Source organism: Ciconia boyciana, chromosome 2 (genome assembly GCF_034638445.1).
Source record: "Ciconia boyciana chromosome 2, ASM3463844v1, whole genome shotgun sequence".
Lineage (NCBI taxonomy): Eukaryota > Metazoa > Chordata > Aves > Ciconiiformes > Ciconiidae > Ciconia > Ciconia boyciana.
The window spans coordinates 58,684,488-58,740,850 of NC_132935.1; the positions used below are offsets into that span (position 1 = coordinate 58,684,488).

The 56,363-nt window shown below is 39.5% G+C and overlaps 1 protein-coding gene and 1 long non-coding RNA gene across 3 annotated transcripts; one reads left to right on the forward strand and one right to left on the reverse strand.

Moving 5' to 3' along the window:
• Window positions 1-2,414: 2,414 nt before the first annotated feature.
• Window positions 2,415-36,741, reverse strand: PTPN2 (protein tyrosine phosphatase non-receptor type 2). Of its 2 annotated transcripts, XM_072852785.1 has the most exons (10): window positions 36,529-36,740; window positions 33,080-33,170; window positions 25,333-25,433; window positions 24,610-24,708; window positions 23,286-23,423; window positions 15,767-15,976; window positions 14,105-14,263; window positions 10,188-10,378; window positions 8,469-8,570; window positions 2,415-3,780 (listed from the first exon to the last, which is right to left on the reverse strand). In XM_072852785.1, exons 1-10 carry the CDS (start codon window positions 36,595-36,597, stop codon window positions 3,759-3,761), a joined length of 1,182 nt encoding a protein of 393 aa, XP_072708886.1. In that variant the 5' UTR covers window positions 36,598-36,740; the 3' UTR covers window positions 2,415-3,758. The 2 variants fall into 2 exon arrangements, with proteins under 2 accessions (XP_072708886.1, XP_072708885.1); XM_072852784.1 differs by lacking the exon at window positions 2,415-3,780 and having other exon boundaries at window positions 7,450-8,570; window positions 36,529-36,741.
• LOC140647780 (uncharacterized) lies at window positions 36,709-42,350 on the forward strand. Its single transcript, XR_012040956.1, has 3 exons — window positions 36,709-37,027; window positions 38,712-38,746; window positions 39,031-42,350. It is a non-coding gene; the product is annotated as an uncharacterized lncRNA (long non-coding RNA).
• Window positions 42,351-56,363: the final 14,013 nt, after the last annotated feature.

The following is a 56,363-nucleotide window of genomic DNA, read 5'->3' on the forward strand; positions in this document are numbered from 1 at the left end:
AAAAGCCTCACCCTGGAGGCTAGACAGCTGCTTTCAGGCACCATCTTTGCTGCAATCGGAGACATTTTCAAAACAACACAATTGCAAGGAGTTTCTTGGAGTTTAAAAACTGATTAATAGAGCAAGTTGTGAGAGAGAAACATGTTTTACAGACATAAAATTATACTGAAACTATTCTTCAAGTGTCGTAAGCAAGAGAAGAAAAGCAACAGAGCTGATTTTTAATCAGAAACTTAACATGGAGCAGAATGGCAAGTACAAGAGAGCCTTGGGAAGCAGTAATGAGCTTTGAAAACTGCTGGCAATTGCTCTTGGGTTCCTCTTCACTACCCACGCAGCTTGTGTTGCTAACGGGAAAGGGCAGGAAAAGGATTCTGTATGAGATATACTCGGGTGAGTCAGGGGGGAGGGAAGCCTGTAGTGCTCCCAACTCAGGACACTGGAAGGTCTTTGAACAGCAGTGAGTTCAAACAATGTCACCGAAAAGAGGACAACAGTGGAGAAACTACTAGAAGGTGACGGCAGGTCATGGATGCGAGATGGTGCAGTTCTAGAGTTGGAAAGTGAGAATTAACCAAAATACATTCTTAGGAGTTCGCATAGGTATCCAGACTAATAAGCTGGTGAGTCAAAATGCAGATGTGGTCAGGGAATGTAGAGAAAAGGCTACGTGTAGCACAAGGCAAGCCTGAAACTAGTTGGAAAAACTAACCACATTAAAAGCAGCCAGGGGCATAAATTGCTGTGAGGCAGATGGGAAAAATGAGCATGCTTGCTTTCCTCTTTATTCCCAACACTTGTGCAGTGAGGCACAGGCCAACTGCTGTCTGACAGCTTCTTTGCAGAAACTAATTGGTCTGTAATTGTCTGTCATGCAGAAGCCTGAGGTCTCAGCGATCCTTTTGCCGAGGCAGGTATCCTGCGCTGTAGGAACTCTGTCCAAGTGCCAGAGTTAACCACTGGTGTGAGCAGGGCAGAAGCTGGGCTCCATGCTGGACAGGTGAAGACTCTCTCTTGAGCTTTACTTTTTTCCTCCCTCTTCGTGCCCTCTCCCCCTCAAGGGAACCCTCTCCCCCTAATTACCCTCAAGGCTTTCCTGTTCCCTGTGAAAAACCTACTGGTTTTGGCTCTTTTGGACCTTTCAGTCTTTATTGGGACAAGGAGGTAGCTTCTCCTGGGCCAGGCCAGCAGTTCCCCAGTGGCCCCCTGGGGCCACCAGAGCACTGGAGGCAGCTGCCCTTTACCTCCCCTTGCTCCCGAGAGCAGGCATTGGTGCAAGCCGCTCTGTGTTCCTCCTGCTTCCTCCAGCCCACCGCTTCCACTGTCTCCCCTTGGGACACACCAGCCTAACTGCTGCACCCACCTTGTCTGCCTACCCTTTTGCACACCAAAACCTTGCTGCAGAACAAGGTGGCGGTTCTGTCCTTGGGGCAAGGTGGCTAGCAAAAATAAAAACATGTACCTCTGCAACATTGCTTTTGAAGATGGAAAAAAAAGGGCAGCTGGTAAATCACAGCTTTTTCATTTGCAACTCTGCAAGTCTGTCATTCTTCTTTTAAGGCTGCAATTAATTAGACACTCACTTGTCCTTTCTCTCAGAAGGCGGCCTCTCCCCTTCCTTTGCCTTTTTAAATACATTTCCCAGTGTTATTTCACGTAGAAATAACAAAAGCTGTGCACACGTCCGAAGTTCCTGGGACGGTGAGCCACGACTTTGGCTGTCACAAGGCAGCCCTCAGTAAAACCTGACAAAGCTCTGGGTTTGGAACTACTCTGTCTTTATCGCCTTTGCCTATTCATCAAGGTAGCCCAACATCCAATTTAGTTCAGCAGCTTAGTAGAGGGAAGTCATTTAAAAAACTTCAAGGGCAAGGAAATCAGCATTTTGATCAGAGGAGTCCACTGTGCAGTGAGAGCCAAAGTACATTCAGCCCTCTACACCCCCCCAAGATAAAACAAATTAGTTGCATGTTTGACAGTCATCTGTGATAGCAGCAGGTAAAATAACACAGCACGTGCACGTTTCCAGTAGTCGTACACCTTCTGCTTACTTGCAATTCAAAGAGGACAAAAATAATGAAAACATAAATCATAGCTGAAGGTCAGAGGCATGAGTGGCTGAAAGCCGTAGCCAAAGGCGTATCAAGTGGTATCACCAGGCTCCTTTCCCACGTTCAACAACAACGGGGTTTAGCGCAGTGGTTTTGGCCGGACCTTGATCTCATTATAAACACTCCTGGGCTCTCAGCTGCACCAACTTGAAAATGAAAGCTGAACCAAGTTCTGATGTTGTTTGCTCCTCCAACACAGGCTAGGAACAATACTAATCACCTACAGAAATTCAAATATTTAGACAAACCAGACTCCGATGAGTTAGGCTATTTCAAGGTGGTGTCAAGCATATATTTAGCTCAAGTAATGGCATTAAGTACTCCCCTGATTCAGCTTCACGTTCAAGTTAAACACAACTCTGAACATATTTGCTTTCATGAATAAGCCTCCAACCCAAGTTCTGTGAAGATTTCAGGCTGCTGCTTCTTTTAGCAAAAATAGCCTGAGTTGGCCTAGATTCCCCCCTCTTCCACGCTTTACTTTCAGCAACTGTGTGATTTGTACAAAAACCCGTTACAAAAATATGCAAAGTACAAATTACATATAAAACCCCACCACATACTAGTTCAGGCAGTCATAGTGAACATAGTTTTTTGGTGAATTAAGGTTTATCTGAAACTGTCAGGGAACGTCAGCAAGCACAGAATTTTCTCTGTGCTACACAGAATCAACTCTGTTACAGAAGGTACAGGGCTGGAAACCCTGTTGAGGCCAGTAGAACTCCTCCTTTAAGCAGCATTCCAGTTTACCCCTTTCCAATTCAGCTGCTCCGACCGTGTCAGGAAGAACGCTGATGGGACATGTGAAGTAAAATATTATTCATACAACGCGCTGTGATGACACAATGCAAAACCCATTTAATTACAGACACCGTTCACAGCGTGCACTTTGCACCTCGCCCTCAGCACCCATTAATTACATGTGACCCTGGGTAGCGAGACATCACATTTCCCATTTTTCCTCCCTTGAAAGCATCAACAACAAAACACTTTCCCTTCACAAAGTGACTCTGAACATTTTGTGCATATTTTATAGCAAACATCAGAAGGATTACCAAACCAACTGGTCAGATTAATAAAATAATATTCTTAGTGGTGTATTACAAAAGAAATGTGCAAGAGTTCCTCCGAGCTCAAAGTACAATACTTAGCGTTAATGAGAATACTTGCATAAAGCACATCCTAATCATTTTGCCATTTTCCAGTTAAGGGAGGATATCAGGAAATCTTAAGGCGAAACATTCCTTTTTCCGCAAAACAGGCTCTTAGCAGTTTCTCCCTAACATAATGTGCACGCAACAGCATATTGTCGATTTAAAAAAATATTTAATGCTGCCAAAAAGTATAAAAATACAGTAAGAATGGCAGTACAAAACAAAATATTTCCTGATTTATTTCTTTTACATCTTTCTACATTAATACAGGCATTATAAAAACACAAGACGGCAAATTATTTTTGCTTTGCAAAGTAGCACGCTGCTGGTGGTCTTCATCCCCTCGATGCACTTTATGCTGTAAACAGATAACTGAGGTCTTCTTGGTACTTAACAGACCTCACTTTTTGTTCCCGAAGAGGGGGTCATGTCTCGCTTTGCATGTCAATAATTTGCAGTTTATAGCTGCAGAATATTCACAAGTCTTGAAGGCTTAGGTGTCGGTCAGTCTCGGCCTGCGACATACAATGCAGAAGAAAGTCACCGATTCAGTACACAGTACGGAAAAGAAAAAAAAAAAACAAACAAAAAAAGAGAGAAATCAGAACAGGCAGCATGTTTGCAACTCACTATAAACACCAAACCGCTTCTCATGCATTCCCTGCAGCAACTACCCACTATCGTTTGCCTGCAGCAAGCACTCGTGGAAAGCCGTTGCTTTTTCAGAAGGTATTTCCATGTTACAGTACAAGGCACACGCTTGCTGGAGAGCATCACGTACAGGTCTCAGTCCAGCAAACCACTTACTCGTGCATTTACCCACAAGCACTGCGGAAGTCTTCTCGGGCCTTAGCGGGACTACAGAAGGCTGCATCTCAAAACACTAACGTCCTCTCTCATGGCTCTGTAGGCCAATCCTGGCACAGCGGCATGGGAATAAGCATTTCTAGCAAAGATTTCTTGTAGTGAGGAAGACATCCCAACACTGGACATTTTGTTCTTGGGGAAGGTAAGGCTCTACGCCGAGGAACACAGAAAAAGACCTTGGCGTTTACAGCACCAAATATCCAAGCTGCTACAAGTGAAACGCTTCTAAGTTCTGCGAGCACTACACTGATGCATGAAGCAGCTTGCTTTGATCAGTTAAGACACATTAAAAAAATTCTTCCAAGTATTTATCCTTCCAATTTAAATAAAGACTCAGACAGAGACGCAATTTTGAACACATTTATTTTTTTTACATAAAAATGAAAGACTGACCTACAACTTTGGGGGAAAACAAAAAAGCCCAGAAGACTACTGTGTGTTACGTCAACTTTGCAAATGTCATCCTCTGACTTAAGCCTCTTGGCCATGCAGAAGACTTCCTCTTTTGTCATCATTAATTTAGTTTCTTGTGCAGTCCTCAAGGGTCTCAGGTTTAACTATAATGCCAAACAGCAAACTAAAGAATTTGGTTAACATTCATTACACTTAAAGCTAGCCAGGCCTTTTAATCGCCTGCACAATCCAATCACACATGCATACACATTTACACCTCTTCCCTTCTCAGTGGGATATAAACTGATGTCAGTAAACCATTTTACTCGAGGTTTAACGGAACAAGCTAAGTTTCACTTGCAACATCTGACCTCCATAAAATAAATCTGTAAGTTTTTTCAAATCGCTATTTCACGCTGAATTCAATTATTTTACTTAATACATTTCAAGAAAAATACAGAAGTACCGTCACTCTAAGTGGACTGTCCCTGCACCAAGAACATAAACAGAAAACCTAAAGGACTAATTCTGAATTTGCAAACCCCTTGCAATGGAGGTCCATGTGTTTGTTAGGTTTTTTTTGTTTTGTTTTGGTTTTTTTTTTTGTTTTTTTTTTTTTGTTTTGGGTTGGTTGGTTGTTTTTTTTTTTAATAAAACATGCATTCTTTGTACAGAAGTGTTCATCTGAGAGTCAAACATTGTTTAATCAAATTCAAAGCAGCCCACTATGCATCAAATACTTATACTGACATACTTGCAGAACAGAGGGAAAAACCCAACACGGTAACACTTTGAATCAAGTGCAACAGCAATTTAGAGGCAGCACAGGACCAGCCAGCAGCTTGCCAGAAATTGGAGTGGGGGGGAAGCAGGAGAGGGGTCAGAAGGCACAGCCTTCACTTCTCTTACTCTTTTTTTAAGCATTTCCTACGACAGAGGTCACTGGGATCAACAGTTCTTCATTTTAGCCCATATTTGTTCCTACTTAACATCCAAGTTGTGCAAAACTGCTGCAAGTTAAAGTGTCACAAGGGCTCAGTTTGCAGTAAAGAAAACAAGCCTCCCCCAGATTTTGGTTTTTAAGGATTACGGACAGACCAGGAAAAAAAAAAATAAATAAGGATGTGTTTTATCCACATGATCTCCTGGAATGTACTAAGGGATCTAATGTTTCATTTCCCTTCTACGCCCATACTGTCATGGGCAATTCACTGTACAAAGTAGTTTTGTCCAAGACTTGTGTTGGTTCGTGGTCCTTAAATTACTAACAGTTAAGACTCTCGACATAGTTACAATCATGTAACCAAACAAAATTTTTTTACAGATCAACTCTTGAATGTGCAAGTCCTGCTTTATTGCATCAAGAAGGGAACAGAGTGTGAGATGATGCAAGATGGCACCCTCCTGCCCTGCCCCACCCAGAAAAGAGGAATGCCCGCTCAGGGTCCAGAGAACAAAAAACCCAGGATTTATAAGATGGATTCAGGGAAAAATTCAGCTGATAACTTGACAAGACACAGTCAGAGCTCAGTGTCTGTAGGATACTGGTGGCCCAGAAAAATCCTTCTCGTGCAAACAGAAAGGTGATAAATGACAGTATGATTTCAGTGAAGGTTTTGTCAGCACTTTTTCCTTAGCTGCTTTGAAGTATTTAGAATAAAATTTGGACTATTTCTGTTATAAAAGCATTTAATTACATTCCATGTGTTTTTCCATAGCCAAAATATCTTTTCTAAGGCACATACGTTTAAACCTACTATCAGTTATAGCTGATACTGGAAAACCTGTCTTCCCAATTTAAAGAAAAAAAAGAATCTTTTGCCAAGCCTCTTGCTGGCTAAAAGAATTACTGCGGTTGTAACAACTAGGAAATGTCTTAATACACGTAAGCTGCCTGCCTATACTGTGTCACAGCAATCAGCAAATCATTTTGCTATTAGAGCTGCATAGCTGGTCAGTAATGCCACAGGACAAATGATCTTGTTTTGCTGACAGACAATTTCCCAAATTCAGAACTCTATGTTCTAAGAAACTACACTTGTTTTCCTTATCTGGACCCTTAAACATTTCTTTATTATATAAACAGCATAGTCCAAAATAGTATTAGCTGTTGTGAAATGAGAATTTCAAAGAGTAAACTCAACTTAGCTTTGCGTAGTAAATGTCAGACTCTTTGGGCCCCATGCCCGGTATGTTACTACTAAGCTTGAATGTACTGGAAACCTTTCAAGTTAACTCCTTTGGATAAGGAGCAAAGTAATTATCTAGCTCTTTTAGTATTTTTCAGCAGTAAATCCAAGAAGTGCTTTACAAAAGGAGGGGGGGGGGAGAAACCCGCCCAAGAACCCCATACCCAACAGAAAACAACCAAGGTAGGAAAATGGAGGGAGAAAACACGACTTCTCTGAAGTCACCCAACAAGGCAATGCTTGAATAAATAAAATCCAGACTTCAAAGTGCAGTCCAATACTACATATCATTAGGTTTTAACTTGAATGACAGCAAGCTACATACAGCCACATACGATCTCTGTAGTCAAAGAGAATTTAAAGGACCAAAAGTGATTTGTGTTGAACTACTACTTAGAAAGTGTTATCGTCCAACTACTGGAAAGGGAGTGCTTAATTTTAAAGTGACTGTAGCGTAGGCATTCCCAAAATATTAGTCATTAAGTGTTTTAAGTCATGCCTCTTGAATACAGTGCCGGGGAACCTGAAAAGCAATTCTAGATTTTGTTAAGTTACAGAAGTGGCTCCTACAGCTGAACCTACTGGGTACAGGAGAATACTACCAACGTTTGTTTGTACAAATACAACCACCCTTGCAAGTCCAACTACAGGTTCCTTTGATGTGCTTTCTACACCTATTACTGATGAACGAATTTTATTCTTTCTAGCAATTAAAATCTATAGACACACAAAGCATTATGTTTCACATTTAATGGAATGTCAGAACTTTAACAATGTTGGCCTTCAAACAGTAGTTGAAGTCTGAATACATAAATCAATTTAACAGTATGCTTTTCAGTGGGGGCTAAGTTCTCAAAAGCCTTAAAAACCCCTCAAATTTCCAAGCCTTACTTAAATAATGAAAACTACAAAAAAAATAAATAAGGAATGCAAATTAACAGAGTAGGAATTGGAAAGTGCTTCATCAGACCCCTAGCTGCTCATATCATAAATTTGAGAGTCAAAATATGGGGAATGGTTGCACTATTATTTTCATGCACAGATTATAATTACATTTAGTTTCAAAATCAATTTCTTTTTGGTCAGAAATTTGTACAAACTGAGCTTTTAAAAGTACAGTGAACTACAAAAAGATTAAATATGCAATTATAAAATATATTTATCCTAGGTCATAAGAATATAAAATGTTTATGTTCATGTCACTAGTTCATTACACATTACACACATTTAAGGATAACTTCTTTGCATTAATAATGTAAATGATACAACACTGTTTATTGCTTATGTCAGGCATGTAAATTTAAATCCAGACAGCCTTCAGTAGCTAAACCTCTGTGGTTCAGGGTTTGCTTAAGATCCGGTAGAACACCATTTAAAAAATTGTATAAACAGTTGCAGCAAGTTTGTACCTGCTCATATAAACAAAAAAAACCCATCAACTCTGTTGGGGGGCAGCAGTTCATTTGTGTAAGTACCTGTAGTGGAAAGTCCTGAGATGTTGACAGGGGATCAAGTTTACATCACTTCTCTATTGTATGTAACAGTCTGTACCCATTCCAGGTGTAAGGAGTTTACTGCGTTAAGTCACACCCCTAGTCATTAACTTGCAGCAAAATTAGCTGCTGGAGCAGACAGGCTTACTGTTTACTTACAAGGAATGTTCTTGAAAATACATTTTCCAGCAAGAATAAGCGCCAACTAAAATCAGTGTACCAAACCCAATCTTAGTGAGAATAGGTTTCCAATATAACCACCTTTTTCTTTTTCTTTCAGTCTCATTTAGCTTCTGCTTCATCTGCTGCAGCTTCTGTGCTGTATTAGCTTTTCTATCCTCTCGCAGTCGTTTTCGAACGGTACTTAAAGAAAAAAAGGGGGGGTGTGTAAATATTAAATTGTAGAACAGGAAAAAAGGCTGTTAAAATATTAAAACAAACCTCTTCCCAACACACTCCCAATAGTTAATCAACCCACCAGTAGCATATGGCAGCAGTACATAAAATCTAAACCAAGCAATCTGTATTCTGTTTTAACAACCTTGATGTGGACAGTTTCAGGTCAGTGAAGCCCCAAGAAGTAAGTACATGACATACATACAAAGATGTAAGTGGTGCTTGACCTACATGTTCAACAGGGAACAGAATTAGCTTAATTATCGGAGCTTAGTCTTTCACAGCCATCAGTGCCCCATTTGGTGGCTGAGATTTTTTGCTGGAGGCTGCTCTTATATGCAGTGTCAGGTACTACGTGCAAACACTTATAGTATTTAAGCGTGTGCCTCCACTGCAGAATTCACACTAGCCTTGCTGATATATTGATCCTAACCTACTCATGTCTGCATGCAGATTTAATGCTGCTCGTCTTAGGCTCTAAACCAAATCTTCATCAAGGACACAGGCTAAAAATCAGTTATGTGTTGTTACACTATCAGGGCCACCTTGTAATTCTTGTCTCCAAAAGTATCCTCACAATCTCTAAGAAAGCATAACTGACACAAAAAACCACTTTGATTGTCCAAGTCCTAGCACACAAACACCATACTCACACCCATGCCCCCCCTCCTACTTGTAAGGGCTCCTTGAAACATCTACAGAATCACTGTCATTTTCTCTCAAAACACACATAAAGACATGGGAAGATAAAGTCATCAGTGCGTTCAGTAAGCCATCTGTTATTTCACAATTCCAGTCTATCTACGTTGAACTGCTGCATCTCATCTCAGACTGCAGCCCTTTGAGACAGACACTGCCTCCTCTGCACTGCATGGCTCGGCACAACCCACTCCAGTTTCTGGGTCCCTGGCTATGGATCCACATTTGGCTACTCTCGTGTGTGCAGGCCCAAGTGACACAGTGCTACGAAGCACAGCAGCTCAGATGGTAATTCCCACTACAGCAGCTCACAGCTGAGGCATTGCTACTCGTGAGGCAGAGAAACTCAACAGGGAAAGACAAATTAACGTGACACAGATAAACCAGAAATCTATTCACAGTGGTAGATTTAACATGAGCAGAGGGCAACGTATGGCTTCAATGATACCATTTCAATCACCATACAGAAAGTAGTAGGTGATAAAAACTTTCTGTTTCTGAGTTATCATATTTTTCCAAATAGGAGTGAGCATTGTATTTAAAAATCAGTATTGAACGATGTTGGGCACTTTTAGGACCTAATTCACACTGCACAATAGAGATCACAGACAGTCTGTAGGAAAACGCTTTCAAGCATGAGGTTTAGCCGCTTCAATTAGAGACATTTGTTTTTAATCTCTTGACCTTTAAACAATAAAACTTTATCACAAGGAATAATTGAAGTTGTATTTTAAAAATAATTCAATAAGACAGTCAAATACCACCTGTCATTCCCCTCTACTGAGGAAAGATCTTGAAGTTTTCTTATGATAAGAAAAGCATACAATAATTCAGCCTTTTAAGAAAGTGAACCTGCCTTCTAAACGGTTTCTGCATCTTGCCTACCTTTCAATGTTTCCATCTGTGATGTCTTGAACTTTAGTGGACAGGTCAGTATTTATTTTCTCCGTTTGATCTTTGTTCTCCAGGCCTATGCTGTTCCCATTGTATTTCTCTGTGGTTATTTTGGTTGGGTGTGGAGGAGACTGCTCAGAACTCGGCGCTTGGTCCTCCTTAGAAAGCTCCTTCCACCGTTTCTGTAAACAAGGAGAACGTATTTCAAACACTGCCCTAACACTGAAGGCCCTCTTTGCCCAAGATGTCTTCCAACAGAACAGTCACAGAAGCAGATTAAAGGAATTACTAGATCAAGGAAAAAAAAAATTGCTAGATGAAGAAATAAAGTTAGGTGAAGATGCATCTTCTCCAACGACAATCCCTTTTTGTATTTCTCCAGGATGATGCTACCGTGAAGGTATGAGGCCACTAACTCTGGGGTTTGTACTGTCCACAGTAGCTCCACAGTGAGGAAGCAACTTGTCTTGTACAGTCCTGCACTGTCCAGCACTTTCCATCTGCCGCTACTGTCTACATGCCTACGCTGTGCTGTTACCTTTCATGGCTCCAAAACACAGTAGGACCTTGTGTGCAAGAACTGCCTAAAGAGAGAGAACTGGAAAAATTTGTAATGCCCATGAAAAAAAATCCAACATTCTTTATGCCAAAGTTGTGGCCTACTATTTCACCTAGTGGTCCATCAGCCCAGAGATCTACTGCATCATAAAACAGATATTCACCTTGTTTTGAGAAGTAATCTGAAATGACATGGAAGGAAAAAAGAAAAAAAGATCAGAAGTAAAACTGGTTTGGTAGATCTCTGTCCTAATGGCTAACTGTCCTAACGATGAATAGTCTGAAGGATTTCTTGCAACAAAAATTTCATGCAGAAAAAAAACCTCAAAAGATAACAGGAAGGAAAAGAATCACCCCTAAAAACCAACCAGTTCTTTTCTCACACAAATCAGCCAGCCTATAAAGATACAGAATACCTTGGGGGGAAAAAAAAAATCCGTTACTTTTAAATGCCTATAAGAAAGATGAACTGAAAATTGACTCTTTGCAAAACAAGTGTTGGATTCTTGTCTGTCAAATAGATTCAAGACTGCTGGTCTAAACTAAATCTCAAACTCAGACAGTGATGTCATAAAAACCCAGCTACTTATAAATGAACTGCTGGCAGAATGAGCTTTAACAATGACCCGACTCCTCCATTGCACAGGAGCTTCCAGTGTAGATCTGAAATTCACAAAGGGAGTCTTCATGCACAAGAGCTTCACTCTCAGAGGTTTTCTTTGTTTTGTCTTAAACAAACAAACCCCAAAAAAGCAACAGCCACTAACAAATGGAAATCCACTTAGCAGCTCCCTCTTACTGTCACAGAAAAAGGCCTTTTGAAAGACATGTTTGTATCCATAAGAGACTTGCTGGCTAAGATAAATACTGATTCCATCTGGAGTGATAAGCCACACAGGAAGAACTGAAATCAGAGACAATTTTACTACTCTTGTCAAACAGAAGGAATTCCCCACCAAGAATTCTATTTTAAACATGTAATAACAATAGCTCAAGTGGCCGGTAATTTTAAGTTTAAATATCTATGACAAGACCACGTGAACGGCAGGACTGGTAAAATAATGTACAACTTAGAGCAGACAGACAAGGAGGATTGTGTTGCTAAATTACCTTTGCCGTTTTATGATAGTACCTGCAACTTTACAAAAAAGAACAACAAAAATATATCTCAGGAACTGAAGTATTACGCTGCGTCTTGTGAAATTATGTCTGGAAGAAACAAAGAAGTGAGGAAGTGACTAATTTGAGAAATACAATTGTCCTTAAAATTATAACCAAAATGCCCGTGTAGGGGAGCTAAGACTTAGGGCCTGTATTGTCTCTTGGAATGAATGGAGACAACAGAAACTGATATTAAGATGTTCAGTTGACAGAATCAGGTGCGTGTCAGGTACAGTTTTTGGATTCACAAGTTTCAGTACAAAATTATAATAGTCTTGTTCTCTGTCTGCAAAACACATCTATGGATCTAAGGAATTCAAACTTCTTTGTCCTTTGAAAGCCACAAATTTGTTTTCTAGAGACCACTCATTTCAACAGATTTTTTTGAAAGAGTGGTGGTAAGTTATTCTACTATGTTGTTGAAGCAATGTTAACTTATCTTTGTTACGAAAGAATTTTATAGAAACAAAAACTTCAGTCTTGTTCCACCTCACCCATTTTATACAGTGCAGTGCTGTAGTACAATTAGCAAGCAAGTAATTGTTTCAGCTACAGCACCATGCAGCGGCACACCAACCACACGCCTCTGCAGGGCTTCAGGGCAACCTAGGTGAGTGTATGATCCTTCCTTTCAGTCACAGGCAGAAATCCCAGAGGTGCTAAACAAGGGGAAGAGACTCCTCACCCCCCGATACAAGTGTTGCGGTTGCAGCCACTAGCTGTAAGCAAGTAAAGGTTCAAGTGTACGTTGTGTTTGTCTGCACAGTTTATAGTGACTTCCAACATCCATAGAGATGTCAGAGATGAACATTTGGGTAATGTTGTATTAGAGAAGCGTTCAATCACTTAATGCCCTCCCCATCACTAGCAGAGAGAATTAAACACCTCTCACACTCTGGACAGTACAACTGTTCCCTACGGGGGGAAAAAAATGATCTAGCTGACCTTGAAAGGAGAACTACTCCCGCCAATTGATTCTCTGCACATGACCCTGAGGCCTAAAGAGAAAAGCACTACGGACAACTGCCTGCACTGCAGAAAACTCTGGCTTAGGAAAGATCATCTGAACAATCATAACAAGAAAGAAAGAACAAATGAGAAGTGTGCCTTCTTAGGCATTCTCTTAGTATGAAGAAATAACACACTTAATAACTGACAAGCAGTATTCTGAGTTGACAATGCTCCCTTGTATCCAGAAACAAGAAATCCTGTGATCTAGATGGGCAAGTGTGGGAACCAGAGCTGCTCACAGCTTGGAGAATGGCTTTTGAAAAAACAAAGCAGGAAAATTATTAGAGAGAAGAATACTCTAATACCACCAGAAACAGCTTCCAGAAAATAAAGAGGCTAAATTGCTGTTAGTGTTAGGATGAGTCATGCAGTCTTCTAGGCATATGGTGCAGGTGTCAGACTAGCAGCACACTACCTAGGTGTTGATTAGTAGTTGTGCAAAATTATTTATTTATTTATACAGCAAGTCAAGAAACATTTGTCACAGAGAAGAATATGACAACTACCAGAACCACAGAAAAAAGGAAATGTGTTTATCTGCTTCATCCATGATTAAGAGATCAACAAAATAAAAAAGCCCTACCATATGAAAGCAGAATTAAGTCTGTTTCGCAGCCTCTCCTCCCAGTCCTCTCTCCCACCTAGCCCCAGCCGTTTAAAATAGCTGTAGCTACTGGTACATCTGCAAGCCACACTGATAAAATAGTGAGATTTGGTAATCTGTTTCCCCAAAAACTCCTTATATTCGGCTAGATTCTACTAACTATAACACAAATTTTAAAGGATATGAAAATATATAGCAAAGATCAAGAAATCCTGAAAAGATCCTTGCTATCTTTTCAAAGTGATACTGGGCATTACTTTTGGTTTTCAGTATTGAAGACATCGATTTAACCTTTTTTTTTTTTTTTAAAACATTAGTACAGACAAGTTATTTTTATATTTTATCTAAGAGGGGACAAATACCTAGGATTAAAAGTTTAGCTGATAGAAGGCCTGATCAGATAGCCTCTAATACCTTCTAGGCATCTGTTGAAAAAGGCAAATTATTTAAATCCCACAAAGTTACATGTTTTAAAAGACTTCAGAGCTCATTCTTATCTACTGTAAATATCTACTGATGTTTAAACATAAACATCAAACTGTTTATGTTTAAATACACGGAGCTAAACATTTACCTGTATAGTTGAATCACCCATTATAAATTTTGCTCCTTCTATTACAGCCATATATGAAAATCTTAGTTGATCAGGAGTCTGAATAAGTCCCATTCGGTATTTTCTCATATCCAGTAATACCTTCTTAATATCTACAGAAAATTGGTCTTTTTTCTCCATCTGTAAAGAAAGTTACATCGGAAGCATCATTGCTACTGATAAAGAGAAACAACATATAAAAAATAATTACAAGTAAAAATGAATCATAAATTTCAATCTAAAAATTAATTTCTTTATATTATGTTTCCATTAGTTATATATGAAATTAACATCTCAAATTATTTCTAAATTGTTTTTACAGGAAAAAAGTTAACCATCTAATGAAAGCTTATTATGAACAAATCAATGATCATGTATTAACCACATATATCAGTACCCTAATATCAAGTCTTAAAATTAAGAAATTTAGATATGCTTGATTTTATTCAGGCATGTATTTGTACTTTGAAATAGGACTATAAGAATCAGAACCATAAAGCAGTATTTTCTACTGCTCCTGAACAGAACAGCAATTTGGAATGACTGAATGTGGCAGAAGTTTCCTTATTTAAAGCAGAGTCCCTAATCCAAGCAATGCACACACTTGTCCCCATACAACATTCATGGGGTGGTTTAAACCACGTATCTGCATTTCTTGCAATGTTCACTTTAATTCGTCTAATATTAAAGTATACTTGCATCAAAATATACAACTATGCTTTTCAAAATGGAGGAAAAAAAGAAAAAACAAAGTAAAATAAAAAATAAGTTGAGAGGACCTAACCAAACCAGAAGATACGTGTCTTATGATTTAAATGAAATCCTATTTCACCTAACCCTGTGCTGTACTTCTCACTATTACCAAGCACAGCCAAAGACAAAAAAACCCCAAACAACAACAACAAAAAAACAAACAAAAAAAACATCCCCCCCCCCCCGTGTCGGGACTTTAAAATCCAACCAAAATTTAAAGGTATTTTAAATACTATTGAACATTTAAAGTTCACTCAAGTCATGAGCAATTATAGATGATGCAGTTCACCGAGTAAGCAAAAAGCCTACTCATTCATGTGGTACTGCAACTGGCTACCAAGCCCCACCTCCCAGAGGACTGCACAGCTAGGGAAATTCTGCACCATCCTCCATTACACACTGCAGGAGATCCAGGGGCGTGCCCGAGTTCTCATCCTAGTTCAGATACCAATTTTCTGCAAGCTTAAGAAAAGGGGCCTGTCAGACCTGCAAGATATTCCATGTTTAGAGAAAAAGACTTATATATGCACTTGTCTCAATATATATTCACAAGCCTAACTTTAAGCTTATATTAAAAAAAAAAATATCTCAATCTTTTCTAAGCACATCTTATATAAAAGGAAAAGAATGCTTACTATTTACTTTCCAGGAAGCTTTGAAAATGTGTAAAGTACTTCAAGATGGATTTGTGAATGTATTTCAAGACTTGTGTTTTTAAATCGTCAAAATACGTGAAGGAAAAAAAAAGTATGATGTCTTAATTAAAAGTTTTCACTGGTATGTCATTAACTTCAATGCTTTTAAAGCCTTCTGACCAAAAAGCCCATATTGGGAAGACAGGCAGGGTGTCAGGAGAAGGACAGGGGTGACAGAAAATTACCAAACACTTACCAGAACAAGACAAGTGTCTACTAATGAAAATGTGCCAGAACGTCCTATCCCTGCACTGCAGTGAACTACTGCAGGTCCGTGTTCAGGACTTAGTGAACCAGACTCTCTGACCTTAAACAGGAAGTTCAGGAATGAAGCTGGGGATTCAGGAACGCCGAAGTCTGGCCATGTAGTATAATGAAAATGAGAGATCATCCTGGATTCCCCACTCTAGAAGTGAAAACAAATAAACAATACAACTAGAAAGTATTCTACTTTTGTTTAGTTAGCACACATTTCCCCAATCTAAATCAATAGCTATTTTCTATTTTAAACCTCCCATTTAGACAAACAATCCAATAACCTGCTTCAAGTTGTATGACAACCAACAGCGCAACCTGAAGCAGTTTTTCATCCAAGTTGGTAGTCTTCCCCTTTGCAATTATTATCATCACATTTTTTTTCTTCGTCTCAAACTTCCAGTATTATATTTGGTTTGCTTTACTACTTGCCCTCAAATATTCTTTTTCTACCATTAATGCAGCTTAAGGGCTGACAGCAGTTATTAGACTGCTAGCATTAACAGGACTGAAAAAAACACCCATCAGCTTTGTAAGCACTCTCCACTCTTGCTCAGAGCAAGTTTTAATATCAAGAGGGATTAGCATCTCCTTTATACTAACCACACTACTGAGAGAAGCAGGAAGCTTTATGGAAAAGGCCTAGAAGAACCACCTGTATAGCAGGATGTCTAGCAAGACTCCTGCTGGACGTATTCATTCTTTGTAAGTAAGAAAGAAGGATTTCAAAACCATGCAGTAGTTTTAGAACCATGCAGCTCTTCTAACACGACCGACAAACTGCAAGTATTGAAATGAGAGCAATAAGGTATGTATAGATCTGAAAAGCTTTGATTTGGATTGTATATCTTTACGGAACTCACTTCAGACCTGCTGTTAAATGCTACTCCTTGCCTCCCTTCTTTTCTTGCTACAGTGATTTTCAGACAACTTCATCACTGATTTAGCTCAGGAATTTTAGAAAGGTTCAGTTATTTTTATCCTCCCTCCATTTCATCTTATTTTCCACATAGACTGAAACCTACATAAACCTCCACAAAGTTGGAACACGAGAAGATTTAAAATATCAATGTCTTCCAGGAAAGCCATTTTTCTTTATCAGCAACAGTAAAATATAGCTATGAAATTGAAATAAATTCTACTGTTCACCTCATGCTCACTCTGTTTCAACTTCTTATGAGGGACAATTTACAAAACTCCTTTGTGAAACTAAAATAATCCAGTTCATGGTTACCACAGTAAGAAAAATACTCTCCATTTTGTCTTTTGCCTTCAATGCCTGATACTGCAAGACTGCCAATACTTTCACAGAAAACAGTGGATATTAACACCACTCAAGTCGCTCTCAAATGCACAGTTATCTTCCAAGAATATTTTGTCTTTTGGCTAAGAGCTCAACAAGGACAACAGAGTCTGATCCATCATATTGGGAAAATGAGTACACAGTAAGATTTCAAGGGGGGGGGGGGGGGAAGGAGGAATATACCAAGGCCTAAATTGTATAAATACACTGGGATTTCCCTTTCTTATTTGTCTGAAGCAAAGCATTAAAAAAAGTTTGCATTTTCAACTGAGATCTTCTTACTGGTCTTCTGTACCTATTTTTCAACTAGTGAGTTAACTCACTAATCAACTGAAATGTGTTTAAAAATCATGAAGGAGATACATTTTTTAATAAGAAATCTGGAAATTATAGAATTTTAAAGAAGATAACACTTTTAAGCAATTTCCTCTATTTCTAAGAAAAATAACTCATGAATTTACAAACAAAATTAAGAGGAAAATTGGAGAGATGAGCTAAATGCACATACTACATCAAGCAAAGTTTAAAGTTGTTCCTTGTGAATCTAGATGATCCTTTGAAGTAGTAACTGATACTCTCAGCCTCAAGATTCTTAAATAGCATTCCAGATTAAAGCCTCCCTTACACCTCAAAAAGGCAAAAACGCCCTTATCTATAGAAAAGAAAGGTGACCTGTGGGTTGGTTCCCCCCCCCCCCGCCAATCCCATACTGTAACAAGCACTAGCATCCTCCTTCTAAAAAAAAAAAATCAGTAGTGCTTCAAGCACATGGCCAAGTGTCACCCTGCTCATACACTAATCTGAAAATAGGTATTTCTAAAGGAAAGATTAAACAGCTGTTGTACATCTCATCCAGCTCTAACCCACAGAATTACTTTTTTCTCCCTCCCCATACTGTACAAAGGCTTTATCCAACCCACAATTTTCCATCACTTCAGCTCATTTTAAAAATACCTAGTCTCTTAATCTTTCTCCATGAGTCCCATTTCAGAGCACTGGAATTGGCTGGTCGTCTTTGAACTTGCAGTTTCTAATCATACAGCCAAATCCCATTTGAATATTTCAGACCTCCCACACTTTCTCTCTTAAACAGAATGGCTCTTTCAAGTGGTGCTTGGCAGTCAAGCCGTACAGCTGAAATAGTCTTTGTGTGAATATCCATACCACCTTTTCTTAAAGAACTCCCTGTCACTGAGCCACGCACCACAGCTATCGCTTATGTGAAGTGATGCAGAACTATAATGAGAAAAGGTTTGGCTTGCTAAAGATTCACAACTGTTGATGGACAGAAATTCAATTTTAAATAATTTTGTTAAAGTGTTATCAGGAAACTAGATATTCTTTTAAAGAAAAAAAGCTGGACTTCAAGACTTAGGCAGTAATATAAAATTTTATGTATGTTATACACAGGGAACACATTTCTGCATGATAACTGAAAACCAGCTTATTCTATGGTAACCACAACGTATTCTTCCAAGATTTATTCCCTAAGACTAGCTACCGAAAAAAAAAATTAAAATCCTTGAATAATCATGGGACAACTTTTAAACAAACAACTGTTCAAGAAAATGAGTCAAACCATTCCAGCAAAAGTTTCACGAACTACTGGGATAAGCTCTCAGTAAAAAAAATATAGCTAAAACTGATAAACTCAGAAAGTTGCCACCACATTGCACAGTTCTCCACTGACTGCTGGCAACACTAACAGCGTAATCAAAGGGTGATCAAACCACAAGCCATGCTCCAGGTTACAAGCAAACATCCACACAAGGACTTGAGCAGAAAAATAATATAATGCCATTAGACTAACTTTCATCAAAACAAGCCTTGTCATAACCTTTTTACAGTGACTTCCAATCACTCAAAAAAGGGTACAAAAATCTTAGAGTAACTTTAGGTTGTTCAGTCACATGAGACTATGAACATGAATAAAATATTACCAAAATGCTCAAAGGAATTTCACGCCTTCAGTGTCAACTAAAACAGGTGAAGACAGAAAAATGCTGCTCTGTCAAATTTCACACACTCCTTATAAAAGCCTTAGTTTCATAGTTTAAGGGCTACTGAAATGGTCTAACATATGAAGGTGCAAAATACACCTACAACCTCATAGTGGTCCTCTATTTAACAATCTAACTACTAACTAACAATTTAACAACTAATTTGATAATATAAAAGTGAGAAGGCATGCTGTAAGGGTAATATTCTAGCACTGAAATTCGAAATCTTAAAATCAGCTTTTACCACAACCTCTTCTATTTGTTCATTCTAACGCTTGGCAAAATGGTTTTCAAAATGTACACAAAAATGGCAATGAGGATAATGGGGCCAAATAATCCTCACAAACATTCTGGTTTTGGTTTTTTTTTGAAACAACTAATGCATATCCTGTAAGTCAACATGGTAATAGCCATGCCCATTGAATCTGCAAAACACTTGACATTCAAGCAAGTCTGGGTTATCCTTTCCTGTTAGACACCAATACCTCTCCTAACACCTCAGTCTTATTTCTGTGGTCATGAAGACTAAAATTAATCCCTGTTGCAGTTTGCCAAAGCAATATGAGGACGCCCCACAAGTTTAAAAGCAAATGCTTGGCATGTTTCAGAAATCGCTTCAAAACACTATAGGAATTACATACACATCCGTATACAAAGATACCGCAAGATCCCAGAACATCACCTGCCATTAGATTGCTTGCCTCCACAAAGTATCTTCTCAGTACACGTACAGTTTTGGACATTGGAAACTAGCAGCAAAGCAAACCTTACCTTCTTGAACTACACTGGCACTTGCAGGTTCATCCACAGGATCAGACAGTGAGGGCCACTTGCACCACTTTAATCTGACAGCAATGGCCACACGAAGGCTTGGTATTAAGTTGAGAATCCATTTTGCCAATGGGTTTTTCCAACTATTTACGATTTGCAGAGGACTCAAGATTCCACTTGGGGTTTATTAATGGACCTTACTCTAAAGTATCACACCACCAGTGTCACATCAACTCTAGTTCATTTCTTCTAAGCCTTTCTCCTCCAGCAAATATTTTCTTTGCAAACTTCTCCTTTGGCTGTTTTATTCGTATTTCTAGGAACCCAGTCTGAGATATGTTCATCAAGGTTCCTCCAGCAATTTCAATTCCTTTCCATTGCTCCATTTCCTCACCCAGTCAATCCCTGGTTTCCCTCAAGTACTGATGCTCATTTGCCCTCCTGTAGCTTCCCTGAATCCCCCATTACCAACCTAATGGGGTTTTGCTTATAAGCATTCATTATGTGTCACATTGTATCTTTCTCCAAGCTATCTGGGTTGCCACACCAGAAATTACTAAAAACACAAGTCTTCTTTCTCTGAAGACCAGTATTTATACTTGTGACAAGGAAAGCGAAAAGCAGCATAAAGAATAATACAAAAATACATATTCAACACAAGGTGGAGTCTTCCAGAAGTTAGCTGTCAATATCTAACAATTCTCCCATAATATCGTCACAAAACTTAGCAACCCCATCCAATAAGGTTATTTTACAGATTTAACAAAAGGCACTCATAAACACCTAACTATCACTTCTCCAGTATACTGGGAGACTTTGCTTCAAATCACAGACATGCAGTAGCTTCACACATAAACGATTATGAATTTTTAACGTGAGCACAGTATTTTCCTTTTACCCTTATTTTCCAACAGAGGCAAGGGTTTGTGGAAGCCCTCCCAGTCAGTCTTTCCTCAAGGAGAGTTCTGAACCTGAGCAATTACAGCAGAAAGCAGCGGTCAACTTTCAGAAGAGCTGATAATTAACACCAACAAAACGATGGCGGGTACACAATGAAGCATGGTGGAAAGGCAGCTTCAAATTTCTATATTCTAAAATGCAGACTGGGTCAGGCAAAAAATAAGGAAATGCTGCAATAAGCACCAGCAAAGCAAAGCACATTAGAAATATTTTCAAACCTTTTGGAAAGATACCAATAAACACCGTCTCATCTCCAGTGCTTTACTGGGCTACACTAGCCACAAAAGAAAAAAACAAATGTTTGCCTAGAACAGATACAAACAAATGAAACCGCCAAATGCCTTGATCTAATCCTAAAAAAACAAACATTGCCCCGCTCCCCAAACCCTACCTGTACTTCTAACTGCTCTTTAACAAAACAAAACCACCACCACCAAAAACCCACAAATATTCAGAGGTTGTTTCATTGGTAAGAACATTAAACAAGCACTTTACTCTTCATACAAAATACATAAGTATTTTGCTTATGTATTAGAGAGATTTGTTGCAGTAACAGAAATTTACTTGAGGTCAGAATGGTTGCATTACAAAGACAATTCTAGTTCTCTCTGTTTTCAAGGAAATACTAAAATTTCTTAAGTATTCTTGGAATTCAGAGTATATTTTGTTCGTGAGTCATCTTATATTGCAGGCGTCAAGGGGCTAAATGTCTTACTACTCTGCCTCCACCAAAGTCCCCTCCAGAATAACTTGTATAAACATAGTTAAGCTCACATTTCAAGTTACTGTGAATACTCAGTTCCCACAAGTTTTATGGTGTAATTATCAAATTCTTATAGAAGGCTGCAGTTAACATTCACAGTGCTATTCTAGAAACTATGTAGCTTTTCTGTTTGAGTAACCAAGTCTGTTCTACTTCTTGTAACTGTTTTATATAAAAAATACTCTTTGGAGTTAATATTTGTGGAGCCTTATAGGAGTGCTAGGGCATTAAAGTAAAAATTCAATATAGTAAGTCTGCCAAGTATTTGTGAAACTGAGTTACATGAGATACAAGAAACTCTGTACAGCGCTGATGGGCCTGCATTACCAGTCCAAAGCAAACCCAGATATTTAAGTGCTCAATAGCTCCAACTCAGAAGTCTACTATAGTATATGTTGTGCTGTTCCTCAAGCGATTTCTGCATTTTCCAGCTGATGTTATGTCCAAACATACGCATATCATGAAAACTGCATCCTTTGAAAATAGGAAGTTTAAGATTAGGGGCCAACATCAGCCAGACAATTCCACGAAGGAGCCCTTTCGGTAGTTAGGGAAACTTGCCTCAGTTTTCCAAAATGGAAAGTTACTCTTTTCTCAGGCACTAGCTTGCAAGCACTACTCTTTTCTTTGCCTTTGCTGTCAATAAACAAACAACTAAACAGAAATTCTTCAGGTCAGTAGGACAGAAATTCATAAAGCTCTTCTTGCACTGAACAGACCAAAGAACAACATGCCAAGTTTTATCATGTTGATCTCGTGAGGGAAGTTTCAAATTAACAAACATTATCTCAAAGTACCATTAATAGTTAACTATAAATTCAAATAATTTTGACCAAATACATTAATGTTTAGTTGTATAAAACAACATGCAAAGGAACATCTTCAAGCTTTCCTTTCCCAAATCCACTGACAAGACAACCTTGAATAAAACTTGCCATACTAGCACTTTCATTTAATATAAGGCAAGGTTTATAGGGAGAGAGAATATCTTACAAGACATAGCTGGAACAAACAGACAAGCTCTTCAATCCTGTCTTCAGCTCTGAAACAGAAGCAGCAAATTCCAACCCAAGCTCAGGCCAGGAACAATTTTTTTTGAGCTTAACTTGATTAAATTGTCAAAGTGCTTAATTTTTAAGAGAAAAGGATGGTTGGTCCTGTGGAGCAAAAGGGGAGGTAAGCAAGAGGAGATAAAGTTACCTATCTACAGGTGGTAATCACCCCTCCCCCCCAAAACTTAGATAGATGGACTGAATTATATGGAAAACTAAAGTTCCATTAAAAAACAGTAATTACTGAGTCTGATTTCTGATATTCGAGAGAAATCAGAAATTTCAACTCCTAGGTTCCTCCTTTTAAGGTATTTCTTACAGCTCCTCTAGAATCACCACTACCATCAATTAAAATTCAGCATGTTAAGGTACTGCCAAATGGAAAATATAAGTATAAAAATGCTGAAGCTGTTATCTCTTTTAATATATAAATTCAGGTCTAACTCACTTGCTTATATGCCACACCTACATGTTCAACATTATCAGAAGCGAAGTGCATTAAAATTTTCAGTGTAAAAGCTCAATCAAACCTGTAGTGACAATATGCTAAATGGTTTTCATTACATACTTAGGCCCAGGAATATGAGCTATACAGACTGAGAAAAGCTTACGTTGATATTTTCTAATTGCAGTAGATGTACTGTGTAATAGGATTTGACGTCTTCAGATACTAGCCTCACACGGAAACCTGTTTCACTGAATGTCATAACTTCCTCTTCTTTTGTTGGCCAGTATTGTGCACACTTCACCTAATTTATTTAAAAAAAAAAAGGAGGAAAAAAAAAAGAAAAAAAAAGAAAAATCTGGTTAAGTATCCTAGTATCTTGGGCTTGCATGAGCAGATTCTGAGACCCTGTTATTCAATATAATAGACTCAAGTACCTGCTCCCAGTTCGAGGAATTCTCAAAGTCCATAATGTTTACAGCCAAGTTACTACAACTGTTTCAATGGCTATTATGCATTCCAGCTTTATCTCTTTATGCTTTCTTTCATCGCAGGGCTAGCATGTTTTGAGATATACCGTAACCCTTCTCCCCCTCCCCCCTCTAGTTCTCTACAGTGAACAGAGATCTTTACTTAGCTATTTCAACAACATTTCCCCCCTCCATTTCTGATATGCGCACCTGCACATTTACATAACTGATGTAACACATCCAGTTTTCCCAAGGTTTGCTGAATACCGGAAGATTCTAGTGAAAGAAAAGAATGAACTAACAAAGCAATGCAAAACTGTCCCTTGCCCTTTATTCCTCTTGCCCTGCGCTCAAACTTTCTGTAGGAAAATTTTTGCATAAGAAAATAAGTGACTTTTTAAGGCACTAGTCAAATCTTTTTCACTAACAAATCTACCCTGAAGAAAAAACATAAACCTCAAATGACATGCATTTATAACTAAAATCCACAGTGGTTTTAGGCACATTAGCAGAAAAACTACATCGTAACAGAAGATCCGTGTATTCTGCACGTATACCACCAGCTGTAAAGAATCAAAAATAACTAGACCAGTTTGACAGTTGCTGGGCAGCAGCTTGTCTTCATTGTTACAAACAGTTCAGATCACCATTTAAGAAATATACTACTCTGTTAGATTTAGAATAAATAATCTAAAGATATTTTAATTCAAACTTGTTTTCCCACCTTCCATTTTGTTCTAAAACATCTTACACTGCTTCTACTCCATCTTATTTCTATCTGTACATCCTCCTTTCTCAGGATGTTACTTTCACCCTTCTGGATGTATGTTTATCAGATGCTGTTTTCACCTAACTGAATTTTGTGTCTTAACTCCACCACTTTAATGTTATATTAATTACATGTTATGCCATACACCAGTGAGAAAGTCTGTTAGTTGTTTTAACATACCAATCAAACATTGTTCAACTGTACTAAAATTATGTGGCTTACTTTACAACTTTAGGCCTAATATTACTTACCGATTCTTTTTCAACAATTCTGTTCAGCATGACAACTGCTTTCGTTTGTTGTTGCCATACCATTAGCCAAAAATGACAACATGTATTAGGTAGCGGACCCTGTGTAGTAAAGAAAAAAAAAATTGGTGGGAGAACATATAGGCAAAGCAGTGTTTGAACACAGCTAATAGTTCACTGTGTGAAACAGGAAAAAGTCTTCCTCTGAAAAGTTTAAACAAATTATTGATAGAATGATAGAAATGACAGGCAAGAAAGCAACCACACTGCACAGATCATTCCAGTACTACTACTACTGCTAATAATAATAATAATAAAAAAGAACAACACCACCACAACAGTAAGAACTTAGGGAAGGGATGTTTCAGTTCAGGCATCAACACTATTGTGCCTTTAGAAGAGGAGCTACTGCAGGCATGCTCAGAAGGTATGAGATTAAATAAGGGGTAAAAGTATTGTTGCAACCTATTTCCAAAAGAACTGAAGAAAAGAGCAAGAAGTATTTGAAAAGGTTTATATGCAGTAAACTATTCATACTTAAATATTCCCCTTAGCTTTTTCTTAGAATATAAACCAATGTGAACGCAACTAGATCAAACAGGCAGTTAGCATGATATGTTTATAACTCAGAGACAAGGAACCATCCAAATACAAATTACGACTGTACAAATACCCCTCCCCCAGATTCTCAATTCCTATAATAACCTAGTAATTGGTACTACTTACCTGTGTTAAAATATAGTATCTCTGGGCTTCTTCTGTAACCACTAGGCTGGCATTGATATAGTCATTCTCAGTGTTCTGCAGTTTTACACGACTATGATCATCTAAAATTCAAAGAAAATTAAGAATTAATGATGCATCCATCTTGATGAATACTCTCTAACAGGCAAGTTTAGGTCTGACAAGCAATTAGAAATATATTGTGCAGTACTAACCAAATTAGTAGCAAACCAAATGGCAAACTACAAATACATGTGAAACTAATTTCTCATTTAACTTTGATAACTGCCTGTCTCATTCTCCCCTCAGCATTCCATCAGAGTAATTTCAGGCAGCTATTAATAGAAGCTGCTCAGAAAACTGGAATACCCAGTTTTCTTTAAAAAACAATCAAACAAAACAACCCTCCCTCACATGCCAAAAGATGCTCACAGCCATCCCTTGACAGTTGCATTTCCTTAACACAACAGCACCACAACCCACACCAGGCAGCGCTCTCTCCTATCACACCAGGTCACTCCACTGCATGGTTTCCTTTAAGTTCAGAATTCCAAGATTTTTGGTGAACTGAAGTTTCATAAGTTGAGGTAGAATCATAAAGTTAAACTCACACAGCAAAAAAAAAAAAGTCTACTTGCAATAATTCAAACCAAGCTTTGATCAATTTAATTTTCCCTGTAATTTATTGTTTAATACTATACAAATTAAAAGTACTGAAGAAGGGGCACATGCAAAAAATGTACCTATTTAACAAATCTTCCAATTAAACAAAGCCTAATCTAATTACACAGTTTCAGACTCTCATGATTACACAGGCAAGACAGAAGATTCCTCTATTTATGACAGAGGCAAGCAAAGGACTCAGTTTAAAATTCTAAGGTTAATATGAGAAAGATTGTCAGACTGTCATACTAAAACACTGCATAATAGAAAGTCACTGTGGCTGTTCCTAGAACTTTTTAGTATCTGATTTATCACCCTCTAGGAGACATTCAGGTAATCAGACTTGTTCATAGTAAGTACTTGTTCAGCCATTTATTAGAACTGTATGACAAAAACAGCATCTTTAGTTTAAGATTTGTACACAACTGCCTGCCAGGAAATGAGATCGATCTGACTGCAAACCTCCTGAAGCTCAACTGCCTAGACAGACTGTTTATGAAAAAATAAAAAATAGCAAACTAAAATGAATGTAAAAGACTTCAACACATTTCAGGAAGAGATGGAAGAGATTCCATAAAGAAACTGAAGAGCTGAGAGTGAATTACAGTGCAAGGCCAGTTTTTAATCTACATTCACCTGGTCTAACACACAAAACTCATTTGGGGTACAAACCAATGGCACAGCTGCCATTAAAATGTCAGCCCACTTTTCCCCCTCCCATCCCTGCACCAAAAGGCTAAACTTCCTTTTGACAAACGTCTTGGGAAATGCATAAAATCCATGAGTTTTGACATGAGCAACTACCAAGTATCACATTCAGTGCAGCTATGATAGCTGAACTCAGGTTAAGTCCCTATATCACAGCCAGTCTATACAGCACATGGCTTATCTAAGAAACCCATGAATATGACCCCAGATAGACAAAAAGCTGATGGGAATCAAAAAATAGTTACTAAATTAGACTCTTGTTCTATGGACCGCTCATATGATTTTATAAATACTTTCCATATGTTTGGAAACCTGGGAAAAGTACATTTACTAGGTCTTAATCTGGTTTTATACTCTCCCTCATCTACCTCCTATTGGCAACTGTCAAAGAGGATCTTGCTGGATTCAAGGAAAGAAGTCAACAGTAAATTACTATTTTTTTTTTTTTTAAGAACTGAGATTTGGGGTTGTCATCCTACCTCCTTTAGCTGCTAGCTTTTATATGCAGTGACATACAAACATGCAGAGAACAGAAATATGCTGAAAACCTATTTTTAATACAAAAGCATAAGAAAGTTACTGGTTTAGTCTGTTTTCATTAGCATTCCAGCTGCAAGGACACCATCCTGACTTTCAGGAGTCTTAAAGCAATTTATGATACATCTCTATGAAGAAAAAAATATTATCAAAGCCAAGACACAGTAAAATTAAGACACAACTGCATTTAAAAAGTAAAATAAATCTCCTTGTATTATTTTGCCTGGATAGGAAAGTGTTACTTTTTCCTTTCATGTATCACTATCTGAAATGTTTCTACTGGAGAGAAACCAAGACCTTTGTAAATATTACATGTCATTTGCCAACAGGAAAAACTTAAGATCTTGTTATAGTAAATCACACATACCGGTACTAGTGTTCTCGGAAAGATGACGTAAGCAAGCACTGTTAACAGTTTAATCACCAAGCAGCAGCTGCTGTATTACTGCCAGTAGGAGATAACTGCCGGGGCCCTAATGAAGTTTCCCACTGTAATCTTTACACACATTTCCAGGCTTATTTTTTCCTTCTTATAAATTATGCTTTGTAAACATGACAAATAAAATTCTGAAAGTTTTTTTTAAAAGCCTCTTTAACAACTAATTCTATGTACAGACAGCCTGCCTCCCTCCTCCTCCCCAACTAAAACAGAGGCGATCCTACAAATGCACTGGCATGCACTTCACAGGACAAAGAAAGCCACTAGAATATATTGATTTCCCTTCTTTCAAGGCAAAAGGTTCCTAAAGGACACAATGACCTAGAAACCTCATTCAAGCCCTGGCTCGCTCTTCCGAACTAAATGAAGCAAGCTAACTTTTGACAATGAGTTAGCTGCAATATATTTCCCGTATGTAAATCATTTCCAGTTACAAAGTACTCTAGATTTATATGAATGATAAACCTATCTTAAAAGATTTATCTTAAATGTTGCCATGCCCACAACAGGGAAAATATAGTGCTCATTTTCTGAAGTGCTAATTCCCCTATTTCGACAAACTATGCAGCCTGAAAAGGAAGTGGAAACCTTAAAAACGCTTCTCATTCTGGCTCCTGCACTAAGAAAACTACTCCCAGAACGACACTGTCTGAGATAAGCAAACTTTTATTACCCACTTCAAGTGAAACCCTGTCCAACTGCTATCACTGACAACACTCCCTGTGTCTCAAATAAGGCCAGGACTTCACATTACACATCAATTTGCCCACTCCCTGCTAAAAAGAAAATTACATATCCAGTTAAAACTGAGATATGAAACATTTGGCATTTTACATCATACAGTTCTTGCAGTTGGTTAATTAAAGGTTTTTATTTGCAAACAACTATGTTTCTAGAAGTGCTTCTTTTATCCAAGAGTTGTCTCTGGCTCCCCAAATATAGAGCTGTTAACAACAATGGAGGGTGAAATGCTACTTAGTGGATTAAATAAAGTCATAAATAAAACACATAGCAATAAGCCATCTCAATGACCCAGTCTGACCCTTTCCCCCCTACCAGCAAATCCCCTTCATTTCACCAATCTAAATCTAGAATACCTGAGCTGCTACAATAGTCTGTCACTAGACTTACAATCTCAAGTTTCAGAGGTAGCCTAAGGCAAAGGAAAGGCCAAGTGACTTTTCCTCACCCTGTCACTGGTTGTATGCAATGAATGCCATCGTATCAATCGTGGGCTAGCTCATAACTGAAATGTATTCATACTGAAATATATGCATAACCACTGCACATGATCTGTACACGTTTAAGCAGGACTGAAAAAAACTTACGATACAATAAAGTTTAGATCAGTATGTGCTATAAAATTCCCCTCTTCCGCAACCCCAAAAGAAAGTACCTCCAAAAGCAGCATGTTGAGTTTATTTATACCATGTTTCTGGTAACAAGATGTTTTAGAGAATCATTAGATAACGTCATAAAAATCATCAATGTCAGCTTCCAATATCGACAACAAGAAGTGCAGTAGGCTTATTTTGGACAGATCATTTCCCTGTTCTCAGCACATACACTCGAAACACAGGACAGAAAGGGAACATTTTTGCAATGATAATTAATTGGCACTGTGTGCAAAACCATCCACATCAGCTCCAACTCTGTTCCCTGTAAAGCACAACACTCTTCACGTTCCTCTCTCCCTGGTATATACTCTATGACAACTGTAAGCCTATGGTTGAAAGGTCCAACATGGAGTCTACTAACAGCCACAGGAAGAAAACAAGAGAAATCACTGTACCACTACCTCTCAAGACCCTCCAACAGCAACACGATCTACCAGGCAAAAATGTTCAGATGGCCCAAGAAATTGGGCTATGCACGTTACAAAGGAAGGCTAAAGATAAAACCATGTAAACCCCCATCTATCCTTCAAAAGCAAAAGAGAAAAAAAAAATCCTGCCAATTTTGCCGAGGGGATTTCCTTCTTGCCTCTAAATCTGGGAACACAGTAAGAAGATCTCTAAAGGTGTTTACAGTCAATCTGAGACACTTAGACTCCTCCGATACCAACTAAGGATAAGATTTAGAAGAGAAATACTAACAGAAGTCTTAGCATTTCATTAAGGTTATCAATAAAGAATAATAACCCTACAAGTTATTTTCCTCTTAACAATGTTTTCTGAGAAATGGTTTCATCTGTCAGGAAATGACTGGCTGTCAAACCAAACCTGTTTCAGATTAACTTCCTGTTTCAATACTACTACATAGCCAAAATATTCCTCTCTCTATTCTAGACTAATACCAAACTGCTAGACTGCTATTTTTTTTGGCTAGGCAGTAACTCTTGAGGGCTTTTACCCAACCAAACTTATACACACCATAGCTCTTTAGCCAACAAAACTGGACACTAACAAAAATATTTATGAAACTGGAGACAATGTGAAACTCAGCTGTAATGGGCAAAGATGATTAGCCTTTCCCAGCTAACAGAAATCAGCTTTTACCCAGAAATGTACGTAACGGACACAAATTGGTTTCAGCGTGTGTGTCCTGTGTATTATGGTTGAAATGGGGCAAACCAACCCAAAGCATTTTTTCCTGCACTTGTAATTGACATCTTTTTCATAAGACAGAATAATCTTTGCATTTCCTCTTGCAGACATACCACCTCATATTTTTAGACTGGCTTGGCCGCTATCTAGATTAACAAACCATTTTCTGACTGCTATGGAGAAATAAAACATTTTCATCACATTATGTCTTATGTCTTACAATATGTTTAAGCAGCTAGATCTTAGGAGTTTAACTGCTAGTTCTGAAGGCCTTTGACTATCAGAGATTATTAGTTATTATCACCCGTTTTTCATTTGACCTCTGTTAAAGAGCAGTAAAATTTGCAAAGTGAAGGACCAAGAGGTTAAGACTGTGTAAGACTGAGTCATCTTGCACTCCTGCAATGCCAGTTCCTTGCATATGTGCACCATGATTAGATGTGTTCACCACAGTGACCAAACCGCACAGCTATTACCCCAGCTGCTTTGAAATTTAGGCACTGCTATCTTGGAATGTTATTTATCATTTATTCCCTTCCAGGTCTCTTTCTCCTCCCAGCTCTCACCATTGTTACAGAAACAATTATGAGTCATATTTGAAAATACACAGATGTAAAATCTAAGAGGAATTAGTTCAATAACAGTGTTTTGCTCTGTTCTCCTCAACAGCCTTGCTCCTAGTGCCCAGCTCTGCAGACTATCTTGGTGGCCCAATTCAAACCTCCTTTCTTTCATAAATGCTAAAAACTGAGACATGCTTCATAAAGTTCATCATCTTAGTTCAGTCATCATGTTATAATTCACGTCAACTAGCATGTAATGACTCTAACCCCTTCCTGAGCCCAACTACTACTTCAAGACTAGATTTTGTCTAACTGTCTCTCTCTCTGCTCTTGCACAGGGTCCTGGGATTAATACAATCACGTAATTAATTTAGAGGTTACAATTATAATTATAATAATTATAATTATTATAAAGAGGTTACAATAACGTAACCTCTAAAATATTATTGTAGGCATTATTAGACGCTACTTAAATAACACAATGTCTTTTCATTTATTTATTTTAGAAACACTTTTTAAAAAGAAAGAAAAAACACAAATACATTAAAGATAAGCTGCGATTCTCTTTGCAGGAGTGCCTAAGAAAAGAAATCCATAGATGGGAGAAATGGTAAATGCATGAATACAACTTCTGTCACAGAAGTTGTATAGGATATTGGACCCAGGAACAGAACGTGGGTCTCATGGGTTCAAATCCAATTTTCTGCCTTCTCTTCTTACAACCCCCATCCCAATTTAGGTATGAAACAGAACGTGAATAAAACATGATGTACTTTACCACAGGTAAGATGCTAATGCTGTGCTGTAACAGAACAGCAGACCTGGGACACGTAAGTAACTCTGCATAGATCAACAAAGGTCCAGCAGAGGCCTATCTCCCTTTGCTGAGCATACAGTGGAAGTTAGTAAGCCTTGACTAACTTGAGGTATGTTCTTCAGAGCTGTACATTTCTCAAATAGACCATACTGGGGAATGCCATGCAGACACAGCAAAGAGGCTGTGCACTGAACTCTAAGTTCAGTTTCATCAGAGTGCAGTGTTGAGATTCAGCATTAAGCCAGACTGGATCCATTTGGTGAGAATACACCGTGCAAGTTAGCATTCTGGCAGCAGTCTAATGAGCAGCACGCAGCGCTGCATCTGACCAGCATGACTCAATCCGAGACCCTTTCTGTGTAATTTTGAGAAGTGCTATGCACATGCTGTTACCACAACTTTCAACTGGAAACAAGGAGTTCAGCACTTCTCCAAATCTTACAATAGGTATTCAGATTAGGCTCTCAAACAAAAAGCCCCAATACACGAGCAACCCTTCAAAAATTCTAGATCCAGTAACAAGAAGGCTTTTACAAGCCTTTGCTGCTCTGGGAAACTTTGTACTAAAGAACACACAAACATTTAACCTATTTCAACTTCAATATTTTGTAGAAAAATTAAGGCTGTACTAAATTTTTTTCCTAATCCTTTTGAAAGTGATTGATGATAGCTTTCTGCACCTATAACTACATATTGGTAATCTTTTGCTCACGTGTCTTTTTATAACGATTTTGGATTACAGTTTCTAAAGTAAATGCTATTGGAAAAAAGTCCACAACACTTCAGTAGCAAAGAAGCTGGTAAAAAAAAGCTGTCTTCACCTGAGATGTAAGATCATTATGTCACAAAGACCATTTTATGACAGTTAGTAAAATACAAAGCACTCCATACCATACCTGCTTGCATTGAGAAAATTAAAGAATAACTTCATGCATACATTCCTCCAAACAGACAAAAATAACAAAATCTCAAGTATTTTTTGAAGCAACAGTAGAAATTAAGTGGCATTTATCTACACAATCTTATAAGTGTGCAGAATCACTTAGACCAAAAGGAAACTGTTTGTATTAGTCAAGGCTTATTAACTCAATTTCTGTGCTCGGCAGACGTTGATTTTTTTTTTAATGACAGATAAAGCAATATTAAACAAGTAATTTCCTTATGAGAAAAACATCTTTAAAATATTATTTTGCAGCTCACATTTACCTATATATTAATAACTATGATTTGCAATCATCTCTCATTCACCACTCAGCACAATGAGTTTAAACTGTAAACTTTTCTCCCTTCTGTTATACACATTTATGTACGTGTGACAAAAAAACACATTTATCATAGGATACATGCCTACAGAAGAAAAAAAAAAAAAGCAAAACACCTACAACGACCATGATCTATTAGCTACGGTATTTAAAAGTAAACCAGGTAAGTAAAAAGTCTGGAAATTTACTGCAATAATCACAGAAAAGATACTTACACGGACTAACATCTCTGTATCTGTTTCGATTTCTGTTTTCTGGATATTTTGCAACTCTATGAGGGTAGTCACTGGATTTATGTCGAATTTCCTTTAAAAGACAAAAAATGCAATTTACTTATAGCCAATAAGCTGATTAAGGTTAGTGTTTTACACATCCTATTGTAAGACTTTCAAGCTTATTCATTAATCAAGGTTATTAATAATTAACATTTTTAAACAAACCTTTACTACACCTAGTATTATTTTCACTCAGAAAACGTGCGTCTCATTCTTGGCCAAGCTGTTGCCATTTAGATCTTCCCACACTTGGCTAACACCACCAAACTAACATAAGCACAATTTGGTAAGCAACTGATGGAGCAGGAACAAAGGGGGGGGGAACCCCAGGTAATTATGCTTACACTTTACCTCAGACTTGCACGTTACCTCCCACAGTAATAAGAGACTCAGATAGACAGAAGTAACAGCAGTATACTGCTAGCTCCTTTACACCAACTGGCAGCATAAATCGCCACAAAGGTAACTCTACTAGTTAATGATTTTATGGCTGCTGTTAACAGCCACAAGATTATTCTTGATGGTTTGATGGTTCAACCCATATAGCTGTAGTTAACATGGCCCAGTATGAAGGAACAATTCTAGACTCACAAAATATGAATGTGAACTCACAGCCTGCTTCTCCCCAGTCATTAATACAAACCTTTCAATAATCTGCATTTGGAAGATATTCAAACATATTCATTTACATACTATTTTAAGGAGCATACTGTTCACATACTCTGAACTTTCAGTTTTATTAATTTTTTGCCTCTGAGTGTATCTTTTCCACAACTTCACTAAGATATACAGATTTACCTTATGTAGACAACTGAAAACACAGCTGAAGTGCTATTAACAAGCAGCCTCCAATGAACTGAACTATCGCTTTATATCTCTGTACTGATGCCATCTCAGCAGACAAGTTGTACGATATAGAATTAACAATATTTTATTTTGAATTCTCCTTTTGTTTTTAGATGATGTTGCTACATGTGATCATTATGTCCCAAAGAGCATTTGAACTTCTCCTTGAAACTAAGCATTCTATGTTTCCACAATCTTCTCTGTCTTCTCAAACTTCCTAAATAGTCTATATATTCCCAGACAATGAACACAGCCAAAAAGGACTTCAGTGGAAATCTAACATATGTAAGGAAGCTCCATTTTTTAAGCATCTGGTGTGTGACATTACTTAAGTGCAGTGCCAACCTGTAAAGAACCTAAACCACAATGTGGAGCAGCAACTGTCAAGCACCAATGCTCTATATATTTGTATAAAAATCTCTTGATCTATTAGACAATCAGGTTTTTTTATTTTGATATAGCACACTGGAACTTGACTTCTCTAGTTTATATGGCTTACAAGCTTTGGGAGCAACCACATGCACACTGAATAAATGCATCTGGCAGGAATTCACAACCAAGTTCCCATGAAATGTAAATTTCGTATTACTCCATAACAGGATGCAACATATTTTGTTTTTAAAAAGCACTAGCATCCTCTGGGCACAGAAACAGACCTGTAATTTGGTCAAGAAACATTAAAGCAGCTAGAAAGATTGGGGGGGGGGCTTGCTAAAAAGAATTACACCTAAGGAAGTTTAATGACTAGTTCTAAAATCAGTTTTCACACACACGATCCAGCCATCACAAACTGGAGAAACAAACCAGATGCCAGATGTAACGTAAGGCATATTACACAAGAAAAATTTGCATTGAAAAAAAAAAGGTGAAAATCAGTATTATTTATTCAGTCATCAATTCAGATTGGATAGGAGCACTCGGAGTCAACATAAATATTCCAAGCTTCATAGGATTTCACCACAAGTCTTGTCAAATTCAGGGAACTGAAGGGCAAATATACAAAACCGGTCTCATCAAGAAGAATAAAAAAAAAAAACCTAATACCCAACTTTTTTTTCTTCAGAGAAACTTACACTTCCCAGGGCAAGTATGTATGTTTCTTATACAACACTACTATAGCAAAATACCTTCCTAAACAAAAACTCAGTGTAAAAACAAGTAGTCAGCAATTAGAGTAATTTTCTAATTCTAAATTTGTGCTATTTAAAAACATAATTTGTTATTTGCTCTTTATGTTTTTAAGCAGACCTGTATTCTCTGGTTTTAATATAAAACAAATGCATTAAGTACCCTGAAAAAAACCCAAGTTTGCAAAATCTACAAAATCTAAACATAAAATTCTAATACAAACAACTTTTCAAAAAAATATTTTACAGCATACCTGTAGTAAAATTAGGAAATCCGTATACAAAGTTTAGCAGAGCTTAGTATACAATTTTCTCTTCAGTTTACTTCTCCAAGTACAACTAAATAATATTAAAATGACTTGGGAAAGCTAACTTGTTCACTCTGCATATACCAGATGTCGCCTGTGTGTACTTTTCTACCTCATTAAAAATACTGGTTGCAGAATTCTTCCCTTATACTTTCATCTCATTAACTTAGCACAGTTTATTTCTGCTATTCCCTGTTAAATCCAAACCACACTTCAGTTCCATAATACATATCTAGAAATAATGTATTTGAAATGCACGTAAATCAAATACATTGCTAATTTAACAGAGAAAAAGCACAACTTAAAGTCAGTAAACCAAACTTTCATTTTGGGTTGTTTTTCCCCATTTGTGAAAGAGCACTGTAAAATACATACTGGCTCAAAGAACTGCTCTAGTATCGTAAGTTTATACATAAAGTCTGTTTTATGGAACTAACCCAAGGACTATCACTGCAAGTTAGTAATCTCGTCGTTTCTAGAGAAAAAGGACAAGAAGCGTATTTTCTGACAGATAATCGTGCAGGCCTCCCACAGACGCCAAGCAGGTGAAGGCAGCGGTTACAGGCGGGTGACGAGGGTGAGCGGGTGCCTGAGGAACCGCTGCGCAGCGGTTTCAGGGGCAGAGCCGCGAACCCACGGGCGAGGGCAAGCCTTGGCCGGATCGGTACGATCAGGTATAACTTTCCACTCTGCCTGGAAACCGCGGGGAAAACACCCTCGCCCGCCTCAGATCTGGCCGCTCGGTTAAGCCCTCCGCGCCCCGTCGCCAGCACCCGGCTGAAGGGGCCCCGGCCGCCGCCGAGCCCGCGCAGGCGCAGTGCGCCGCCAGCACCCCCGCCGACGGGCGGTGCGCAGGCGCAGCAGCACAGCACGCCGCACGGCGCCTGCGCACTACCCACCCTCCAGGCGAGAAGCGGCTACCGCCTCCCGGGAGCATGCGCAGCGCCTGCCCGCAGTTTCGCTGCGTGCACCTGAAAACGAGTCGTGGCCCAACGACTTCCGCTCCCCGCTGAGGCGGCGCATACCGGCAACGCGCGCTGCCGGCTCGCGGCCCTCTCCCCGTCCTCCCTCCCGCCGGGGCAGAGCCGGAGTGAACCCCTTCGCTCACCAGATAACGCGCCTGCCAGTCGTTAGTGGCATCGATCTCCTGGAACTCCTGCTCGATGATGGCGGACATGGCGGCGGCGACCAGAGCGCGAGCCTGTCCGGAGGCCGGCAAGCTCCCGACCCCTCGCGCGCTACCCACCACACAGGAGCGGCGAGCGCGCACATACGCTCGCAACGGGTCCCGCTGCCGCCGGTGCGAGGCGCATGCGCGGTCGTCGCCTCCGCCCACCGAGGGCTGCCGAGACCACGCCCTCGGGGAGGAGGAAAGCACCTGGGGTGACGTCACGGGGCGCGGGGCGAGGAAGAGGGGGCGCGGGGCCGCCCTCAGGTGGCCGGGGGGTTCGGCCGCGCCGGGGCTCCGCGCCTCCGCCGCTTGGAAGACGGCTTCGGTCGCAAAGCAGCTAACAGCCGTTTGTTGTCCCGGTGTCACTGACGGGGCAAAACGCGGGCAGACCTCCGTGAGGGGATGAGCGCTTCCAGCCAGCAGCGCGGCGCCGCCGGTGAGTCCCCGGCCCGGCTCAACGTGGTGGTGGCCGGGAGGCCAGCGTGCAGCCCGTGCCGGCCCGCCTGGCTGCGCCCCGCCTTCAGCTGCTTGTTTTAAAAAGCAGAAGTACGAAAATACGAACGTGTCAGACAAACAAGTCACGGCAAGGCGTGCAATCTCGAGAGCGGAGATGCAGAGAGGCGGAACGCAGCAGCCCTCTGCGATTGCTTCAAAGAGAAAGCCCCTTAGGAAACAGCTTTGCAAACGCTTAGCAAAACTAAAGGTCACGCGGCGCTTCGCAAGGGCTGTGTTGCTCAAGCTGCAGGGAAATCTGTGCAGCTCCGCGTCATGGAGAAGCGCCTGTTGCCCCTCAGAGAGGCGAGCTACGCTTCACACCTCAGCACAGGTTGCTGGTTAACGTGTGGCGATTTCAGAATGCGTGGTGCTAATCGGTACCGCAAGGGAAGAGGCTGAAGTGCCGGGCTCCCTCCTCACACCTCACACCTCCTCTCCCTAGGGTCCCCGTCCCGGACGTAAGTCCGGGCCCTCCCTCCCCACGCAGCAGGCTCTCCCTCATCCCCAACGCGCCCCCTCACGAACCGGGAGGTCTCACGGGGAACATTTTTATCTGCCCTCTCCCACCCCCGAGGGGCCTCCGCCCCCGCCGTGCCCCAGCCGCTCCCCGCATCTCCCCCGCTCTGCCGCCCGCTGGCGGTTAGCCCCGCCCCCTCTGCCGCCCCTGGACACGGCGCCCGTCGCCTGTGGTGCCATGTCCGGAGCCCACCGGGCCCGCTCAGCCCCGGGCCCCCTCAGAGAGCCCCGTCACCGGGCTTGTACATGCGTGCAGGGGCTGAGTGTGACACCCTGCTGTGGGGCAGGGCTGGGCTTCGAGTGAGTTCTAAGAACAATTTCACATGTGTGACGTGAGGAGGAAAGGTCAGCAGAGCGAGGCGCTCGCGCCATTAGCGTGCTGATGCAATTACATCCGTAAGCTGCTCACGAGGCAGAGTGCCGGCCGCCGTTAAAGCAGCGCAGTGTGAAGGCCGCAGTAGCGTGGGCAGCCACGGACGGTGCCTGGCACGGGTAAAGGCTGAAAGTTGCATGCTGGGGAAATGTGGCCTCGGCACTGGGTGAGCTGAGTTCATGCTCCCTCCACTGAGGTGTTTTGTAGCTAGAAAACACAGGGACAAGGGTCACTCAGCGTGACACAAGAGATATATGTGTGGTTACACAGGTAAGGCAAATATTTTTGGAGCAGACTTCTGGTTTTGACATCCAAATATCTGTCATCGGCTGTTGCATTTCCTTCCTGTCTGTGGGCTGCAGTGCAGTACAGTGCTCCAAATCCACCAGCTGATGTGGTCCCTCAGGTCTTATAATGAAAGCTGGTATTTGTACGCTGGGGATTTGCATTATACACCTCTGAAGCATAGTTGATGGGACAGTACGTGTCAGTAAGTTCATAGCATGTTTTTCCAGGTAACTCAAGGAAATGTTGCATAAGATTTTCCTGAACTGTGGGTTCAAACTTTGAAAGCTTTATAAGGAGTAGCTTTTCTGGATTTTTCTGCCTGCAAGACTGAGGGACAGGCTATGTCTGTCATTCTGCAGATGTTCTCTAGTTAATCAATGTGCTACATGTGATCAGTTGTGAAATAAGTAAATTAAGATAACATCTGTGGATTATGTTTCTGATTTAGGAGTGCAGAGAAGAATCTAAGTGCCCATCCTCAAGGTAATGATTCTTTTTAATTTAAAATATGTTTCTTTGAATTCATGTTTCAATGAACAAAAAGTGTTCTTAACCTCAGAAAACTGATCTTGCACAGAGCTGGGTGTAAGAAAGTAAATAGAAACATAGCAACTGTCTGCCAAATAACAAATTTTGATAAAGAAATTAAAATATACAACTTCCTCACTGATTTTAGTCTTCAGTAGGCTTTTCTCTGGATATGAGCTTGCTGACCAATCTGTATTTGTAGCATTTGTTATTACAGCCTTTTTTACCCCTTGCTGAAGCTACCTGTAGAGACATCGTGATGCCCGTGAAGCCATCCAGTGTGGATCGCAGCCCAGTCACCATCCTGTCCGTCCGGAGAACAGAGAGTGATGCTGCCCAATGACATGTTACTTGCTCTTTATTCTAGTGCAAAGGCCAGAGAAGACTCGGAGGTTGCTGCCCGTAGAGTGTGGGAAGATGTTGTGCCTTAGTCCAAGGACAGCTCTATCAGCTAAGGAGCACCCCGTGTGTATCAGCTGAGCAGGCCATTGAGACACTGGTGTGTTTTGAGAAGGATGCAGGAGAAGTGGTAGTTTTGATATATGAACACAGGAACATGTATTCTGCTCTTCTAATTAGCAGCTGTCATGCATATGAGAAGCTTGTGCTTGTCATTGCTTGTGGTATTTGGGGATGTGGTTCATATTGGGAAAGCAATGTAATTGTGTTATTAGGAGAGGGAGTTTTATGGTAGCAGCTATGTTTAGGATCTGTAATGCAAACCAGTGCCTAGAGACAGCTCATGAAAAACTAAAATAAGTGTTTATTAATTGTGATTTATGGCTGGCTTAGAAGAGCAATAGCTGGTAAACCAGGGGTTCTGGAGAAATTGCCATTGTTTGCTTTTTGGTTGTTATTTTTTACTGCAAATATGCTGAAAATGTTGTACCAGTTCTGTGGTTTTTGGGAATTAAGCCCAGGATAGGCCCAGGATTACAGTTATAATGGTCTATGGAGGAGAACTGTATACACAACATAAACCAAGTACACTCATTAAAGAACTTTATTTATTCTATTGCCAGTAGTATATTCCAGTTCTGTATTAGCTGTGCAGGCAAACCGAGATGAACTACTACAGAAACTCTTAAACCCTTGAGACAGCGTGAGACAGATGCAAAGCAGGATAATGGAGTTGCTGGAATGTGTGGTATATTGTTAGTGTTTTCTGTCAGTATAAACACAAACAAGTAGTTATTGCAATGTTTTCTTATTAAAATGTCTGATAATTTGAGAAGCCCCTTGCTGTGCTGACAGAACAGTCACTCCAGGGTAGTTGGTATCCGCAGCAGTTCTGATCTCAAAATTGGTTTTGGTGCCCTTGCTCATCCGAATGAAAAAGACCAATCAAGTTAAATGTAAATGGTGTTTGTCCAGTGACCTTGGCCGAACAATTAACTTTAGTACCAGTCCAGAATGGACTAAGTGCTTGTTCCTCCATGTGTACGGTTTTTTTGGGGCCATTCACTGGAATTACTTAAGTATCATTTATTGGAAATGATTTGGTTTGTGCTGCTTTTCTGAGAACCATTTTGGATATTGGTAGATGAAGAACAAATTCTTCCCTGAGGTGGTTTTATTCACAAATACACTCCATATCAATCTTAGCCGTTAAGGAAGAAAGCTGTAATGTGCTTAAGCTTGCCATGGTGTGAGAGGATGAGAACATATCTTTCCTGATTTAAGTCTTATAGCCCAAGGCCTAAAGGAGACGAGGACCCTCCCTTCCCCCATGAACTGGATAGGACTGGAAACCCAGAAGGACTGGCCACTCTTCTGGCATCTGGTAGGGAGCAGGAGAAGCTGAATGAAAAGGTCCAATGGCCAGGATGAAACAGGTTTCATTTATTCTGTGCATTTACAGTGGAGTCTTCCTATTTCAGACTTTTGGAGACTGTATTCCTTGTTCAAGTGAACATGAAAATTGCTGTTACAGAAAGTGGGTGCCAGACCAAATACCTGTCCTCAGCTATATTACCAATTTCCTCCCCCTGCCTTAAATTGTATTTTGGCATACAACAAAAGAAATAACTTAAAACCATATGTAGCAAAATGCAAATCCTTGTGGCAGCAACAGTAGCAGAAGCGCAAGGGGCCCTAACAGGTTTGCATTCAGCTAAGGAAGTCTGTCACATCAGTCATAGGTCCACAACAGTGGGATTCTAGTGTCCAATGTCTGTTAAAAAAATGGCTACGTAGTAAAAGTGATGGAATTATGGAAGCTGTAATTATGCTTTGAAGAGAAGGACAACACAGCTGTGCCCAGACTAAATGATTGCCCAAACTGTAGTTTGGAGTTCTGGGTAGAAGAAATTCATGGCCAAGGAAGAAAGGAAAGATTAAGGTCTATTTAGGAAGTCTGTTTTATAGTCCAGAGATGTGTGCCAGTCTGTATGGCACTGGACTCCTACAATGAAGCTGAAATAATTGTGGAGTATGAAAAGAAAACGGCAACTGGCAGAAGTGCTGTTACGAGTGAATGGACACTAGCTAGCAGAAAAGGCAGCCAGCCAGGATGTGTGATGGGTAGAACGACTTTAGGCTCTGCTGTGGCTTTGTGAAGCAACCCTTCCAGCAACCTTAGCTGGGGTGTGCAGTCAGCCGCAAAACCTAATGCCTATGAGTCAACGCAGGGGGTGTAGGGTACGGCTACAGGAAGAGGAGAGAAGCCAGTTGCCAAGAGAAAGATGACTCCAAGTTATTATTTTTATTGCTTGTAGAGAGGATCTTGCTTGCTAGGGATGGTTTCTATATGTTACTTGATTTTCCGCCCCTCTTTCCTTTTCACCCCTAGCTACAGTGACATTTATTAAAATCGTGAGAAAGTATAATTCAGTGAGTGTCCAGAGTGGCTTGATGGCATTCCACGTTCTGGGTTAGAAGGTAATTTTTTACTAGAAACTGCATCAATAGAAACTGCCTATAGCTAACGTAAAGTTTTGACATTGAAAGTTTACTGAGACTTGCATTTGTTTGAAGATCACCAGTTTATTACATTTTAAAATTGTTTTCCTCACAGACTGAATAGAGCTGTTCCATGCTTAGACCATTTCTAATCTCACAGTTATAATTTCAAAGCATTGCTTTACATTACTATATAATGGTTAAAGAGGTGTTTAAACTGCAGTTCTGGAAACAGCTTTATATTGCCCAGTGAGTCTTCAATTTACATTCTGTCATAACTTTGAAATCATGTTATCATGATCTCGTAACTTTTCTGTAGCACAGATTCTGTATTTTAGTGGCTTCTGTGCTTGACTGTATTTTCATCTACATTCAAGTTTATCTTCCAAATTACAAAATTAAGGGCATTCTGTGAATTACAGCTGAAAAGGTTGCAATGCACGACTCATACCACTGTTATTTGCTAGGAGAAGTTCTTGGAAGAAAATACTGTTTTGGCAGAAGAAGACTTTGTACTGAGGAGTATCGGTAAATGTTTCTGTTATAAAATTGTGTTCTCAATTTTATGTTCCAGTTTTTCTTTGGGTTTCCCAGCATCTGAACAAAGCAATTATGCCTATTTTCATGGGCATAGAAGTCTCCAAATTGTGTTTGCCTTTTTTTTTCCCCAATAGTTTGAAATAAAGTAATAAAAGTCTTTTTGGCAATGTGATTTAGGATTGTAATCCATTTTGTAATTTATGTTTCTGCATTAGACAACCTGAAGTGCCAATAACAGGAAAGGGTTTTCTTTTACTACTAGCTGTAATAATGTTTTTAAAAATCTTATTGTTACCAATTTCATAGAAACTTAAATCTACTACGTGGTAGTGAGCCTTCAACATATATTACAATTACTTCTGTCTTGCCTGTACTAGCAGAGGTAGATCTGTGCAAAATTTGTGATAGCTTTGTCTGTTTTTAAGTTGACATTAATATATCTGATTTCATACAATTTCCCGTATAAGCTTGTCCTATTGAGATAATCAGCAGCCCTGCAGGAGCCACATTCTCTGAGTCACTGTTTGGATGGCAGGGTTCCATGAATGTGTGGCTAGTTTTGTCTGCTGAGATGTCCTTTGGTATGTTATACAGAGCAAGGTGTTCATGGTTGTGTCAGTGTGTAAAGGCACTGAATCTTGTGAAGACCATGGAATACTAGATAAGAATTTGCATAGCTACATTTACCTGGCAAGGCAGGATTGCAATAATTCATGCCCCTCTCTTTTTACCCTCAAAGTAAATCAGAAAGCAAGGAGGAAAATAGATTTTGCTTGTAGGTGGCAAAGAACCATGAAGAAATTGTTAATTTTTCAGGCAGTATGATTTCCTAACAAAAACAAACTAGTAATGCATGTAAAATTGATCTTTCTGTTTTTTTCTTTGATAATGCCTCTTATAAAAATGGCTTTGAAATTAATCTACCAAAATAAGAAGTCTTAAAAAAATCTGTTTTGCGTACCAAGTATATTACAGTTTCTGAATGTATGCTATGTTTTCTTTGGTCCAGACATTTAAAACCTCTAATTCATACCCTTATGGCATATGAATTGCTGTAACTGCTAAACCAAGTTGTTTGTTTTCTCAAAGAAAAGAAAAACTCAATATAATGTACTGAAAGAAGGATCCATAACACAAGTGTTCCAATTGGAATGCTGTCAAAGTCTTTAGCATCTTATTTTAGCCAGTGGAACAGTTCCAGCAGCTCAAGCAATGACACTGCCACTTACTGGAATTAACAACCTGGGGAGAAAAGCGCCCTTGTACAGAACGTGTCAGTATCAAAATGGGTGTATGAAATTCCCTGGATCTTTTCAATTTTAGATCTTTTTTCCTACTGTCTCACTGCATGCAAAGAGATATCACTAGTCATCAAAAGATATTCTTTTCTTTTTAAAAACCTTGTGGTACCACTTCTCAAACAGACCACTGCAGCTTCTTTAGTGGCAGGCAGTAGTATCCTCTAAATACACTGGAAGCAATTTGTCACAAAGAAAACACTTAAGGTGTCCTAGTACACCATTTTCTTTACTTTGCCACCCTTTTATATCAGAAGTGTCTCGACTGTGTGTTAGATCACTCAGAGTCAGATTCTTCTCAAGATTTAAGTATAAAATAATGTATTTACCAACACAGATTTGCAGTAATGGAGCAATGCTACAAAGAGATAAAGAAACAAAGTAAGTTATTAGGATTATGTTTGTCAAGAAATATCCTCCAGGGTCACTTTAGCATCTCAGCTAGCTTCTAGCTGCCATTCTCTTACACTAATTTTGGAAGCTCTGTTTACTTGAAATTGATTTTCTTTGTCCAAGATGGCTGATTTCTCCTTACCAGCCCCCTCTTAAGCACTGAGCAGCAAAGGTAGGATGCAGAGCAAAAGCAAAGGGTTTTTTTCTGTGTCAAAGCAAGACCACCTTAGTTTTGCTCTTTGTTTTTCTTGATTAAGAAAGAGTATCTAGTTGAGCCTGGTGATCAGATTCTTGAAAGTGATTCTGTGAGGAGGGGATGAGGACATTTGATTGCCATAGGCCCATATCTGCATACCCCAACAAGTTGTTACATTAACATTTCTGTCGTAATCAGTATGCTCCTGATTTCCCATTGCTTCTCAACATTGGTAATACCTTGTACATAATGTTATCAGAAGTTATAAATGCACCATCTAATTTCTAGATTCAGAAAATATTTTAGCCTGTGAATACCATATAAAGAATAAATGTGACAGCAGCAGGGGTGAAACGAGAAGCAGGATGCATTATTTGTGAAACTCTGCCACACATACACTCTTAGTTCTAGCGGTTTTCTCTGGGGAACATCACAACTCCTGTGATGCCAGTATTTCTTGGTCCCATAAAAAGTGGTAAGGGTAATTCTCACTTAATTTCCAGAGTTTCAGCAACCTTGGAAAGTAGGATGAGGCAGATAGCTGAAGGAGGTAACTGCAATAGCCATTACAGCTAAATCTGCTGTCGAATATACATCAACAGTGTGCAGTATTAGCATAGAATCTACACAATTCTGTCACAGCAAGTGGAATAAATCCTGAATATCTTTGGAAAGGAGGTTCCAATGAAATAATGCAATGATTATATTTTCAAAACATAAATATATATGCCTTTCAGGGTGACATGAAAACTTTCCCTTCTCTTTCTTTTACCTCTCACCTTCCTGAGAGAGGAAGTAGTTGGGAGTGCTTTGTTCACACAGAGGAGTGATTCATTAATAGGTTCAATAATGAATTAGATTAATGAAATCTGTGCTGCAAGTTATACCCCCTTGGTTACTCTAACTGGAAACTTACATGCACAGCATTTTATAAAATTGTTTTATAATGTGAGTTGCATGTATGTATACATTTAAATCTACCAATTGTTACCAGATGTGATGGAAATTAAATTAGCTAGAATTCCCAAGTGCTGAATTTTATTTTTCTCAATAGTTTAAAAATATTTCTATAAAATGTAGGGCAGATACTTTTAATAATCATGCAGCTAACTGCATGATTAACTCTTTGAAGTTTACCTCTTTCAACATTAGAATATAGCATTATTGGGGGAAAATGGAAATAATATTTTCGTTTGACTAATCTGTGTAATTGAAGAGATGGTGGATAAGTAAACTCCATGCACAGAACATTTCTCTTCAGCATTTCATGCGTGTTTATATTCTGTGCACAACACTTGTGTATATAAATATCATCTGTTCCTGCTACCCTCCCACAGAGCGCTGCAATGTGCTGTGTATTCTCTTTGTATTTCAGATGTCTCAAGGACATTTCTCAGGCTCAAAAGCTATGCTCAAGGACATTTGTTAGGCTCAAAAGCTATGCTCAGGGCCATTTGTTAGGCTTAAAAGTTATGCTCAGTACTTGGGCACAGTACATCAGCCACTCACCAAAGATGCACAAATCTGAAATAATTATATTTCAGCTTGTTCAAAAGCAGATAATTTTTTTGAAACGCTGAATAAGTTGTGTCAGTAGAAATTATGTCTGTTAGGCATGCATTGTTTTCTCCACAATAGGGCATGTGAGTTACCTTGGGCAGGGAGCAATTTCTGGTGATTAGTGTCACTTACCTGACCTTTGCTGAAAAGAGTATTCACTGTTCAGCAGTTGCTAATAAGCCTCCACAACAGAGCTGTGTGGGAATGTTCAAAGTGCCATTAATCCTAAGGCGTGATGTGAACATGCCTTAAAATACTCGAGTGCTCTTTTAAGTGTGTTCATATGGTGGATGCTCTCTTAGCTTTGGACTGTGTTTGTTTTGACATGTGTCTAGAGTTTTCAGTTTAAATATCTGTCACAGCACAAACAGCCCTTATTCCTGTAAGGCCAACTAACCACGGTAATTAGTACAAGTCTGTAGGAAAGAGACTTAACAATATGCAGACCTGATTCTTGTCTTGCAACAGTGAAGTTTAGAAATAATTTAACTGAAAATATGTTAACATAAACTATGACCATACAGTTTACACAATAACAATTTAAAATTATGTAAATTCTTTGCCGCATCTAATGATTGGTCCCTTGGGTAATCTTCCTCATAGCAATTCCTGTTGGAAATTTCTCCTTGTTATGATTCTGATCTAACAGTACCTCTGGGTTGAGACATGTGATGAATAAAGTGGTCAGTGATGAGTACAAAATCACCGTACAGTTTCTCTTCAAAGGGAGCACACCCTTATAGCTGACTATAAGGCAGTATTTTTGTTAGTGAAAATTTCACTGGTGGGGGAGAAGCCTTAAGTGAGCACAACAAAACATTTTCAAAATTTCCAGTGAATGGGAAATTAGCTTTTGTAGTCATGTGTCTTCTAGAAATTCAAGTATGCTTTCCCTGGAATCTTGTCTGGGATTTCATTACATGTTCTTAACCTAGATGTTTCAAATGCTTTGGAAACAATGAACTATTATTATTGTCAGAATAAATTAATCATCTTTGCTTTTAGAAATGTCAGAGGGAGGAGTGTTTAGCAGACCTCTAGGGAGCCTTTCGGTGTTCTCTCTACTGGAGTCTGAAACCTTCCTAGACAGATATGTTTAGCTTCTCCTAATGGTCAAACTAGAAAATTACTCCAGCATTGGCCATTTAACATTTGCTGATTTATATTATCTGGACTATGTCCCCAGACTGTTCCTTAGTTAAATTAACTCCATCTTGTTATGTCTCACAATGATCTAAAAGCTATATATAACATAATGCCATTCATAAATAGGTGATTCCAAATTTATTACATAGTCTACCCATATGCCATATGGAAATTTGAAATCTGAGAGAGAGACAGGATCTGTTCTTCATAAGGAGAGATGAAGGTGTTTTCTAACAGTTTGAAAACCTTGGCTACGCCCTTTCACATTACCCTTTCAACAATATTCCTTGAAGTCTGAAGTTGTCTGTAAGTACAGCCACTTGCCCTAACTGGGATTCCTGTCAGCCCCGGAACACGGAATAGATTGTGATACCTTCAGTGCTTTTAGATGCATGAAAATGCCCCCAAAGATTATTATTTTGCTGGAAGTCAGAAATATAAAGCTGTTTTTAGGATGGGCCCTGCGTTTGTTAAACTGCTGCCCTTGTAGATGCAGAAATATATTAATGTCCTTGTATAGCTGCTTAAATAATTTTTTTTAAATGGGTAATCCTGTTGGGTTTGGGGAATATGTGGTTTTCCTAAAACATCAATTTCAAAAGCTCTTTAGCCTATTATAGCTAAATAGCATTTTAATGAAGCATGTTTGTTATACTTACCGACAACAAAAGTATTGATCATGTAACAAGAGTAATGAGCAAGTTACTTCCATAGCTAATGCTGCAATGATAACATCATGGTGGTGTCATCTTTCAAACTGCGTTGTATCACCTCTGCTGCACTAAAAGTTCAGATTCTTACCAGAAAAATGTTCAGATATTATGCCCTAATATAAGCATTTATTCTTCTTTTTCCAAATGGGAAAAAAAAATTCTTAACGACATTTATTTCTATTGATAGGCAATGCTGAAGTTTCCATTTTAACTTTAGAGTCTTTCTTTTATTTGAATACAGAACAGCAGGGCCAGCTGCAGGTATAGGCAATGTAGGCAGGTTGCCTATGGATGCAGAGGTTCAGGGTGGCAAAACGGTCCCAATAAAGCTCCGCTCTTTCCTTTGCCAAGGCCTTTTCTCCTGTGGAGAGGAAGACCCCACGTTTGAGCTGTTCATGCTATGTGAACAACTGATTTCTACCTCCTGTTGGCAAACTCAGCCTGAGTAATTTATACTTTTATACTGTGTATATATATGTGTTATACCATATTTATATGTGTTTTATTCTCACTCTCAGAGTGAGTATGTGCCAGCGGCAGTGGCAAATTCTGACTCAGTCCTATCTCTGCCCCTTCCCTTTACGGGAGCAGCGGAGCCCTGGCAGCAGCGGAGGAGATGTAAATGATGACTTATTTGCTGCTTGAGTGGTAGGGAGCATGGGCAAGGCGAGGCACAACCTCCTGAATCTAGAGACTGGAGGGCTGGGATCCAGTGACAGACGAAGAGGGCCTCTTAGTTCTACTCCTCGTCAGCCAAAACCCCACCGAGTCTTCTCAGCCTGTCTCCCTGCACCTCCCTCTTCTCTTTCCTTCACGCTCTTCTTCATGCACCTCCACCTTCCACAACCCCCATGTTCTTTTTTATACAGACTCTGACTACCACTGCTGCGAAATTCAAATTTTTCTGTATGTGGAGAAGCCTTGGGTCAGCTCCAGTAACCAACCACCTAAAATCTTCCAATCAAATAAGCAGGTCACATCAAGTTGAATACTCACTTCTAAAATGTGAGAAAGGAAAACTCTAAATAAAGGAAAAAATAATCTAAAGAAGATACCTATGGTAAATGAAATGAAGTGACATTCAGGATGGATGGCATCATGATGTGTATCTGGCACCAAACAGTACCCTGTGAGAAACCACCCTGTGTAGCATGGCCCAGCCCTGCTTTGTGTGCCCCACCACAGCTGTGCCTCTGCCTCCGCCTCCTCAGAGCAGGAGGATTGCCATCTGCAGAGTGTCTCCATCCCATGGGCGAGAGGCCAAAGAGGAAAGGCTGTAAGATTTGCTCCTTCCCTCAGCGGCACCGCTCTTCCCCCTCATGAGCAGACTGCTGAAGGAAATGCGAGCTGGCTCATGTGTGGGCTCACTGAGAGGCAGAAGGGTATTCACTGAAGGAGATGGGTCCTCCATCAGGGTCCTCCATCAGGAGAGGGACAGGTGGGAGAGTTCAATGCTATGCTGCAGCATTTGACATGCAAAGGGGCAGGCTCCGGGCCTTAGGAAGGCAGGTCCTCTGGGGAGAAGAAGAACTAGTGGGGCAAGGTCCTTCTTCAAGCACAGTTCACCAAACCCTGTCTGACCCCACTGTCCAAATGACTAAATATTACTATGGTACCTGGTGGTGCCGTGAAATCTCTTTTTAAGGCAGTGAAAGGTTCATGTTACCACCCCCAGTAAAGGCATTAAAGGCTTCCTTAGCTTAGAAACAAGCATAAATACCCCTTCTGTAAACAACAGCTTTAATATTGCATTTAATGTTAGATGATAACTGTAGTCTGCAAAAATGGTTTAGCTTTCAATTTTGTCAGCAATTCATATGTCTTTTTCTACTTCTGCCGTTTCTTTCCATACACACCAAAACAGAGAGAGGAAAGCCACCGCTGCTAAGTTTAGACTTTTCTGTCTGTTCTTACTGTGAAAACTCTCAGGACCAGCTATTTTCCATTTTTACTCCTACAAGCTCTGTTTCTATTTCCCAACCTGAGATCACTAGTTTAAAGATAGCTCTGATGTAGTTATACGATCTGAGACCAACCTTCACGTTCATCTGTTATGAAGCCATTAGAATTCCTTTCCTAGCTGTCAGTTATGTTGCTTGTCAGTCCGTCACGCCAATTTTCCCTTATGTTTCTTTTTACATTCATAGGACTGAGAATAGTTTTCCATCCATAAGCCACTTATTTATATAACATCAGTTCTGTTTCCCCTTAACTCATCTTTTATGGGCTGCCAAAACTATACTTGGTCATGACTGGGTAACTGGATTTTGTGCGAATGGCATTTCTTGGGCTAATCAATTATTTTGCTTACTTTGTCTTCCTGTACTCTTTTTTACATTATGTGGTAAAAGGTAATTTTATGGAGTTGGAGCTTATCTTTTTCTTGCATCTTTCTAATAGTCCTTTTTTAGGTAAACAGTATGTTTTAATTTCAGTTTGGGACATTCTACTGATTTCCTAGCAAAACAAGTAACAGGTTGTAAGTGGAACTCTGATTGCAGCAGCAACAAAGCAGGGTGACATATAAAGAAAGGTTCACTCTTCTGCTTTCTTTAACTGCCTGTAGGAGTTTTACTCTCAGTTTACTCACGTAAAGACTTGGGGACTTTACTTACCCTCATTTTTGCCCATGAAATCTAATTTTGCTACTAATTTCTTTCCATGATCTGCCAGTCATGCCTTGTAAGCGATCCTCTTAATTTGACTTACCCTTCATAGCAATAATTGCTGGTCTTCTCTTTCCTTAACAGGAGTTCATCCCGTATCTTTCACACACTGCTGCGATTATGAGTATTTTCCTCTGAAACATCTACCTTTAGATTTCTAGTTTGTATGACACAGTATGTAACACATACAAGACCATTTGCTGGCAGCATGCCTAACATTCTCAAACTCTTTCCAATCATTAAGCTTCAGATTCTCAAAGCTTAGCAACCTACTTAATGACTGGGTTTACTAGATTTTTTTTTCCTGAATCTCATTGCTCGATAATACCACTTTGTATTTGTACAGTGCCTTAATCCAGGAATCTCAAAATAATAGATGTTGTTTTACTCGCTATGGAATATTATGAATTGTTGGGAATCCAGTTTTTAAGTTAAAGAAACACAGTACAGAAAAAGTGTATGAATTTCACAGGGTCAGGCAGGTCTTCCCTGTCAATAATAATATTTTAAAATTGTTATCAGGAACGGAACCTTTAACTATGCTGTAAGATGTTCGCTGTTAGCATGATAATCCATGATTGTCTGTAACAGATCAGCTTCTAGTGCAGACAGGACCGAACCATATGACAGAAGTAGCCATATAAGACAGGCTTCCTCACCCTCTATCCTATGCCAATATAAACATCCTTAATGCATACAGTTCATGATTTACTTTCTTTTGGGCAGGCCTTTGTATCTTTTAAAATCTCCCTCTACAGGCAAGAGCATCTTTTACATGAAGAAGGTAGTCAAAAGGGAAAGAAGGAAAGTACTAACTATATTTTCTTTAAATCCAAGGCAGCGTCAGTTACAGTCATTTTGACTGAGAATATCTCTACCAATGGTTACACCAGTTACACCAAACTTCCAGCAGAAGTAAATTAAGTTATGCAGGTTTATACAGTCAATTTGAGAACAAAATTGGCCTACTGTGTCAAAAGTGAAAAACTAACCTTATTATAGATACTTTTCTTTCTTCTCCTATGCTGTGGTTCAATTTAATTTAATCTAGAGATAATACTGAACCCAAATGTTAAAAAATATGTATCAAGATTGTCATAATTCAGTATGGTCTTCCTCTGCACGTGATCAAGCAAGTAGTAAGGTTAAAATACGACTGCCTTTTCCACCTCATGCACACTGTCACCACGAATGGAATGTTTTTCTCTACTGTTCAGCTCCAGCTGTAACAGGAAGTCACCGGGGTTAGCTAACAGTTGAATACCAATTCATGGCTCAACAACTGGAAGCTGCAAATTTCCTGGGGTTTCCGTGAGTTCACGCATGCTTCCCGTTACCTTGCTACAGGGCACTGAGTGTTCTGGTTACCATCAGTAACAAAGGATGCTTATGCCCTCCTGACCGTGGCCACGCTGGCTGCCCACCACTGCTGCGCAGCTTGGATCATCCTATTGCGCACCAACTTTTCTACCCTCTGGACACTCTAGAAATGCAGTAGGGAGCTGCAGCTCTTTTCAGCACTCAGTGCCTTGCTTTCTAGGTTTGTTACACCATTCAAAGGGTCTTGCTAGGCAGTAATCTTGAATTAATTCTTAATTTCATCTAGATTAAGATAAAAAGAAATTGAAGTATTTATTCACGAGATTAAAAATAGGGAACAGAATAACAAAGGTTTATATTAGACCTAAGCGGGGAAGTAAAAGAAAAACATTTAAACTACACATACGATTCACATCATTATTTCCATCTGATTTACCATACTACCCTAGATGTCAAGACTTCTGTGCTCTTATGCTCATGCTACATCACTGGAAAATCCCTCTTTGGGTGTAGCATGTTAGCTTTTATAGCCAATTTCTTTTATAGCATTTGAAGTCTTCCTGAGGAGGTCCAGAGAGATTTGATCTTATTCAGCAAATTTTATTTCACTTTTAATCCAGGAGATAGTCTGGCCATTTAAAAGGATTTAAATGAGTATTGTTTCATTTCCCAGAAGATGCAAATGCCTCTGCGTTAGAGCAGAGGTCATCTGCTCTACTTGATTGTCTATTTAATGACTGCTTGCTTTAGGAAGGGGTATATCTTGTCCCCTCATCCCTTTGCTAATTTTGATGTTTCGCTATGAAGCGTTTCCTCTGTTGAGCCTTAGTTCTGTGTCAGTCTTTCCGCTAACAAAAACACCTGATACAAATGTCTGCATGGGATAAACGTATTTATCTCATTACTGGGTGTTGACTGAAATCAGACAGAATGCTAAATTAACATTCTGGGATCACAATCCCCCACATATTTCCTGGGTTTTTTTTAAGTAAGTGAAGATTTTGGACCTAGTTTCTAAATAAATGTAAACTGACCCACCTGCATTGAACCTACAGACTGAGGGCAGGGATAGATTGTATTTAGATGAATAAATAATGGTGTACGTGTATATGTATTAAAAAGGGATTTTTTTTGCTGACTAAACTGAAATGTAAGCAAAGAAGTCTTGATATGAAGTGGACAATTTTTGTTGTCAAAGAAAATAAACTTTTTAGCTCAAACAAAAACATGCATTTGTGCCACATTTAAATATTTATGTGTTATTCAAATGAAACAGATTGATGCCAATTATTTGTGAATCTGACAATTTTGTGCTGCTCCAACTATACTGATATTACTAGCTGAAGAAATAAACTAAATTTAAGCAGGTGAAAAATATGAATTCACTAGTTGTAACATACTCTGAGTCTTGACAAACTCATTACATTGCTAAAAATTGCAAAAGACCAGGTTTTTGACAGCTGAATCACTGACTGGAAACATTATTCTGGAAAAAAAGAAATGCAATTTTTAATAAATATAATAAACGGTTTACAGTAAAAGACATTTCCCAAAAATAGCTAACAAAATCAACCATTCAGAGACAACGCTGTGAATTAAAGAAATTATAAAACAGCTTTAATATTTTTATTAGGCACTGTCTCTCCAACTATTTGAATGAAGCAATAACTGAAGTTTCAAAGTGTAAATGTCTCTAATCATGCTGAAAGAAGATAAAAAAAAAATCTTTCTCCTCAGCAATCCAAATAAGTGCACGAATATTATTTGTTGGGGGGTTTTTTTTGTTTTATTCTTATATGTGACTGTTTTCCCTCTAGCACGAAAAACATAGTATCTCTCTAATTACAGCACTTGGAATGATCAAGAACAATCAACTTTGCTTACTTCTCCTATTGTATTACTCTAAATTTTACCTATTATTTAGAAAATACTGAAATTTCAACCTCCAAAGTGATTGCATGTGATTGCATGGGGAGAAAAAAAGGGTATGTTGACCATGGCCCTACAGTCCACAGTGAGGTTCCCTCTAGGAGATAAATTGTGCAATACCAGTTCATCTTCAGAAACAAGAATATGTTACCCCTTCCTTTCATTAGCTCCTAATTTTTTTAAATGCTTTACAAATTTTCTGCATTATTTGCAAATTCCAAACCAAATTCCCCACTACTATAAATAGGTAAAACTTAGATGTCCTAATTTTCTTGACAACAACTTGCAAATTGCTCTCTTCAACTCATGTTCTCCATTAAGCTTTAGCTCTCTAGTATTTAAAAAAATGTCACTTCTAAACTATCATTGGCCAACTTAGATCAGAATGTAAAACCAGCTGGTAATTTTTCTTCTAAATCCTTCTGCATTTTCCATTCTCTGTAATTAAAAACATTTTTATCATACTCCCTGTACTTGGGTAACAAAATATTTTTCAACATGTTAACTTCTCCTTACCCAGTATCATTAAAATTATTAAATCCTAGCATCTTAATGCCAGTCTCCCTTCAAGTCCAAGTTTGTTGTCATTTACCTCAATCTTTTATCATTAATCTGTTATCATTCCTTATCATATTTGGGTACCAGCATATCTAGTCTTAATATGAGGTCTACTAACACGCATTAGTGTGTGAAATGCTTGCATCTTAAGTATGCTTGCATATTATGCAGAAAACCGTGAAGATAGCACCAAGTATCAGACCCAAACTGCCCGGTTTATTCCACAAGCAGGTAATGGCATGTGAGATCAGTTGCTATGGAATGTAGTTTACAGTTTGTAAAAATAAATGCACTAAATATCAACCCCAAACTGCCAGGCGTATTCCACAAGCAGGTAATGGTTTCTTTATAATTCTGTTAAGTATTTGGACATCTCCGGACAAATTATCTTCACCAAGTGGACAGAATTTGACTCCTTATTGCCATGAAAATTTAAAATGAGGTGGTGAGAATCAAAAGTCCTTTTGAAAATGGTAAAACTAATCTCCTGTTAAAGGTGCAGCTATAAAAGATGTGCTAGAAAAGGTCTGAATCAGACTTGAATCAAGATAATTTGAATATATCTGATTTCAGGAAACTTTACATTTGATTCCCTTCCTTAATCACTTAATGTACGATTTGAAAACTGCATCATAGCTATCAGGCAGTGAAGGTGTCCTAATGACTTGAGTATTGTTTTGGAACTGAAATAAAGTACAGTTAAATACAAGTGTGTTTGCTGTTATTTATTACCACCATCATAATTTTGTTATTATTTATTTTTGTCTCTTAAATCTACTAACTGCATTATTACCATTTGGATTGTAGTGAATGAATTATTTATTTTTTCTTTGTTAATATTTATCAGCTATTGTAATTAGCTTCAGAATAGCTAGTAAATAACATGGCTTACAGATGAAACATTCCTTAAAAACAAGACACTGGACCAGTCTTGTGCTCAGTGATACGACGAATGAATGGTATTTAAAAAATACTAGCACTGAGAGCTGCATGATCCAGTCTATGAGCTGATACTGCAGGATGCAAACTGGAAGAAAGTGCTTCTGCTAGTGAGGGGCTCCCTGGAAGGTGGTAGATCAGTGGGGAGAGTATTCTGCCCTCAAGAGGCTCCAGCTGCTTTGGTTAATTTATTTTGTACAGCCCTCTGACTACACACTAGTCATTACTGGCCTATAGCTGCTGCCTAGACCTCAGTCACTTGTGACGTGTTTTCTACCATGTGCAAGTCTCTGCTTCCTCTGCTTCATAGTCTGTGATGCTATCCAATACCCACCTCGTCACACTTAGTGCTTCCAACCTGTCTTCGGATTCCTTCACGGTCTGCATCGTAGATCGCATGCTTCACCCTCCCTATAAAACCTTTGAAACTTAGCCCCTACACACTGCTCCTCGAGAAGCAGGCCTCATGTTCTTTTGCACCACAGTAATCTCAGGGCTCATCTGACAGTACTCATTAGTACAGTAAATCATAAAGAAGTAAATCATACACTGCCACATTGAATGTTTCCTCTGCTTCTTGATTGATTTGCATTATTACAGTGAGCTCCGAAACTGTAAGTAAGGTAATGTATAGAGACTTAACAGTACCTGCTAAGAGAGGGAAATGGCGATGGTCCTGGCAGGGAGAGGGGAGAAGAGGGAAGCAGCAGCACCGGTCAGGAGACAGCAATTGGGCTCCAGAGAACAGGGGTAAAGGTGTGGACGGTGATGACAGAAAGCAACCGGGATTTATTTGGGTGAGCTCAATAGCTGCAAAGGGTTCCTACGAGGCGGTGAAAGCAGCAGCGTTCGGGAAAGGAAGAAGTGGGGCGGCGGTGCCGTGGGGTCCGTGGGGTGCAAAGGGTTCAGCAGCGCTCCGTGGGGCGCGCTCGGCCAGCGCCGGCGGCTGCCCGGGACAGCCCGTCACTTGCCGCCATCTGCTGGAGCCTAACAGCCAGCGCTGAGCCGCCCTACTCTGAAACGACGGCAACGGGCCGCTCCACGTAGGCCGTCCCGAGGCCGTGGGGCAAGAAATTCTCCACGCAGCCTACGCGCGATTCAAGCCGGGGCAGAAAAGGCCTCAGACGTGACAGGCCGGGGGAAGGCCGTCCGACCCGGGGAGCGCGGCCACGGCTCTCGGAGCTGTCAGGGCCTGCGGGACTCCTCACGGCAGCTCACCCCCTCCGTCACCTGCGGAGGAACCTTAACTTTCCTACGCGACCCCAACCGTGCCCGACCTCTTCCAGCGAGCCCGCACTTGGTGTCAACCGCTTTGCTGTTTTATACGACAGATTCCCTACTTGTAGTCATTTCGGTTAGCTCGGCGGCGCGGCCCGACGATTCCGCCACACGCACCGGCGCTGCTTTCAGAGC

Coding starts and splice junctions, on each gene's coding strand:
- PTPN2 (XM_072852784.1), bottom strand. CDS start 36,597: ATGTCCGCCATCATCGAGCAGGAGTTCCAGGAGATCGATGCCACTAAC. Junction 23,424..24,609: donor GAATTGTTGAAAAAGAATCG/GTAAGTAATATT, acceptor TAAATAAATTAG/GTGAAGTGTGCACAATACTG. Junction 8,571..10,187: donor ACAGATGGAAACATTGAAAG/GTAGGCAAGATG, acceptor TTTTTCTTTAAG/TACCGTTCGAAAACGACTGC.